At 37.5% G+C, this 72,089-nt stretch overlaps 1 protein-coding gene, 1 long non-coding RNA gene and 1 other non-coding gene across 3 annotated transcripts; all 3 read left to right on the plus strand.

The window, feature by feature from the left end:
• The first annotated feature begins 19,544 nt into the window (after window positions 1–19,544).
• LOC141629278 (uncharacterized) lies at window positions 19,545–19,955 on the plus strand. Its single transcript, XM_074442304.1, has one exon. It carries the CDS (start codon window positions 19,545–19,547, stop codon window positions 19,953–19,955), a length of 411 nt encoding a protein of 136 aa, XP_074298405.1.
• Window positions 19,956–25,839: 5,884 nt separating this feature from the next.
• On the plus strand, window positions 25,840–27,222 carry LOC141626823 (uncharacterized). Its single transcript, XR_012536412.1, has 2 exons — window positions 25,840–26,185; window positions 26,894–27,222. It is a non-coding gene; the product is annotated as an uncharacterized LOC141626823 (long non-coding RNA).
• An 8,841-nt stretch (window positions 27,223–36,063) lies between these two features.
• Window positions 36,064–36,167, plus strand: LOC141635151 (small nucleolar RNA R71). Its single transcript, XR_012539855.1, has one exon. It is a non-coding gene; the product is annotated as a small nucleolar RNA R71 (small nucleolar RNA).
• The last annotated feature ends 35,922 nt before the right edge of the window (window positions 36,168–72,089 follow it).

Raw genomic sequence — 72,089 nt, forward strand, 5'->3', positions numbered from 1 at the left:
GGTTCTGAGTGACTAGCGATGTTAGATTTTAGCAAACGAAGTTGTAAGAACAGCAGATATTTCAGTGCCCTCTTCTAGGACGGATCACCTGCAAAACAACTATAGCACTAGAGAAAAAAATATGAGAACTGTCTCAAGGAATAAATTTCTTGAGACTAGAGAAAAATTTAATATAAAGCAAACAAAATAACACCGTCTCCCCGGCAACGACGCCAAAATTTGACACGGCTGTCGCAGCCTATCAAAAAAAAAACCAACCGGTCTCTATAAAATGTAGTAGAGGCAGTCGGATATCGAAACCACAGGGAGATGGGAATATTGTATGCTAAACTAAGTCTGCCTAAGTAACCGTTTCTTTGAGGTTTGATTGTTGATTCTAAACTACGGAGATAAAGAGAAAAGGAACAATAAAGAAATAAGCAATAGTTCTAAGAAATTACCAGAAAGAGAGAAATAGCTAGGACAGTCGGTTCACCATGGTTTCCTAGGAATGCAATCTAGGGTCAAAGGTCGGCATAAACTCGGTCTACAGGGTATTAAAAAGGTCCTTTCGGTCCGCTATTCGCCCTAAAACATTACTAACCTAGCTTCCGCCCGAATTAGAATGTCCTAATGATCACTGCATGTCTTACCTTTTCCAATCTTCCGATCTAGGTCAAGGTGTAAGAAATCAACTAGCCAAATGCGTCGACTCATGCAGCTAATTACTATTAAAATGCATTGATTAACAACACAAACCTAATTCTAGCCAAACCTAATCACCTAATCTTAACCTCCCTAATTACCATGGCTCCCCTATGTCCTAGCATAAGGAGATTAGCTATGCATGATGAAAGTTGAGAAATTAATAATAACGAACGAAACAATTAACTTGAGCATGATAATAAAGCGATAAATTATGAATCCTAATGCTAGAGATTGATTACTAAAGAGAGCAAGAAATAAAGCAATAGAGAAAAGAGATGACAACAAAAACAATTGCAATATTTAATAATTGAAATTAATGATCGAAAGTACCCAATACAAAGGAATTCCAAGAACTAGGGTTTTAGGTCTAAGGAGTAAGGAGCCAAAGAGAAGGGGAAGAGCGATGCCTCGTTCTGCTGCCGTCCTCTTATTTATTCTAAGATAAAACTAAAATATCCGAAAGAAAAATCTTAAAGATTGCGTAGAAAATATTCTAACGGCAAAACCTCTCGTTCGAGTAAAAACAAACTACTCGATCGAGCAAATCAAAGGTTAAACATCTCGATCGAGCAAAGCAAGTACTCGATCGAGGAACTCAGCAAACACCCTTCTCGATCGAGCAAAGCTAGTACTTGATCGAGGGTTCTCAGCATCAAAGGGTGCTCGAGATACCAGTTTTAGCAGTCAACTTAGTCGATCGAGTTAGCTAGTACTAAATCAGCGTGGGTGAACTCAAAACACCTTCCGAAGCCACTTCACGCATCCTTAGGTGACAAATTCGGGCTCCGATTCTTCTATCTCCCAAAATACATGCAAACGAGACAAGTTCAGGCCTTATTTAGCTCTCCTTCGGTTCATACCTGCATATTATACAAGACAAACCAAAGTAGACTATTCGGGGGACATTTGTAGCTAGATGCTACATAAATAACATGGAAATGCGGGTAAATATAGCGTGAAAACCTTATATTAAATGCACGCATCATGTTTCATGCTTAAAAGCAAACTTCCTCAAATGACAGAATGGAAATAATATAGTTCAGGCTATATTTTCACTTTAGCTATACACTTTGACACCGCAACATCTTACACTAGTTTCGGGAACCCAGTGTCACGCAAAGGTGACCAACTCCAAGTCCACTCACTAGACAACAAGCTATAATAGGACACGTCTTACCACGCAGTGCGAACTCGTAGTCTAAGTATATGTACATGACTCTATGACAATCTGTACCGCCTGCAGTGTACCCAACCTTATAGTTGTATAAAATTATCTCAGAGGTTCGTACGTGAACTAAACTTTTTATTTCTCAAAACAAATTGTGACTTAGAGTTTATCAAGGTCACCATACTTATTATTAAGGCCTAACGAGGTCACCATACTTAGAAAAATATAAGGTCTCTTATTTTAACAAGGTCACCATACTTAGAAAAATTGTGACTTAGAGTTTATCAAAAATATATTATTAAGGCTTAACGAGACAAAGTTTATTATTTCATTGCGATAGCGAAATTAATTAAAATAACATTTTATAAAATACGTACGAAATACTTTATTAACCAAAATGACTTAAGTGAATTTTTGGTACGTACAAGCTGGCAAACGCAGGAGATTAGGGCGATTTGGGTGGAATAGCGTGGTTCGATTTACTTCCTCGTCAAACGATCAAAACTCGTAATGTTTATTAAATTTAATTAACTTGATAAAACGTAAAGTTTCAAGATTCCATTTTTAAAACATAGATTATAACAGTACCAGCTGCTGGCCATGGCCTTACTTGACGCCAAAGACAATTTTTGCAATTTTAAAATGTATCTACGATACAAGCGATTTAATAGCTTTACCATTTACATTAAATACCTAATAATAAATAAATAAACCTTATCAGAATGTAAACAATCTAGCAGCTGTCCAAAAATAGAAACGTGACTTAGATTTTTAGAATTTATTTCGCAACGAAAACACTTAAATTACCCATTTCGTCACAAACGTGATAAAACCAATTAGAAATAAAACAAGGACATATAAAATTTACGAAAATACCAAAACAGTCCAGAATGCCTTTTTACCTTAGATAAAATATTTTACAAAATAAAATTTCGCAGATTTACCATTTAAGTCAAAATAGCCATTTTTATCGCGTAAACCGCTTAACACGATTTTCATCACCAATCTCGGCCCAACTAAAATTTCTGGATTCTAAATATAAATTTGGAGGCTTAAAGACTTATAAGATAGCAATATTTTGAATTGCCCTTTTAATAAAGCTAAGGCTCTCGAAATTTCATTGTTTAGGACTGAAATTCCTATTTCGTTTTCGCAACTTATATATATTTACAAAACCAGATTTTAACCAAGAGTTTAGAATAAATATCACCATTAAAATAAAATGTTAAGACTTATAAACCTACTTAAATCACATGACCTCCATGTATAAAAAGACGGATTTTTATGCTTATATACGAATCGTATAAACATGCGAAGAAAGCGAAAATAAGAGTAATAGAAATCGAAAAACCAAATTGCTTGGTTAAGTCAGTGTCTCGGCGAATACTACATATTTCGACGTGGTGATAGAAAAAAAGCATATATGATTTTTTTTTTTAACATCAAGATGATTCATGAACATTTATTTCCAAGGACTCGCATAATCATACGATGAAAATTTAGCACAAAATAGCAAAACAGAAAATTGTATACTCATCATCAAAATAATTCTTAGTACACGCAACTACAACAAATACACCACGCAATATCGAGTAACGTCGAAGTTACCTTATTCGTCAAGTTTCGAGTCTACAATATATTCATCAGCATCGGGATCCTCTTGATAGCCTACAAAAATAAAAACACACATGGTATGAATATCCCATATATAACGAGATATAACGAAAAGAGGATGAGAAATGTGATGATCTATACCCTAGCGAAATAATAATAGAAGCGATACGAGCAAGACTAGTGAAGTAATGACGGAAAAAGGGAAAAAATTATGGTTCCGGTTGCACTGTGGTCACACGGCTTTGAGATAAAAAAATATGAGAGTTGTTCTTATTCATTTGTAAAACTAAAAAATGAAGTGGGTATGGAAAACGTAGAAGAGTTTGAGATATGTAGCAACAATCAAGTAAGTGAATAAAAAGTCATGATATACTCCTTCCTTTGCTCGGTCAAACGAGAAGAAATAGGATGTAGTTGCGACAAAAATTGACTAAGGATTAACATGAAGTAGGTAGGTGTGGATGTGTGATATATATAGGCTAGGATCAATTCAACCGAGGAGAAGGATCAGGTACACGGTTTGAGCATAAAATGGACAAAAGGTGATATTTTCATAAATGGTAAAATAAAAATGATATATCGGTCCATATAAAAGAATTACAACCATAAATTATCATCATCATTAAAATAACGATAGAAAAATAACTACTATTTAAATCGAAAATAATAATTTTCGTCGTATCGATTTTAAATAAATTACGTACTTTGAAATATGTCTCGGAAAGGATTAATATAATTATTCGACCAAATATATTAAAAATGCTCTTTCAACAAGAATAAATACTTTCAAAGTATATAAAAATGAGTCCTCTAGATAATTAAATATTTTCGAGATAATTAAATAAAACGTGTTTTCGAGCCAAAATTTCAATTAATAGGTTGATCGTATAAGATTGTAAAATAAAAGGTAAGTTCGCGCGAGATATTTAATTAATAATCACGCTAGAAAAATAATTATGCGACCCACGCAAAACCTTAGAAAATAATATAACATTTTTCATGAAGCTTAAAATAAATATTCGCGACGAATCACGAAGTTAGAAAATAAATATTTCGACTTCGAAAATAATTAAAGTGCCTCTCAAAGAAATAAATAGATAAGACTGGAACTCGAGAGTTAAATTAATGAACGTTTGTGCTAAAATAATATAAAACAACGAAACAATTTATGCTCGAAACAGAATTAGCATACGAGTCAGCTTGTAATAACACGAATGACGATTAAGAAATTTAGGGGTGTTACAACCTCTCCCACTAAAAAAAAGTTTCGTCCTCGAAACTTAAAAATAGAGAACAAAATTTAAAGAACAAAGACTCTTTAAAATTTTTCAGCTAACAAATTGATTCGAAATTTCATTGTTGAGGTCAAAACAATCCATAAACCAGTTTTCAAAATTAAACAATTAGAAATTACTTGTCTCTTCTCATGGAACGATAGAATACCCTTCGCGAACAAGAATTATGTCGTCCAAGATAAGGGCAAGTTAACATTTGAAAAAATCAAATCTTAAAACCAAATAACATTAGCAAGTACCGAACTAGTCATTAGACGTCTTTAATTACAAGTCCTAGCATCCAACCAATGTCGAAATCGAAAACAAGATGTGTAAATTTTACTTTAAAACCATAGGACAAATCCAATGTGTTAACAAACACCATATAACTTTTGAGAGTTTTTCGAAGCATCAAACAACATTATTTGAAACAATTCCGAAATCTTTTCAAACGAGTTTTAAAACATTTTGAAACAAAACCAAGTTTAGAGACTAATCCAGAGTAACACTAAATATGAAATTAATATTTTGAAATGATAACTCAATATTAAAATTTCTGAGAACCAAATTTTGTAATAGTCGAAACTCTTGTATAAAATGGAGATATTCGAGGAAAAAGGTTAATGACAAAACATAACCAAAAGTTTTCAAATTTAGGTAAAGTTTAAGGAAATCGATAACAACTGGAGCAATCAGAAGCTCGAGAAAACAAGAGGGCATAAAGCATACGAGAGTCATACAAAGCTCTCTCAAGGATTATAGAAGACGTTAATCATCTCGAGATTCTTGGTACAACTCCTTTATGAAACTCCAGCATTTCTATTTCCATCGAAACCAACACAAGGCAACTAAGTTTCCATGCTCAGAGTTGCCAAAATACTTAGTTATTTCCTCCAAGGTTATGAATTGGTACAACTTCCATTCGAAACCTTACATACTTGCTCAACCTCTCAGAATGGCATGGTAAGAATCCATCAAGTAGTTCAAAAACTAATCTTACTAACCAAAATTCCACAGGTTATGAAAACACAACTAATCCAATTAACTCATAAGGCTCTTAAAACTACTCAAAACACATCATGTTTGCACTCGAGAAAAAATTCTAAACCTCGAATGGTCAAAATAAGACATACCACACTCAAAGATTGTACTATTATGAGATCTCAAATAAAGCAACAAGGTTAATAAATCCATAAGACTCCTCAAGTTATAGAACATCAAACAAAAACTACTATCTAACAACACCATTCCATCAAAGTCTTTTAGAAGCCCTACCAAAAATCCAATTATAACATTGCAACACAAGGTGATTATCAACTCAACTAAGCCACAATCTCGATGGTCTAAGGTCCTCAAATAACTATTTTCTTTAAGGTAATCCGAACCAAAATATTCCTCGAAGTATTCCATATACTATGGTTAAGACATCAAAGTAAGAAAGGTACACAATCCTCATCTTCAAGATCTTACATTCCTCAAGTAAACACAATCAACCCACAATGCGATTGTAAAATAACATTCCTTATTCACAAGGTTACCACTAATCAACCCAAATAAAGTTAAGTGATAAAACTTAAAGTTCAAAGGTTACAAACTTACATCAGAACTCAGTGATCTAAATGCATAAGAATTGAAACTGAGATCAATCTTGGTCAACCAATAATTATACATGGTTACTATTAACGCCTTAATCATATATAGTCCAAAATATGCAAGATACCTATAATCCAAAGCCAACATTTAAGCCAAAACTCTAACTTCATAAATCATTAGTCACCATTCAAGTTAATCCATAAGTAAAAGCTCTTACAAGATTAGGCATTCAAGGTAAAACTCACTACCCTTAAACCAAAAGTAACAAAGCTCCACTAAACCTCAAACGCACTTGACTTCCATCACAGTTAACAAGGAAATGATTAGTCTAACCAATGAATCTCAAGAGAATAAATAACAAGAGTGGAAGAATCGCAAACAAGGATTCATTCCCCAGAATAGGTAATGAAGATTTGTAAGAGTGAAAAAAGTGGAACCTTGATCGCAAACTATCAAGATTTGAGAACAAAGAAGGAATCTTTAGGTTTCTAAAGTTCTGAAGGGGTTCACTGGGTTCCTCCATCTTCTTACTGAGAAACAAACACTTCAGCCTTGGGTCGCTCCATCTGACGGATGCACAGTGTAATCTTCTTTTAATCTACTGCACCACTGTGAAACTTGAGTCTACTCTTTGTTATCCGGCATGCAGCTCGAGCAAAACTGAATTTGCGCAGGAAATCAATGATGCATCTTCCTTGTAGCACCATGTACTTGTCCCTTCATCTTCTTTGTCGGGGGAAATAAGACATAAATTCAATGCTAGCCATTGAGTTACACAAACTCATAAGGTAGCAAACAAATCCTTATTTGTTTCTACCCATCTCTCTCTATCTCATTTTAACTCAATCAGTCATTTATTAGTCTACTTGCCTAAAGATCAAAGTGTGAGCGTCAGGAGAAGTGATGCTCTGATACCAACTGTAATCCCCTATAAATCTATCGCTGAACAATGGCGGAAACATTGCTGACTTGGGATTATTATACACAAAGATAAGAACTAAGTATTATTATAACGAGAATGTGAAAATCCTCAAGAATAAAAAAAATAAATGGTCAAGTCTAAACAATTGCCAGTTTGCCACTTTTATAAAAAGGGCGAAAATAAAATTCCTCAAAGTGTTCAAACTAAAAACCATAAAAGAAAGCAGATAAACAGAGTAGGATCTGCAAACTACTCGCTAGCTCACACAGAAATCCCCAGCATAGCTAACACCTGTCATGTTATAAACACAACAACCACAATCAGTGGGGAGTAACTCGACATCCTCCCAGCCATATCGCATGATATAAATGTTACACCAGCAATAATATATCAAAAATAGACTGAAATATCAAAACATATGTAACGAAAATAAATTACCAAACTCACGCGTAAGATAAACGTGTTGCATGCTTAAAAGCAAATTTCCTCAAATGACAGAATGGAAATAATATAGTTCAGGCTAGATTTTCACTTTAGCTATACTCTTTTACACCGCAGCATCTTACACTAGTTTTGGGAACTCAGTTTCACGCAAAGGTGACCAACTCCAAGTCCACTCACTAGACAACAAGCTATAATAGGACACGTCTTACCACGCTGTACGGAGTCCTAGTCTAAGTACATGTACATGACTCTACGACAATCTATACCGCCCGCAGGGTACCCAACCATATAGCTGTATAAGAACCCGTATGCCTTAGTTCATTATTCTAATGCCCAACACTTAATTATTCCAAACTTTAAAATCACAAAAATAGTATATTATTCAGATAATATTATCTCACAGGTTCGTAAGTGAACTAAACTTTTTATTTCTCAAAACGAATTTAGTAAAAATCCTTCCAAGTGTAAAAGGGTATAAAAGATATAAGGTCACTTAATTTAACAAGGTCACCATAATTAGAAAAATTGTGACTTAGAGTTTATCAAAAATATATTATTAAGGCCTAACGAGACAAAGTTTATTATTTCATTTCGATAGCGAAATTAATTAAAATAACGTTTTATAAAATACGTACGGAATACTTTATCAACCAAAATTACTCAAGTGAACTTTTGGTACGTACAAACTGGCTAACGCAGGAGATTATCGCGATTTGGGTGGAATAGAGTGGTTCGATTTACTTCCTCGTCAAACGATCAAAACTCATAATGTTTATTAAATTTAATTAACTTGATAAAACGTAAAGTTTCAAGATTCCATTTTTAAAACATAGATTATAACAGTACCAGCTGCTAGCCGTGGCCTTACTTGACGCCAAAGACAATTTTTACGAATTTAAAATGTATCTACGATACAAACGATTTAATAGCTTTACCATTTAAATTAAATACTTAAGAATAATTAAAAAAAACCTTAAAAATTAGAATGTAAACAATCTAGCAGCTGTCCAGAAATAGAAACGTGACTTAGATAGATTTTTAGAATTTATTTCGCAACAAAAACACTTACATTACCCGTTTCATCGCAAACAAGATAAAACCAATTAAAAATAAATCAAGGACATATAAAATATCCGAAAATACCAAAACAGTCCAGAATGCCTTTTTACCTTAGATAAAATATTTTACAAAATAAAATTTCGCAGATTTACTATTTAAGTCAAAATAGCCATTTTTATCGCGTAAACCGCTTAACACGATTTTCATCACCAATCTCGGCCCAACTAAAATTTCTGGATTCTAATTATAAATTTGGAGGCTTAAAGACTTATAAGATGGCAAAATTTCGAATTGCCCTTTTAATTAATAAAGCTAAGGCTCTCAAAATTTCTTTGTTTAAGACGGAAATTCCTATTTCGTTTTCGCAACTTATATATATTTGCAAAACCAGATTTTAACCAAGAGTTTAAAACAAATATCACCATTAAAACAGAAAATTAAGACTTATAAACCTACTTAAATCACACGACCTCCATGTATAAAAAGACGGATTTTTATTCTTATATACGAATCGTATAAACATGCGAAGAAAGCGAAAATAAGAGTACTAGAAATCGAAAAACCAAACTGCTTGCTTAAGTCAGTGTCCCGGCCAATACTACATATTTCGAAGTGGTGATAGAAAAAAAGCATACACGATTTTTTTAGCATCAAGATGATTCATGAACATTCATTTCCAAGGACTAGAATCATACGATGAAAATTTAGCACAAAATAGCAAAACAGAAAATTGTATACTCATCATCAAAAGAATTCTTAGTAAACGCAACTACAACAAATACACCACGCGATATCGAGTAACGTCAAAGTTGCCTTACTCGTCAAGTTTTGAGTCTACAATATATTCATCGGCGTCGGGATCCACTTGATAGCCTACAAAAATAAAAACACACATGGTATGAATATCCCATATGTAACGACATATAATGGAAAGAGGATGAGAAATGGGCTGATCTATACCCTAGCGAAATACTAGAAGCGATACGAGCAAAACTAGTGAAGTAATGACGGAAAAAGGGAACAAGTTATGGCTCCGGTTGCACTGTGGTCACACGGCTTTGAGAGGAAAAAAATATGAGAGTTGTTCTTATTCATTTGTAAATCTAAAAACTGATGTGGGTATGAAAAACGTAGAAGAGTTTGAGATATGAATCAACAATCAAGTAAGTGAATAAAAAGTCATGATATACTCCTTCCTTTGCTCAGTCAAACGAGAAGAAATAGGATTTAGTTGCAACAAAAATTGACTAAGGATTAACATGAAGTAGGTAGGTGTGAATGTGTGATATAGGCTAAGTTCAATTCAACCGAGTAGAAGGGCCAAGTACACGGTTTGAGCATAAAATGGAAAAAGGTGATATCTTCATAAATGGTAAAATAAAAATGATATATCGGTCCATATAAAAGAATTACAACCATAAATTATCATCATCGTTAAAATAACGATAGAAAAATAATTAGTATTTAAATCGGAAATACTAATTTTCGTCGTATCGATTTTAAATAAATTACGTACTTAGAAATATATCTCGGAAAGGATTAATACAATTCTTCGACCAAATATATTAAAAATATTCTTTCAACAAAAATAAATATTTTCAAAGTACATAAAAATGAGTCCTCGAGACAATTAAATATTTTCGAGATAATTATATCAAACGGGTTTTCGAGCCAAAATTTCAATAAATAGCTCGATCGTAAAAGATCGTAAAAAAAAAGGTAAGTTCGCCCGAGATATTTAAATAATAATCACGTTAGAAAAATAATTATGCGACCCACGCAAAACCTGAGAAAATAATATAACATTTTTCATGAAGCTTATTATAAATATTCGCGACGAATCACGAAGTTAGAAAATAAATATTTCGACTTCAAAAATAAGTAAAGTGCCTCTCGAAGAAATAAATAGATAAGACTGGAACTCTAGAGTTAAATTAATGAACGTTCATGCTAAAGTAATATAAAACAACGAAACAATTTATGCTCGAAACAGAATTAGCATACGAGTCAGCTCGTAATAACATGAATGACGATTTAGAAATTTAGAGGTGTTACAATTTTAACATTTTACGAGTGTAAATGTAATATTTTAAGATTGTAATTTTGATTTTTTTATGACGAAAATTTTGAATTTATATAACTTTAACATTTTACGAGTGTAGCTTTGATGTTTTACGAGTGTAAATGTAATATTTTATGAGTGTAATTTTGACTTTTTTATGACGGAAATTTTGAATTTATATAATTTTAACATTTTACGAGTATAACTTTGATGTTTTACGAGTGTAAATGTAATATTTTATGAGTGTAATTTTGATTTTTTTATGACAGAAATTTTGAATTTATATAATTTTAACATTTTACGAGTGTAACTTTGATGATTTACGAGTGTAAATTTAATATTTTAAGAGTGTAAATTTGATTTTTTTTAGGCAATTTTCTATATAAAAATTTGAATTTATATAGTTTAAAAATGTTACGAGTGTGAATTTGATGCTTTACAATTGTAAATGTAGTATTTTAAGTGTAAATTTGAAGGTCTACGAGTGTAAATTTGAAGGTTTACGAGTGTAAATTTAATGCATTACAAGTGTAACTTTGATCTTTTAAGTGTAACTTTGGTCCTTTAAGAGTATAACTTTGGTCCTTTATGAGTGTAACTGTAGTCCGACCACCGACAAACACCACCACCGTCCTCCACCACCAACCCACCCTTATAAAAAAGGTAGACCTATTAAAAAAAAACCTGAAAAATAAAGCAAGAAAACTAGATCTGAAACCAAAAAAATGAGTACAAGTGTAACTCTGAGAAAATACGAGTGTAACTCTGATGAAATATGAGTGTAACTCTGATGAAATACAAGTGTAAATCTTAAAAAATATATATAACAAGACGAATTTAAACAAGCCGAGATTAAAAAATATAAAACAAAAAGAGATTTGAAAAAATATAAAACTAGTGTAACTTTAAGGAAATACGAGTGTAAATTAGAGGAAATACAAGTGTAAATTTAAAGAAATACGAGTGTAAATTTAAAGAAATACGAGTGTAACTTTAAAGAAATACGAATGTAACTTTAAAACCAGATCTGAAAACACCACATTTACACTTCATAATACGAGTGTAACTTTAAAAACCAATTCTGAACACACCACATTTAAACTTCATAATACGAGTGTAACTTTGATGGAGTACAAGTGTAACTTTGATGGAGTACAAGTGTAACTTTAAAGAAAGATGAGTGTAAATTTAAAGAAATACGAGTGTAAATCTGGAAAAAAAAATCTTGAAAAAGAACTAAAAACCCAAAAAAAAAAATGAAAAACGAACCCAACAAAACCAGATCTGAAACATAAATCTAAAAAAAATACTCCCTCCTATTCTAAATAACTCTCCCTATTTCCTTTTTCGTCTATTCACAATACTCTCCCTATTTCCTTATTTGGCAAGTTTTTATACTTATTTTAATCACCCCACCCCACAACAATACCCCACAATACTCATACTTTATCTTATTTTAATCACCTTACCCCACAACAATACTTATTTTAATCACACAATACCTTCCTTCTCTCCAATCTCCTACCCCACTACAATACTTTACTATATAATACTTCCCTCCATTAATTCCCGTGCCCTCCATGAAAAGGGAGGGTTATTAAGAATATGAGGGAGTATATAACAAGATAATTTTTTATAAGACGAGATTTGAATAATTATAAAACAAGACGATATTTGAAAAAATGATGAGATTTGTGAAAATTTGAAAACAACAAACTCCAATCTGAAAAAAAAAAAAACTAAATATAAACAAAAAAAACAAAATCTGAAAATTGAATGAGAGATTCAAAAACTCTGCAAATTTACGAAAACTATAAAAAAAAAAATTGGAAAGAGAGAAGATGGAGGGTGAAAAGGCCGTGGCCACCAACCACCACCGCCCCCTTATCTTTTGTTGATATTCCGGGTTGTGTGAGTGAGGGAGGGTGTTGCCAACTTATTGTTGGTTGTCGGCGAGGTGGTGCTGCGGGGCTGGAGCGTGGTGTGTGGCGTTGTTGTTGTCGGGTTGCAGATCTGGGGTTGTTGTGTGTCGGGGGTGTCGGGGTTGTCTTTGTCGGTGTTTTTAATGGCGGTTAGAGATGTTGGTGGTGATGTTTTTGTCGAGGAGGAGATGCGGTTGTCGGGTTATGGTGGTGGTGGTTGGAGAACGAAACTAGGAGGATGTTGTGGTGTTGGTTGTCGTCGTTGTTGTTGTGGTGGCCGACGGAGGAGAGGGTGAGGGTGAGAGGGCTGAGATCTGGCGGTTCGGGTCAGAGAGGAAGGAGGGATGGTGCGTGCTGGGTCGTGTGTGGTGTTTTTGGGTGGTTTATGGTGGTGAGAAGGATAGTCAGGTGGTGAGGGTGGTGAGTGACAGGGCAGTCGTATACCTATCAAAAATAACCAACTGGCTCTAACTAATATAGCTAGGGAAGTTGGGTCGATCTCCACGGGGAGATGGGAAAATGTCAGCTTTGTCTAAGTTCGTCACGGTAACCAAATTGGGGGGTTTTAATTGTATTGTTCTAAACTAATGAGAGTAAGAAAGAGAATAAAGGCAGAGAAAAAGGATTAAGCAGATAAGGAAAGCAGCTAAGACAGACGGTTCACCATGATCATTCAGTCAAGTAATCTAGGTTTCAGGTTAGTGCAAGTATAGTCTAAGGAGCAGTGAATATCTACTTTCGGTCTCAATTCGCCCTAAAGCACAAATAGCTTAGCTTTCGCCCTCACTATAGTTCCCTATTGTTCGCTACGAGTCTCACCCTTTCCAACCTTTCGGTCCAGGTCAAGGTTTACTATGATTTAAATGCCTAATTGCGTCGACTCAATTAGACAGACTGATAAAATGCAAAACAATTAACAACAAAGACTACACCAGCATTAACCTAATATGGTAACTACTATCCCTTCATAATCATGGATCCCCTAGTCTTAGCAGGGGAAATTAGCTATGCATCACTATTGAATCAACAACAATAACATATAGATAATTGAAATTAAACATACTAACAAAGCTAATAGAGATTGAAAAGGGTAAAGATGATAGCAATAAAGGAAAGAAAGAAATAAAGCAACAATTAAGATTAAGGAATTAAGAAGGAATAATAATACCGATCATAAATCCGAATTCAAGTAGCAAAAGAGTAGAAAGAGAGCAAATCCAAGAAACAGTAGAAAATGATAAAGTAAAAGTGAGTGAGGAGAGTTACGCAGTCTACTGTCTTTAGTAGTATACGAAAATCCTCCTCAAAACCTAATCCATAATCTAAAAACAAAATCCCATACGAAAATAGGCGGAAAAACACTAATACAAGCAAAACCACTCGATCGAGTGGAAATAAACCACTCGATCGAGTAACTAAGCGTCAAACCCCTCGATCGAGTGGAAATAAACCACTCGATCGAGTAACTCCTTGTATTTAGGCTCGATTTAGCTCCTCTTTGGTTTATTCCTGCAGTTTACATAAAATGAACCAAAGTAGAATATTCGGGGGTATTTGTAGCCATATGCTACATAAATAATACATAAATGCGTGTAAAAATGAGGTAAAAACCTTATATAAAATACACGCATCAGTAAGGGTGGTGAGTGTGGTGACAGATCTGGCAGTTCGAGTTGGAGAGGAAGGAGGGATGGTGCGTGGTGGTGGTGTTAGGTCGTGTGTGGTATTCGGTGGTGTGTGGTGGTGGGTGATGCGTGGTGGTGGTGGCGGTAGGTGGGTGAGTGGTGGTAGTAGGTGGGTGAGTGAGGAAGATAGGAGTGAAATGTTTTTTTAGGTTTTTTGATTTTTTTGGTTTTTAGAGAGATGAGATAAATGATAATTATGTGAGATGAGAGAGAAGTGAGTGAAAAATAAATGATATATAGTAAAATTAGTGTTTGATTAGTGAGGGTAGAGAGAGAAAGTGTTTAATTAGCAATTATCCCCTCCTTTTAGCATTAATCCCCTTATTTTTTCTTTCAATATAAGCCTTCCATCTCCTTCATCCAAGGGTCCTAAAGAGGGCTTATGGACTCAATGATTTTGGGTGGACTCATTTGATCTCATATATATATGGATTTTCTTATGGATTTTTTTATGCATTTTTTTATTCATTTTTATGCATTTTTTTTTGAAAATTTTGAATTTTATAGGTTTTTTCGATTTTTTTTCAATATTTACAAGCATGTACAACTATATACAAATATTTAAAAAGTGGATATTTCCCTCCCCACACTTAAGATTCACATCATCCTCGATGGGACTAATATAGGGAGAAAATGGGAAAAATAAGAACATATTTTTATACTTTTCAATTTTTCAAAAATAAAGAGATGTTTTTGGATTTTTGATTTTCTTAAAATAAAGGCACATTTTTGTATTTTTGGCTTTTTGAAAATTAAATGCATGTTTTTGGTATTTTTAAATATGGACATTTCCTCCCCACACTTATTTATTTACATATGAGAGGGAATTGAAATAAAAGAACATGTTTTTGGTTGTTTTTAAATTTTTCAAATTTTTTTTGGTTTTTTTTTTGGTTTAAGAAATGCAATGCATGAGCAAAGCTAAATCCAATATGAAATACAATGCATGCTATCCTATATGAATGTATGAATGTATATAAATGACATGTGATAAGCTAGTGTGTGTGTGTGTGTGTGTGTGTGTGTGTGTGTGTGTGTGTGTCTATATATATATATATATATATATATATATATATATATATATATATATTTTAGGTCAGGATCCGGTGAGAACCACTAACATAATGAGAACCATGAGAACCCTTACTAAATCATCATCAAACATATTTTTAGTATAGTTAAACAAAATTTATTGATTTTATTAACAAAATATAAACTTAATGTACAAAAATACAATTAGGTATATTAAAATGACTATAGATGCATGAAAATGAATACTAGGTGTACAAAAATTGTTACATGCATGAAAATGATTACTAGGTGCATGAAAATATTAGGCTCTAGGTGCACGAAAACGAGTTCTAGGTGCATGAAAATTGTTAGATACGTAAAAATGAGTAGTAGTTGCATGAAAATTAATAAAATATTTCTCGTCTCGATCTACGTCAATAATTTATACTTTTCGGACCAAGAAATATGTTATTTAGCCATAAAATTCTATGCCGAATCCAAATATGTCATTATTTTAAGAAAAAATAATCCATAAACTGAAGTTTTCACGGTTCTCACTGTGTAGGTGGTTCTCACTGGATCCTAGATCTATATATATATATATATATATATATATATATATATATATATATATATATATAGTGAGAGAGAGAGAGAGAGAGAGAGAGAGATTTGGGATCCTATGAGAACCATCTTCCTATGAGAACCGTGATAACCTCAAGTTCAGAACCCTTATACCAAATGTTCAGAAGCTTTGTACTAGAGGTTCAAAAACTTTGTACCAAATGTTCATTACCAGCCGGTCACTAGATTCTTGATTACTATCTGACTTCACAATCATAATTCATCAATATTTCACCAATCATAAACAACCTACCAAAAAAACATAATAAAAATAAATCACAATTTGTTAGAAACTCACATACGTTTCTCCTAAAAACAAAAAAAATTATCAAGCACTCACCCCTATAATTTCCCTATTTTCTTCCTTTTTAGTCATAATAAAGTAGTCAACCGAAACCCAATTCTAGTATTAAATCAACAAATTCAATTCCTTGAATTTTTTTCCTTCCATTCATCAAAACAAATACAAAAAAAAACCCAAAACAATAGCTACTGTTAGTTTGTTATTGTAAAATTAGCAGCAGTAAAAATGGATCCCCAAATGATAGGTGATCAACAACAACAGCAACACCAAGCGCCGCAATAACAACTGCAACCGCCAGCGGAGCGGCTGAATCCGACAACGCAACAAGTGAATTTACAGTCGGTAAAACTTCGAGCAGAGATTTTTCGAAAGGTTATCACTCGTGTAATTGAAGATATTGAGTTTCTCTCTCGTTCTAATACTTTTCTGAAATCAGCAAAGTGTCTGTATATTTTTTTTTTCTTTTGAATCTATTGAGTTTGAATGCGAGTTGAGTTTGCTTGATTTTTTTGTATGAATTGGGAAGTTTAATAATGAATGATAGTCAGTTCGATTTGGTAAAAAATTGAAGACTTTAGGTTATTAAACCATAGTTTGATTATTTTAGGGGAGAAGAGATTTTTGTTTTTTGCTAATTTCATGATAGGTGAAATGTTGATCACTTACGATTGTTAATTTAGTCAGCCAGTTAAACTTTGTACCCCACTTAAACCCTGGAGCATTTAATACAAATATTTTGAACCTGGGGTATAATGTTCTGAACCTTTGGTACAGAGGTTCTGAACCCGAGGTTCTCACGGTTCTCACGCAAAAGGGGTTCTCATAGGTTCAACCCTATATATATATATATATATATATATATATATATATATATATATATATATATATATATATATATATATATATATATATATATATATATTAGGTAGTATCCTTGACTTCGCGCGACATGTTTATATATGTTGTAATTGATATATTACAATTAAGGTTTGCTAATAAATAAAATAGATTAACCTTTCTCAAATTTTCACTTTGTAGGTTTATCTTCAAAGTCTTTGCAAATAAAAAACATATTGTTTTAATTATAAATAATACTCCTCTTGTCTCAGTCATTTGTTATCATATTACTTTTTGGGGTGTTTCAGTCAATTGTTGTTCTTTCTATTTTAAGAATAAACTTTATAACCAATTTGATCATTTACACTCAATTTGGTCCACTTGTCATTTAGTAATTGGTCCTCTCCTCTTTCCTTGGTCTTTGTGCCAAAACGAAAGGACAACAATTGACCGGGACGGAGGACGGAGGGAATAGGTAATAGTTATGCATGATCAATATTTTATAAATGAGGTATACTCGTTATCGTTGTGTATATACATACTCGATATCGTTGTGTACATACATATTCACCATCATTGTGTACATACATTACTTGCTATTATTGTGTGTATACATACTCGGTATCACTGTGTACGTACATACTCGATATCGCTCTGCACATACATATTCACCATCATTATGTACATATATTACTTGCTATTATTGTGTGTACACATACTCGCTATCACTATATACATACATACTCTTTATGACACTATTTAAACCCTCTCAAGTTCTTATATGTTTTTAATTTGTAGTTTGTCCGTTCCCACATTGTATCAACTTATCTTTTAATAATTATCTTTAATATGTTATAATAAATACAATAACTCTTAAGAAATATATTTTTCTTGATGGATCTAATTTTATAACTTTGTAAAAATGTTTTATTATTTAAACGTAAAGCATTGGAACTTGCAAGACATTCACTTAAACCATCTTTATATTTAAAATTATATCCGTAAATATTTATTATATTCAAATTAAAACATTTTTATACTGAAATGTTTTGGTGTATTAAAAAATAACTCATTTGTTAGCAACATATGAATAATTTTTTCTATAAAAATGAATCATTTCAAGAAGAAACCGTCTAAACATATACATTGCCCCGGCTCAATATTAAAAGTTGCTTGATTTATTTCTTATATTCCCTCCAATTCACAATAAACCTCCCATTTCATTTTGGCACAAAAATTAAGGAAACACACTACCCCACCATATAATTAAATTTGGACCACACAAATACACTACCCACCATACAATTAAATTTGGACCACACAAACACTTACCAAAAAAGGTAAGAGCATCCACAATGGTAAGCTAGTTGCTACTAGCTTACCTGTGCCACATAAGATTTTCAAGCTAGAATATTTGTAAGCTACAAACTACTACAATGGTAAGCTACTAGCTTACTGTTGTGGCTTAAATGCACCATATGTCAACTACCTTCCATAACACTCTTTTAATTAATACATTTACTTATTTTACCTAGAAAATAAAAATTAAAAATATTTAGTGTTGTTTTAATTGGTAGATTTTTTCTTGTAGGCTCATTTGAGCTACTAGCTCCATGGAGCTACTAGCTCAATTTAAGCTAGTACATGTAAAGTGCTCCAATGGTTAAGCAAGTAGCTTGAAAACTTTTTTATTTGCAAGCAAGTCCTTTTACTTAACCATTGGAGATGCTCTAATAGGGAGGTTATTGTGAATAGCCGAAAAAGGAAATAGGGAGGTTTATTGTGAATTAGACGGAGTATTTTTTTTTATGTTTGTAATTGTACTTGAAATTGAAAAAGGCAATGAAATTTAGTTAGCTATAGGATAAATTACAAATAGACTGTTGGAGATTGATACTTTCAAACTCAAGTTAGTTACGAAGTTAGTTAGATTATTGAGAAGTTGGTTAGGTTTTCTGTTAAGTTTGTTACAACTGTCATACCTTGAGTTGGTTGACAAGCTCTATATAAAGCATTGTATTTCACACATTGTAACACACAATTTTATAATACAAAGTTCTGATTTCTCTCTTTTTTCTCTCTCAATATTAAGCTTACAATTCTGTTAATCGTCTTCTTCTTCCTTCACATTATATCATCATCACATTATCTAAATCACTCCATCAATCATGATCCATGTTGATTTTCAACATGGTATGAGAGCAGGTTCTGCAAATTGAACCTGTTCCTGTCATTACTTGCTTCCGCTGAGTTCTCTTTTTCGTTTAGTTTGTATTCTTTTTCTTCTTTTCTTCAGATTCATTCATCTTAAATCAAGAAAACACATAATCATCAAAATATGGGTGATCAAGAAGTTAGTTCCACAAACATTGGTAAAGACGATCCTTTGTACATTCATCACTCTAATATTCCAGGAGTTAAACTCGTGGGTAGTCTGTTTGAAGGTTCTGGATATGGAGGATGGAAAAGGGCTATGTTGATTGCTCTATCAGCAAAGAACAAGATTGGATTTATAGATGGCACCATTCCCAAGCTCGCTGAATCGCATCAACAAAGAAAGAATTGGCAGCGTTGTAATGACATTGTTTTCAGTTGGATTCTGAACTCAGTATCTCCTGATATTGCGAAGTCTATCTTGTACAGTGCTACTGTTGAGATTGCTTGGAAAGATTTGGAGGAAAGATTTGGCCAATCAAATGGTGCACAACTATATGGTGTTCACAAGAAACTTAATGATTTCAGTCAATGAAATGATAGCATTCCTGTGTATTTTACCAAAATGAAAGCAATATGGGATGATATTGATGGAATGAACATGAATCATATGTGTTCTTGCAGATGTTCCTGTGGTTCACGGGAAAAACAAGTCAAATTCCAAGAGGATCAAAGGATTGTGCAGTTCTTGATGGGATTAAATGATTCCTATGGTGTTGTTAGAGGCACTATTCTTATGCAAAATCCTTTGCCTAAGATTTCTTTCATTTACAACAATTTGTTACAAGAAGAAGGTCAAAGAGAGATCCATAACAATGGACAAATTCAGTTTGATTCTGCTGCATTATATGCCAAGAACAATGGTTACAAGAGCAACTATAGTGGGAATTTTCAGAAACCAAATAATTACAAGCCTAATGGTAATGCTGGAAACTTTCAGAATAACAGAAATCAAGGGAATGGTTATAGAAACTTTGGAAATCAAAATTCAGGAGGTTTCAATCAATCTGCTGTAAATGGGAATTATAAAGGCAAGGCTACTATGACTGAGGATTAATCAGTGCATTAGTGTGTACAGCAACCAGCTCAACAACATATTTAGTTCTTCAACTACTGCAAGAAGCCAGGCCATAAGATAGAGAACTGTAGTCATTTGATAAACAGAAATAGGAGATTTGCTGCAAATGCTTTTAATGATCAGGGGAATACTTCTGCTGATTTCTTTCAAGGAGCTGGCATGACTGATGGTACTGGTAATACAACTCAAGATTTTTCTAATGCTTCAGCAGCACAGTTTGGAGCTGCTTCATCTGCAAATTTTGCAGGTACAACATGTCTTTCTCTTTTTAATTCATGCTCTACTGTATGGATCCTGGATACAGGAGCAAGTGACCATATGAGCGCCCCAATAAAGATCTCTTTGCTGTGTTTAGAAAATTGCCTGTGTGTCACTCAGTTTCTTTGCCTAATGAAATATTGTGAAGATTGATGTTGTTGGTGATGTGCAAGTGACACCTGATATTTGCCTGAAAGATGTGCTTTATGTGCCATGTTTTCAATATAATCTTTTGTCCATAAGCAAACTAAGTAAGCACCTAGGATCCACAGTAACTTTTACTTCTACCATTTGTTATTTGCAGGATTCTTCCAAGAAGCCCTTGATCCTTGGTAGGAATTACCATGATCTTTATCTGCTAAATACTGCTATTGCTTCTAATAAAACACAAGTTGAGAGCAATGCTCATTTGAATAAAGGCTTACATTTGAATTCTGCTAGTTTTTCTTCAAATAGTAATACCAATTCTGTACATAGTAATGTTTCCTTTAAAGTTTGGCATAAAAGATTGGGTCATTTACCATTGTATAAAATGAAATAACTCCAGATTTGTAATGTCACTTCTAATAATGAAATTGAGTTGCTTTCTTATTCCACTTGTGCTAAAGTTAGACAACATAGATTATCATTTGTTTCTAGTTCTTCTTCTTCACAAAGTGCCTTTGAATTGTTTCACATTGATCTTTGGGGTCCTTATCATACTGCTACATACAATGGGTATAAATACTTTCTAACTGTTGTAGATGACTTCACAAGGTGTACTTGGACTCATTTGTTAAGTTGCAAGAGTAATGCTTTTGATTTCATTAAAACCTTCATTAAAATGGTTGACACAATTTGGTAAGAAAGTTAAAATTCTAAGGTCAGATAATGCATTTGAACTAGGCACCAGTCATTCTACTTCACAGTTTCTTACTGATAATGGTATAATCCATCAAAAATCATGCTTTCATACCCCCACAACAGAATGGTACTGTGGAGAGGAAGCACAAACATCTTTTGGAAACAGCAAGAGCCCTAAAATTTCAAGCAAACTTACCTGCTAAATATTGGGGAGATTGTGTCTTGACTGCCACTTAAATCATAAATAGATTACCTTCTAAAGTTTTACAAAATTTATCTCCTTATCAAATTATTTTTGGCAAACTACCTGATCTTTCTCATATCAGACCTTTTGGGTGTCTTGTTTATGCATCTACACCAAAGCCAGGAAGAGACAAATTCTCTCCTCGTGCCACTACTTGTGTCTTTCTAGGATATCCCTTTGAGAAGAAAGCTTATAAATTGCTAAGTCTTGACAATCATGCTATCATAGAATCTAGGGATGTCATATTCCATGAGACCATATTTCCTTATGTGCAAGGTACTGCTATATCTCATATTCCTGTATCTGTTAATGATAATGATACTACTGTGGTTTATGGGCAGCATACTGAACATAATGATACTAGAAATCATGCTAATCCAGGTAGTGAACCCACTCCTGTTGTTACTACTAGACCTAGAACCACTACTCATAATGTTTTCGAGCCAAGACAGTCTACTAGACAAAGCAGAACCCCTTCCTATCTAAATGACTATGTTCACAAAAGACATACCAGACCCTGCAATTTTGCACACAGTGATTATTGCTCAAACACCTTAACATCCTTATGTACCAACATTGATTGTATTGAGTCAGTATGTTTATCTGCAAATTATGTTGAAGATTCTGCTGCCATTGTCTTAATCCAAGAACCTAAATCTTATGAAGAAGCATCTGTTTATCCAGAGTGGCAGAATGCTATAGCAGCAGAATTTACTGCTCTAGAAGCAAATAAAACCTGGTCTCTTTTTGAATTGCCTAAAGGTAAGAAGTCTATATCATGTAAATGGGTCTTTAAAGTGAAACATAAGTCTGAAGGAAATATTGAAAGGTATAAAGCTCGCTTAGTTGTTAAAGGTTATACCCAGAAAGAAGGGATAGATTACACTGAGACCTTTTCACCTGTTGTTAAAATGACAACAATTAGAACCTTGTTAGCTGTTGCAGTAAAGAGAGGGTGGCACATGACACAACTGGCTGTCAATAACGCCTTCCTTCATGGAGACCTTGATGAGGAGGTCTACATGAAAGTTCCACCTGGTTTAAAAGTTTCTGGTACTAACATTGTTTGTAAGTTGCAGAAATCATTATATGGCCTTAAGCAAGCTTAAAGGCAATGGAATGCCAAGCTATGCCAGGCACGGAGATCCAAAGGTTACAAACAGTCATTGAATGACTACTCTTTATTTTCTAAGAAATCAGGTGGTAAGATTACTTTTATTGCTGTATATGTTGATGATATTCTCCTTATTGGAGATAATACTGAAGAAATGGCTAGTCTAAAACAATTTCTAGATCACACTTTCAAAATCAAAGACCTAGGCAACATCAATTACTTCCTTGGTATGGAGTTTATTCGTACAAAAGATGGACTAGCTATTACACAAAAGAAATATACACAAGAATTACTAAAAGAATTTCAAGTTGAAAATTGTAGAACTGTCAATTCTCCTCTTGATCCAAATATAAAACTCACTGCTGCAGTAGGAGAACTTTATCATGATCCTGCTCAATACAGGAAACTTATTGGGAAAATGAATTTTTTAACTAACACTAGACCAGATATAGCCTTTTCTATACAACTGTTAAGTCAGTTCATGTCATCTCCAAGGGAGCCACACTGGCAGGCAGGTTTACATGTCCTCAGATATATTGCAAGAGATGTTTCCCAAGGAGCCACACTGGCAGGCAGGCAGCTCAGACTTTTCACTACAAGGCTATTGCGATGCTGATTGGGCAGCCTGTATGCACACCAGACGATCTGTCAGTGGTTTCTTAGTATTCTTGGGTGGATCCCTCATTTCCTGGAAGTCAAAGAAGCAGCAAACAGTGTCTTTATCTTCTGCAGAAGCTGAGTATAGATCCCTCAGACGGTTGACCTCTGAACTTGCCTGGTTTAGCAGACTGCTTTTTGAGTTAGAGGTACCTAATATCTTGCCCATACCTGTGAAATGTGATAGCCAGGCAGCAATTCATATTGCTAGGAACCCAGTATTTCACGAGAGAATAAAACACATTGACTTGGATTGTCATTTTGTTCGTGAAAAGGTACAATAAGGGTTGATCAGTTTATCTTATATTCCAACCATTCATCAGCCTGCAGACGTATTCACCAAAGCTTTATCAGGTCCCCAACATCATTTGTTACAGTCCAAGTTAGGCTTGTTTCACACAACCTCCAACTTAAGGGGGAGTGTTGGAGATTGATACTTTCAATCTCAAGTTAGTTACGAAGTTAGTTAGATTATTGAGAAGTTGGTTAGGTTTTCTGTTAAGTTTGTTACAGCTGTCATACCTTGAGTTGGTTGACAAGCTCTATATAAAGCATTGTATTTCACACATTGTAACACACAATTTTATAATACAAAGTTCTGATTTCTCTCTCTTTTCTCTCTCAATCTTAAGTTTACAATTCTGTTAATCGTCTTCTTCTTCCTTCACATTATATCATCATCACACCATATAAATCACTCTATCAATCATGATCCATGTTGATTTTCAACATAGACGAATTGCGGTGGCAGATACTTGACATATATTAGTATAAACTGTTATGTGCTTTACTCTCGTGTCATGTGTCATGTGTATCACTGTACTAATTTTGTTGAGAAAACCCAAATTCTATCTACTTTAAATTACCAACTTATCTATCTATACTTCATCTATTTTAGCTAATCCTTATAAGCTTGTTTAAAACTATATTTTCTTCTAAATCAAAAAACATTGCTCCATTGCCCTATTCTATAATGATAATAGTTGTTATGATGAAATAGGCAAGGAAGTGGGTTTAATACTTTAATTTATACGAAGTATTTTAAAAGTTTATCTATCTGACACTGAAAATTTATTCATATACGAAGTTTATTCAAACCTGAATTCATATACGAAGTTTTGTTACAAAGCATTAATTGAATATGGAAAAAAAAAACTATGATGAGGCAGTACTAATTCAATTGTATGTGATTTTATGTGTACAAAATATTCATCTCTTTAGATAACGAATGTTGTTCACCACTTCACCACATTCATTTGCTGAAAATTGTGCTAAATGTATAAGTTGATCTCTATCATCGTTGGAACAATTATGAGGCTTGCGTTGAAAAAAGAGGTCAATTATTGGTTTTCACCGTATGTAGATTATATGCATCTCTTACTATATTTAACTAATTACGGAATGAATTTGTGTAAAAGTAGTAGTTTTGTAGAATAAAGCAAGTAAATAAAGATAGAATTGAGAAATGAACATCTCAACTCAATATGAACCTTCATCGAGATTGGCCAACTCCTGCTCCATATTTCATAATGAAGATGAATTACACTTTTGTTTTAAAAAAAAAAATACTGCAATAATAAGTGACCAATATCAAAATGTATACTAATATTGTAATTAAGGCTTTGAAGACGATTCACACCAATGTTCTGCTAACATTCTTTTTTGTAATAATCACTTGTTATACATTACATAATCTTGATATAGTTCTGCATCATGGATCTATTTCACTTGCAAATGGGTCATCTCCATTACTTTTGTATTTATTACCTCTCACATACATTATTATATTATGTATTTCTACCTCATTCATTTATCTTTTAATTCCGAAATAAATCGACAACCATTCGATCAGGTCTAGATTTAATATATAGATTTTTTGTTTGTTGCTAACAATGATACATAATGGACATATGAACAAATTTAATATAAATTTTTTTTTTAAAGTTCTATTTCATGACACGTGTCAGATCCACACTTTCCCAACCCATTATATATATATATATATATATATATATATATATATATATATATATATATATATATATATATATATATATATATATATATATATATATATATATATATATATATATATATATATATATATATATATATATATATGGTTTTTCTAACCTATGCCCACTAGGCATAGGATAAGAAAACAAAAATGGAAAGAATTAATTGATGTTTTTATGGAAAATTGAAATATCCTATTACTTTGGTGAGTTACCCCTCTAAATCTGAACCACTAATCTAATCTAAGATGGATGGCTGAGATTAAATCTTGCTTGACTTATAAATAATCACTTTTCTCTCCATATATCTCATTATTAGTAAAATCACACTCTCTCTCTCCTCTTTTTCCCCTAAAAAGCCAGAATAAAAAGAAGGAGAACGACGACATCGTTCAAATGTGTCAAATTCAATCTTCATCAAATTCTTTCAGATTGCAGGCTACAAACTCAATCTTCATCTTCAATCTTCATCATCCTCGTTCAAATTTGTCATCAATTAAGGACATTCGTTGTCGCTTTCGCTTCATCTTCGTATTTCTCTTCAATTTCACTATAGGTTAGTACTAATTTTGTTTTTCTACATCTGATTTGTGCGTTCTCATTATCGTTCTTATTTATTATCCTCTTCATTTTGGGTTAATTCGTTGTATTTCCGTTTGTTTTTATGTATGATATTTAGTCCGTCTCACTGTTTCAGAATTCAGAAAGTAAGAAACTCACTTTGTACAACAATCATGATGTCTCAAGCATCAAACTGTCGAATTTTGTCTGGTGTTAGTTATTGTATTGCTTTGACCGAGTTATTGTATTATTCAAACTTAGTTATTGTATTTTGTAGTTATTTCTTGTTTATTGTATTAATCTGTAAATAACAATTATTGTATTACTTTAACCGAGTTATTGTATTATTCTAATTAAGTTATTGTATTAATCTGTGAAAATGATGTGTTTTTTGTGTTTGTGGTATCTATGTTGCTAACAATGCTGCGTCTTAATTTAGTAGCGTTTTTTTTGGTACATTATTATTTCTCTGAAATAACCAGTTATTGTATTGTGTTGTTTCAGTTATTTCAATGAATTAGTTGGATTATTGTTTTTCATTTTGCTTAGTTTCTTCATTATGACAAAAAATGCTTTTATTTCTCTAAAGTATCCAATTATTTTATAGTGCTTTTATGATTATTTTAATACTTATAAGTGGTTATTGTACTGGCTTGCATAGTTATTTTCAACTTACGCCCTTTTTTGTTTTTATTTCTTTCAGGGAACTTTCACTTTTTGCTGGTTCAACCCTCATCAATAGGTTAGACATGGTTCTCATTGAGAAGAATAGTGAAAACACCAGCAAGACAAACTTCTTGTTAATGTTTAACCTCAAGGATAAAGTATTAGACAAAGTACACAATAGTTCAATCCTGGTTATTGTAAAGTTCAATCACGGTTATTGTAAAGTTCAATCACGATTATTATAATAATTATTATAGCTATACAATAATTCACTCATGTTTATTGTTCAATCACGATTATTGTAATAATTTAAGGCAATTATTATACGACTCTGATGTAATTACTCTATTTTTATGTTGGAAATAAGTGTTGCTTCATCAAATTGATTCAATTCATCTTGACCTCTTTTTTATCATCCCTCATCAATAGGCAACACATGGTTCTCGTCGGGAAGAAATACTAGTGGAAGAAACGCGAAAATAACGACAAGAGTTTCTACAATACAATAACGAGAAATATCAAAATTTTACATTACAATAACTGATTTTCTACATTGTAATAACTACAAATACCAGCGTTTCTACATTAAAATAACTGAGTTTTCTACATTACAACAACGGAGTTTCTACATTACAATAAATGAGTTATTCAATTAAACAAGATGAAAACTAACAACAAATGACCAAGTATATACATCAATTTTTCCATTAAACGTCAATTATCCGCGTCTATCGTGATTCAACCAGCAAATCACCAAAAACTAGAACATAACTTAATAGAACACCCAAGAAGTAAATGGATTGCAAAATAAATGGACTGTAAAATAACTAAACTGACATTAAACAACTAACAAGTGAATAACTGAATAACATATAGAATAACTGACTTTATTCATTACAATAACCGAATTTCTACATTACAATAATTACAATACCATAGTTTCTACATTACAATAACTAAGTTTATATATTACAATAATTGAGTTCATACATTACAATAACTGAGTTTCCAAATTACAATAACTTAGTTTCTGCATTTGAATAACTATTAAATAACTTAGTTTCTTCATTACAATAACTGAGTTTCTACAATACATCAACTACAAATACCAGAGTTTCTACATTACAATAACTGAGTTTCTACATTAAAATAACTATACATACCAGAGAACATTATTCTCAATAAACAAGTTATTTTATTATAGTAACGTAATTATTCTATCATACAAAATCAATTATTCTATTATACGACGTCAATTATTCCATAGAGCATCAAGTATCCCTATTCAATGTCGCCATTCAACCTGCAAATTACCAAAAATAATGAAACCTTAACAGAATTGGTTTTAATCAACAAATTTTCTGTTGAATTTGTTCCTTACTAATTTTATTATTCATGAAATCGCAAAAAGAAAGAAATCTGACGAGTGTTTGTTATTCTCATCTTGCTTTTACTGCAATTGACGGAAAATTAAACACAAAAATCGGATTTAATTTGATATATTAGGATTTTTCCGAAATTTCATCATTAATTGGAGGAAAAATTGATCGTATCAATTAAAATAATTAAATTTGTGAATGAATTTGGTGTAGACGATTGAAATTACAAAACAATTTGAAAAGAATTGATGAATTTGTTGATGAATCTGGAAGATTTTGATTGAATTTGTTGATGTGTTTTGTTTGTAAAGAGAGAGAAAGCAGAAAAAAGTAGATAAGAGGTGCGATGGATTGTTTTGTGTAAGCAGGTATATTTGTTACATAAATTGTTTATATATGCGGGAGTAACTCACGAAAAGTGACAAAATCACCGGATCCTGCCTATATATATATATATATATGTATATATATATATATGTATATATATATATATGTATATATATATATATATGTATATATATATATATGTATATATATATATATATGTATATATATATATATATACATATATATATATATATATATAAAGATCCTGAGTCCCACCTATTTTTGAGTCTCGTAAAATTAACTTATATATCACACACACTGTATACAAAATATCACGAATAATGAAAACTACTATTATAATGAAAACTACTATAATAGGTCTGCTATTTAATCGGAGTGATGCTCTATGTTACTATGTTACTTAAATAGGACAAGAGTAGCACATGAAGAAGACAAGCGAATAGATGTATAGCATTGGACGAATTCCGGCATTTTCAGTCGCAAACTAGATAAAGTGTGGACTTTTGTATTCAGTCGCAAACTAGATAAAGTGTGGATTTTTAGCGAATCGCCATTTTCAGTCGCAAACTGTGGACTTTTGTATTCTGTGTGCTGCCTGGTAGCAATTTCTTACGCAAGAAGCCTGGAATTCTGGAACACCTTGCCAATCAAACGAAAAAAAATGTACGGAAGTGCCTCTTTTTTAACCAAAAAAATACGGAGTACAAATTTAAAATTTGCACGTACACAACGAAAAAATACAGTGTACTCAATGAGATATAAAAATCTTCTAATTGTTTCTAGAAATTATTTCCCTAATATTTACGAGTGATATAAGTACAGTGCATAATCACAACAGCTGGCGAAGTGAATCTTGGTACCACATTGATAATACTGTCAGTTTTGGAAGTGCAAGGCACTGGCAGTAGGTTACTTCTCAAAATTAACCCAGCCATACCCCGGCGTGTGGAAAGTTAAATTACCAAATATGCTAGTATTTCTGCCTTTCTTTCATCATTTTAAACAAAAATATTATAATGCATAGCTAATTGCAATAATTAAGTAAACTAACCCACCTTTGATATCTAAAGTCATTTCTGATCTAAAAATCCATCATTATTATCCCTCTTTGAGCTCCAACGCTGTCAAGTATTTTCATGGCGGTCAACGAATTCCGGCAGCTAGATAAAGTGTCGCTGGGGGAATTCATAAACGCCACACCATGCCTGTCCTCCAAGTTAAGCAACAAAGTTGATGATATGCAGATTCAAGCCGTGGACGGAGGCTTAATGAATTTCGTCTACATTGTCAAGAGTTTCGGGGGATCTATTGTCATCAAACAGGTAAAATCTTGGTAATCCAAACTCAAACAGTTAAGACTACACGATTTCGGGTTCATTATTAGCTGAAGAGTTTTCAAGTCAAAGAAGTACCTTAAAAGATCAGGTAAAAGAGAAGATGGTGAAAGGCGGAGTGAAAGGCCGAGTTGTGTGATATTGTATAGTATAATCCGTGATATTGTTTAGTACAACCAGTGATATTGTTTATTGTAATGTGTGATATTGTTTTGTATAATTTGTGATACTCTTTTACTGGACCCACAAACTCAGATACAATATCACAGGTTATACTAAACAATATCACACCTTTTTTTTTTTTTTTTAAAAAAAATTATTAATTTTTTTTTTGGTAAAAAAAAAGTGATATTTTTGTGTGCTACGTGTGATACATAAGTGGACTCACGGGACTCAAAAAGATAGGGTGGACTCATGTGATCCTAATTCTATATATATATATATATAGAGGTGGGATCCGGTGCAAACGACCACTCGGTGCAAACGGTGAGAACGAACTAGCTGTACAAGAAAACACGCGCATATAAACAACTTTTAATTCATTTAATTAATTCCCACCCTTTCGTCATTTCCAAATACACTCAACCTCACTCACTTATTTAACCATCCCGTAACCCACACATTCCAACAAACTCTAATCTAAACCCATTTTTACACCTAACTCACTCGACGACTCTCTTACCACCGGCAAAGACGACCCCAACTCGTCGGCGTCGAGTTTTATGCCGGAGGCGATCATGTTCTCTTTCGTTCTCCAACCATTCTATGTCATATACGCCGGTAGCCTTACCGGTCTTCCCTCACGCCAGAGCTGCGACACAGAACACCATCGACGATTCATTTCTGGTCGCCGCTTAACAGCCAATACTACACTCCATCCTCTTTGACGCATCACAAAACCCCACTGTCCTGCCGACGGAGCTCCAGCAATATCCTCATCATAAACAGTAAGATTTCACTGGCACATCACCGTCGTCAACGGAGCTCCGAAAATATCCCCTTTGTTGGTTTCCCATTATTTCAATGTATCTAACCACTAATTTAATGTATCTTAATATAGATACACAAAATTATTCACTAGATGCATAAAAATTGGTTCCAGATACATAAATATATTAACCAGATACATCAATTTTGTGTTCTCCGAATCGGAGATTTTGGTGTGTAGGTAAGCGATGTTGATGGCAGAGGGAATATGGACGTTTTCAAGGGAGGGAATTTGGTGCTGTTGAATGAATCGAAGGGAGTTTCACCATTAATGATTGAATTTAGAGGTGTTCATTGATGTCAGCCATTGATGATGATTAGGTTATTTGTTGATTGATTTGGGGGATTTTCTGGGGAAATGTTTCGGGGAGCAGTGAAGAGAGTAAGGACAGTAGCTGACGTGGATGGGTTCTTTCCGACGACGACTATCGGCGGTGGCTGGTAGTGGTTGTGTCGTGCAGTGGTGGTGATGAATGTAATTAGCCGATTGGGAAATTAGGTGTGCAATAATCGCTGCAAAATTGGGAAATTAGGTGTTCAATAATCGGGAAATTAGGTGTTCAATAATCCCGATTTTGCTGCAAAATCAATTTGAGCAACACGAAACTAGTGTATCTGGTGTCAATATTGATGTATCTCAGACCAATTTTAATGTACCTATTAACTAATTTTGTGTATCTATGTTAGATACATTAAAACAGTGGCTAGGTACGTCAAATATTTGAGTAGATACATACATTGGAATTGAAGAATAACAACTCGACAATGATGTTATAGGAACATCCGGAGCGAGACATTGCAGAAGCAACAACCACCATCTTGCATCTCCAACTACTCAAATCCACGATAAGCACGCCCAAACCATTTTTTAATTACACATTCCAAATCTATCATACCTCAAAAATCAACTCATCCCCAATCTTCATCTGATTCTGCCGCCGGAAACTGAATTAAGACCGACGATTCTCTCGTTCTCAATCAGTTATTGCCGATGATTTGGGATGCATAATATGGGTGATGTGGGATGGGAATAAGGGTGGTGACGGTGGTCATTGTAATTTGTAAACGGCGCCGCAAATCTGGTCGCCGATCAGGGATTCGGAAATAGGTGGTTGATGTCGATCTGATTTGTGGTTTGTTGTCGACAACGACTCAGGGGTGGTGGCCTGGTAGTCGTCGTCTGAGTTGGTGATGTTGGTGGTTGTGCAGGTGCACGACTTACGTTATGTCGACGGTGCCATGGAGAACGTTAACGTGTAATAGGCTCGCTGGCGTATGTTGGTGGTGTTTGGATCGTCGGCGTTGTCTGTTGCTGGTGGTGCTTGATCATGGTGTCGATGTCTGTTGTTAATGGTGGTGGATGGGAATGGGTAGTACTTCGTATCAGATTTGGTTTTCCGTATGTTATTTGTAAATTTAGTTGGTTTGATTTAGTTAGGTGTGAGGTAATAAGGTCGTTCTCACTTTGTTCACTGAAGTGTTCGTTCTCACCGGATCCTAAATCTATATATATATATATATATATATATATATATATATATATATATATATATATATATATATATATATATATATATATATATATATATATATATATATATATATATATATATATATATATATATATATATATATAGACAAGATCTCAGTGAGTCCACCTATATATTTGAGTCCATGAGTCCATAAAACAATATCACGCATTATACAAAACAATATCACGAATTTTTTTTTCAATTTTTTTTTCGAAATTTTTTTTTTCAAAATTTTTTTTTCGATTTTTTTTTTTTCGAATTTTTTTTTGTTCAAATTTTTTTTTTCGAATTTTTTTTTTTTTTTTTGTAAGCTGTGATATTGTTTAGTATAACGTGTGATATTGTATTATAAAACAATATCACGATTTTTTTTTCGAATTATTTTTTTCGAAAATTTTTTTTTTTTTTTTTTTTTTTTTTTTTTTTTATGTAAGATGTGATATTGTTTAGTATAACGTGTGATATTGTATTACAAAACAATATCACGATTTTTTGTTTCAAATTTTTTTCTATGAAAAAGTTTTTTTTATTTTTTTTTTTTATTTTTTTAATATGTAAGCTGTGATATTGTTTAGTGTAACGTGTGATATTGTATTACAAAACAATATCACGACTTATTTTTCGAATTTTTTTTTTCAAAATTTTTTTTTCGAATTTTCTTTTTTTTTGAATATAAGCTGTGATATTGTTTAATATAAAGTGTGATATTGTATCATGGACTCACGGACTCAAAAAGATAGGGTGGACTCAGGTGATCCTAATTCTATATATATATATATATATATTACAAATGCAAGTTAACTAATGTAAAACTAATTATATGAATGCATATTTGAGAGAGCTAATTTAAATGAACTCCTATTTGGATCATGTCACTAAATGCAAATGCAACGAAAATGCAATTAAAGTAAGGGAAGAGTATATACAATGCGGTGGTTTTTTGGGAACTCCACCAAACCCCTTCATTAAGAGGGTTTCAATCAACCGGGATCCTCCTCTTGGAATCCCGCTATCCCTTTATCAACGAATTTCCAAGCTTAGACAACACTTCATGTACACCATTCGTTGCATGATGTACTTCCAACCATTTCCGGGTCACTTCTTCTTCAAGTTTCTTCTTGTCATGAACAAGAGCTTCTTCCTTTCAGGGTTAGGATCACATTCCCTTTTTCCCTTTGATTTCTTTCTCCATCTCTTTTGTTTCTTCTTCTCAATTCTCGGCTTTGTCTTTGGAGGGGTATTAGTGCTAAAATCAAATTTGGGAGGGAGGACATTGGGGTGATCCTCTCCACCCTCAAGCTTCAACTCCTCTTTATCTTTTTCATCTTCTACCATCAACACTTCACCTTCCCCTTTTTCATCAATCTTCTTTGGGGTCTCTTGGGCTAGGAGGTATTCAAGTATCTCAACATTGACCACGTCATCAACTATTGGCTTTCTCAATACACCCGAGAACTTTAATTCAACAAGCTCATCTCCAACATTGAAGGACAACCTTCCCTTCTGCACATTGATGATAGCTCCTCTCGTAGCTAAGAATGGTCTACCAAGTATTATGTGGGAGCTTTTTCCCATAGGGATGTCCATCACCACAAAGTTGGTGGGAAAAGATAGAGTTCCCACCTTAACCACCATGTCCCTAAGGACTCCAATTGGAGATTTAATTATCCCATCGACAAGCTTGATGGTTATAGAAGTGTGAGATAAGCTTTTGATTTAAAGTCTCTTTGCAATGGCAAGTGCTATAACGCTCACACTTGCCCCTAAATCATACAAGGCATTGTCAACCTTTTGATTTCCAACGGTGCAAAGGATTGAGAAGCTTCCGGGGTCGCCGAGCTTGATAGGCATTTTGCTTGACATGAACGAGCTACACTCTTCCGTTGAGACAACAAGCTCATGGTCATTGACACTCATTTGCTTCAAGATAACTTCCGCAAGGAAGTTGGTGTAGTGAGGCGTCTTTTCCGTAGATGGAACGGTGGGTTCCATCTTTTTCACCAAGTTCATGAATTTCTCGCATTGTGATCCTTCATTGGCCACCTTCTCCTTTTGAGGAAAAGGTAGAGGTGACACATATGGCGCCTTTGGTGTAATCAAGGGTTCCTCAAGAATTGACTCACTCACCAAGTTACAATCATTTTCTTCTAAGGAGCTCTCCTCCAACATAACCATTTCTTCTTTTTCCGGGTTGGTCTCAACTTCTACGCTCACATTTGGTGCTTCCATTATTTCTTCAAGCACAAATTCTTCATCAATTTCACACTTCCTTGGTTCACCAACTTCAGGAGTGGTAGGTATTGTCATTATCATCTCTCCTTTTTCTTGGTTGGCTTCAATTTCTAAATTTTCATCAAGAACCGTCATTATTTGCTCAAGCACAAAGTCATCTTCTATGCTCTTTCCTTTGGGTTCATTGTCAATGTTGAGAATTGACATCATTGAGCTAATATTCTCCGTAGCCAAAAATAGAAGTTGCATTTAATGACTTTTCTTGATTTGGTGATGCATAAGGTCCTTCTTTTTCCACTTCAAATCCCAACATAATTGCATTCACTTCCCTTGATTTTATTGGATCCCTTGAATTTTGCCCTTGTCCTAACAATCCACCTAGTGGCCTTATGGGGCTAGAAAGAGCTTGAGAAGCCACTTGGGCTTCAAGGTCTTTTTTGAGAGGCAGAGAGGTTCTTCATGCCTTATTGGGTTGAACTTGCCAAGTCTCCTATCATGTTAATCAAGTTGTCATATTTAGAATATTCCATGGAATTACTTGCTTGAGATGGATGCTCTTGATTGAAAGGTTGGTTGGCAAGTGGAAGAGAAAAGCCATACCCTTGATCTCCTAGAGTTGAAAGTTTGGTTGTTCCCTTGTTATTGATATCCTTGGTTGTTGTTCCATTGTTGGTTTCCTTTGTTGTTGCCCTTATACCCTTGGTTGTATCCTTGATTTTGCCCTAGGTACCTTTGATTATTGTTGTATCCTTAGCCTTGTCCTTAATTTTGGCTTTGATATCCTTGATTGTTCCCTTGGTTGTTGTTGTTATTCCATTTATTAAATCCTTGATTGTTGTTGTTAAAACCTTAATTTTGCCCTTGGTTATACCCTTGATTCCATTGGTCATTGTTGTTCCATTGATTGTTATTGAATGGAGGCGTTAGTGGGCGGTTTGAGAAGTTGTTAAATGCTTGGAAGGCATTTACACCTTGTACATTGTTACCCTCAAAGTTGTTATTGTAGAGCTTGTTGCCACATATATCATAAGTGTGTCCCGTCCCTCCACATGACTCACATATGGGTCTTTGCATCGATCCCTCTATGGGTGACCCATAATATGTGGTAGCTTTGTTCACTTGCCTCCTACTCAACTACTCAAGTTTCTTATTGAGCATATCAAGCTTGACATTAGTCTCCACATTCACTAAGATCTCGGATGGGTGCTTACTTCTTCTTAAGCTAGATATTCCCTCTTGTGCCATAGTTTTCTTCGGAGTCCACCATTTTATTGATCAAAGCGGTGCCATCGGCATCTCCAAGGTGGTCAAATCCATCTCCCACGGAAGCATTCACCATTTCTTTCGTTTTTGGCAATAGTGTTTGGAAGAATGTTTGAGTTATACAAAGCTGATATTCCATGATGAGGACAACGAGCAATCAAATTTTGGAATCTATCCCATGCTTCACCCAAAGACTCCCCATCTTGTTGGAAAATCGTGATTTCATTGTGAAGCATTGCGGTCTTTGAAGAGGGGTAGTACTTGGCAAGAAATGCCTTGGCTAGAGCATCCCATGTAGTAAAGGTGTCCGGTGAGTGGACATTTAACCACCTATTTGCCTTGTCCTTTAAGGTGAAGGGAAAAAGCATGAGTCTCAATGTGTTCTCCGACACCCCATTTCTCTTCATTAAGCTCACTTTGCTCTTGAATTTCCGGAGGTGAGCATAGGCATCCTCATAAATTGTTACCATGAAAGCTATCTCTTTCTACGACTCCCAATTGAGTCGGATGAATTTCAAAGTTGTTTGGGGCTAAGGCGCCAAAGTCGATCGGTGGAGAAGAATCGTCCAGATTTGGGACATTGTGGTCTCTTAAGGTTGTCATAATTCTTGGTGGTATGGGTGAATTTGGTGTTGTATCGGGTCTTGTTAACTCGTGAAATGGTTTATGAAAGAAGGATCTATGGTGTCGTTTTTTTGTTCTTGAGTTGTGGTTTCAAGGTGCGATTGGGTGGATGTGCTAGCTTGGTTTAAAGTTTCCAAGTTGGAATTTCTAACCCTTGCTAAAGTCCTTGTTCTCAAAGCTCTAAAGAGCCTCTCCGGGTTGGCATCACTACGCAACGAATTACCGATTCCTCTAGGCATAAACTTCAATAAACCGTTAGTCTCCTAGTCTTTTTAGGCACTAGAGGTAAGCAATAACACACTCACTTTACAAGACACAAGTAACTACTCAAACCAGCAAACAACTATGCTAAGACTAAGCCTAAGAATCTAACTAACTAAGTATAACCAAATGACATCACCGACAACGGTGCCATTTTGACATCGGGGTTTTGTCGTCACCCCCTTAGCAAAAACAATTTATAAAATAACCCAATTTAAGTAGTATAAATCGGGGTCGAACCACAAAGATGGCGGGGATCAATACTTAGCTCGTTCAAGTCTCAATTTAGTTTAACAAGTGAAAGAGGTTGATTGATTGTAAACTAAGATGCAAAGAAGATGTAAAATTAAACTAAATGAAGTTGTTTCAAATAAATGAAGGGAAAGTTAGGGTCTATGGGTTCACTAGGGTAAATAGAGGTAGAAACAAGATTTAACCAAGAGATGGGTGATGATAATGGTCAAAGATTTAAGCCTAATTTCTTAGTCACCTTAAGTTCATTAACAAGTGATCACTTATTTAAGACAAACTTATTACAAACATGGCATAAAGACCATCCAATAGCATAAGAACCAAGATAGGCCAAACATGTCAAAGAAAAGTTTAAACTTTCATTCAAACAATTCAACAAACACTTCATATGCATGAGAGTGAAGACCAATTAATCACCTAAATAAAAGTGTTAACAACCCAAATTAATCCCCTTTAATTACCCAAGATCCCCTAAGCCCTAGATAAGATTACTCACACATGTTTAGATTGGAGAAATCAACAATGAGAGGGAACAACATGTAAACAATGACAAACAACATGATAACTTTGAATAAAAAACAATTAAACAAGATAAAAGATGTAAACAAATGAAAGGAGATGTAAATAAGGAAGAAATTGTACCAACATTAATCAAAGGAACAAACTTGGATTTGAAATAAGGAAGATGAATATCTTCTTTTCTTAAAATTATAGCCAAATACTAAATGTAAACTATTGAAAATGGTAGATCTTAACTAAACTAGAGAGTAATTAAATTAATATTAAAGAAAGATTACAACTTTCTTTAAAGGAATATTAAGAGAAGAAAATAAAATAACTGTTTTAGCCAGAAATTGAAAAAACCTTATTAAATCGTTTATGGTGGGTCAAAGCAATCTACTCTATTAAGCCACAAAACGTAGGTTAATTTATATGTGATTTATGGTGAAATATGAATGAAAACTAAGCGAAAATAATGATGAAAATGAAGTAAAGGAATAATGACACAAGAGATTGGTGACGCGAAAAACCCAATGTGGGAACAACCGCGGGGGGGAGTCGGAATCCCACCAAGTATGCATTATGATTCTTTAAGGAATATTTTAGTGGAAGTACAAGATAAAGGCTAGGAAATAAAGATCTTTAGGAATGTTTTCTGCTGGATCCTCTGCCGGAGTTTATGCTGGAGCCTCTGCCGGAGTTTCTGCTAGAGCCTCTGGTGAAGCCTGGATGTATAGGCTGAATTTGATTGTTGTGTAAACCTTAGATGAGTGATATTGATGGTGGTTGTATAGTGTGAGATGATGATGGAATAATGTGGTGGTAAAATGATGATAAACAAGGTCATATGTGTTTTGTTGTATGTTGTGATAACCTCTTTCCCTTGTGGTTATTGCTCTTTTATAGTGTATAAACCCTAGACGCTCTCTAATCTTGAAGCCCATTATTGCTTTGTAACTGCCCCTTGTTTTACTCCAACATCCCTATTTTCATGCTAGCTGTTATTGAATAATTCCCCCACTTTCTCCTCCATTTATTGTTACTCTTTATTCCTCTAATATAGCTGCTTCCTACTTCCTAAGCTCCTCCAGAATCTGCTTCCTGACTTCTGGGTCCAGTCACCCAAAAATAGGAAGTAGTTGAGTTGACCCCTAACTTCTCTGACTATGTTTGTTTTAATATCCCATGTTTGCTTCTTTACTTGATCCAACGGTCCTTCTCTTGCCACGTCAATAATACCCTTTACTCCATCTCCTCCACTCGATGCTTGCCATGTGTCTTATAATAAAAAATGTTATTTTTGCCTCTAACAATTGCCCCCAATTTTCCTTCTCAGCCTCAAGATGAAGAGGGAAATTTTTCCTTCAGGTTCTTGACGCTGTTTTCATTCTGCTGGAACCAGTACATGTCTGCTGGACACATTGAACATAGTTATGAACTCCTACTCTGGACCCAAAATTTCTGCGTCTCCCTCCTCCTACTAATCTAGAAATAAGGTCCTGTAGGTATCGAGGCAGAGTCCTACTGGCACATGCTTATGAGCTGAGATTGACAAGTAGTTAAAGCTGCCTCTTCCAGGTTCCTCATTGCTCTCCACGGTTTTGCTGGTGTAGAAGTAGTGCAGGTAGATACTCTGCACATATCGACCTAAAGATTCCAGCCCGTGGATGATGATGGACGCTGGGTCCAGCTCGTAAAAGCTGATGGATGTTGGGTCCAACTAGTAGATGCTGGAGGATGCTGATGGATGCTGATGGATGTTGGGTCCTGATGGATATTGCTAGGTCCAGCTGATAGAACTGGTGGATGCAGGGTCCAGCTGGGACTAGCCTCCTTCTAAAATTACCGTTCTGCCTCTGAATACCAAGGGTGATTCTGGTGGTGAGAACCTCGAGCAGAAATCGCTCATGTAGTCAGTATGCAGCTGGTACCTGAAAAATGTTAGTGATGCAATCTAGGTGTATGCGATGACCTTCTAATGCAGGATCTAGTCTATATGGTGGTTAGGCATGTTGTGATCTTTATATGTTGTGAATGCAATGTCTATTAATGTGTCATGAGAATGATCACGTTTGAGCGTGCGTTTAACATGTGTTGCGAGCATCGCAAGTGTTCTATCGTTTTTTTTGTTTTGTGTTCTGCCATTTCTGGCGTACTTTTGTTTCATTGTGCATGCACTTTTTACGCTGTTTGTTGGCCGGCTTTCGTTGATTGGAGGATCTGGGATTTAATTGTCCACTCTGTTCAGAGGATCCCCGCTTGCATGGGTGCTAAGTACTGCACGAGGCTTATTCGTCCAGTTTGTAAGTACTTAGCCACAAACACACACTCTCTGTTTGAAAATACAAGCTCCACCAGATGAGTTTTTGCAAGTTTCCTTTTCAAAACATATGAGTTCAAAGGTTTAAACCAAAATTAAAAATGGAATATATTATTGAAAACATTAGAGATTCAAAATTCACAATGTTTAAAAAACGTGAAATACTTAAAGCTGCTCACTGTTTAGAGGTCAAAGTAGGTATGCTAATGAAAGTTAAGATAAAAGGTTATGAACAAGAACCTGACAAAATGTTTTTAAGGCTAACCAGAAATCATGGCTTTTAAAAATAAAGAATACTTTGAGCAAAACCTAGGACCTGGCAGGGTTGCCTGCATCTGGCAGACTATGTACCAAAATATGTCGTTTGTAGGTCATGTGCGACCTTATGAAATATATTTCAAGTATCGTAAGTGTAACACCCCCGCACACCAGGACGCCTTACCAAGGACCATCCTAGTGTATGACGGTGTCACCATATCGGTTTCCCGAGGAAGTAGATCAAATTAGACAATAAAAGAACAATTTATAAAATATTAATATATCTCATACAATACGACTCAATACAAACTCTTTACACCAAAGATACAACTACAACACTCATGACACCGCATCTCTAGACTGGTAGCATGATGACTCGATCCCTCCAATCCTAGCAGCCACAATAGACAGTACCTGCTAAGCCAACTGCTCACCATCCCCGAATGGATCACCGCAGGTTTTAAAAACACAACACGGGGTCAGTATTACTCAATTAAAATAAGGCAAGCAATAAGGTAACTAGCTGATCATCCACACTCCCCAGTCTCCCGATCTCACATAGTAACCGACTACACACCGAGGTGTGTAGCCCTGCCAGATTACCCATCGCAACAGGTAATCCACGCCGCCAGTGGGTGACCGCAGCCGATCCCACCAAGTCCAGCTCATCAACGAGCGACTAAAACACATCCCTGTCCCTTAATGTGCACATCCCCTCCCGTGGAGGGTTCCACAGAGGGCGAACTAGGGTGTGAAGCCACTTCCGCATGCGACTCCACCACAATCACAACACACAGCATCACATCTGTCACAACCTCTCTACACCAACACTGTCACCACAACGCCCATGCTCCGATGATCAGTAGTTAACAATAACCACGAAACAATCATGCCATAACAATTAACAATAAAACTGAGTAGGAAACCCTACCTCGTCGCAAAGCATGTAAGACAACCATACCCAGCCACGCACGACTCCAATAAGCATCCTAACAAAGATAACCACCTCCTATTACATAACTATACTAAAAGAATCACTCAAAAGAACACAAGGCAGAGACTTACCTAACAATACGCATCGGCGGTGACATAGACGTCCACCACACACGTCATCCTTCGCTAGCGAATCCCGTCCTTCCCATGGTGGGGGTTTAGGCTATATACATTAGAGTGTGAAGAGATGGGGTGATAGGAGAGGGAGATAGGCTAGGGTTAGAGAAAGAGAAACTGTCGAGGAAATGGGAAATGGAATGAATCTCGCGAACTTGCATTTTATATTAACGTGTCGACAGCAGCCATACTCGGTCGAGTACGGGAGTACTCAGCCGAGTAGGCTCTACTCGGTCGAGTATAGGTGATACTCGGCCGAGTAGCCTCAGCTAGGTCGTGTAAACAATCCTATAATGCTCATGTTAAAAGCCTGATCCCTCACCCATTCATCCCTAATGTCTGTTTGGTCAACAAGGTCGGTCAACAACGTCCTTAAATATCCTGGGTATTACAGTATTCCCCCCTTAAAAAGAACTTCGTCCCCGAAGTTCAGCCCACACTCCGCTCACCTCAGGGTCACGCACTGTGACACCACATTTCTCATGCAACAATTATCTACCACAGCTATTCCTCCAAGCAATACCGATCACTAACTCCAAGCAATACCGATCACTAACTATTACACATATCTTTCGGAAATTAATGAATTCATCCGCACTCTCTTGTTAAAAGCAATACAACAATTAGCAACCATACACAACTACAAAACAGTACCCAACCACAACATTCCATATATAACATTCCATATACCCATACAAAGTATAACATTCATATCACTTGAGTACACTATGGATACAACTTCAAGGAAACATAAATGCAATTCCGAATACTAACATACATAATATACACGTGATTCCAAATATTACAGACATAATAAAACATTTATTTCCGTGACATTACTCTTCCCCTCTTAAAGGAACTTCGTCCTCGAAGTTCACCGCGAATCACTTCCCACACCCATAATTAACACATACATCCCAATCACGACATTACTCACGAACTGCAAGACTTGATTCATGCTATAACACTTAACCTACGACATTACTCATTCGTGACCCATAACAACAAAATAATATGGCAATTAAGTATTCTACATCAAAAGATGATGTTATCGAATATTAGCAGCTTTATCCTTTAATTTGTCATTTTAGTTATATACCAACCGCCTGTTTCACTCATCTAGTTGGATATGCTATACTTGCGTCGCGACGACAAACAACCAAACATATACAAGTGTAAGGCTCGTGACAACTGCAATATCGTCTGGCATTGTGTCACCTTTCCATATTATTTAAAGACTCATATATACCCTGATATTAACCGCTGCCAAACAACTAAACATTCACCATTAGTATATGATAAAAGCAATTGCATACCTGTGACGTGATCATAGACCATCTTTTGGACATTTGATTACACAAACGACAATATAAGGTACCTGCAGACTCTTACATACAAGTATTCACATAACTCTTGTGATTCATAACCATCACATGTCATGATCTCTGAATCAGCAATAATCGGTCGAGTATAAACAGGTACTCGATTGAGTAAGCGGTACTCAGTCGAGTATATTTGTATACTCGGCCGAGTAAGCTCTACTCGGTCGAGTAGTAGTTATACTCGGTCGAATTATGACAGGAAGAGGGCTTTTAACGCCATCACATAGAGCATTCACAAATTACCTGCAACCTAACTCTCCACAACAATACCATACATAACTGGTTCCTATCATCACGAAATTGAACACGTCTCCACACGATAAGTTAAGTAAATAGCGGCCTTATGGCCGAGTACAGTCATCCAACAGTAAATAATTGTAGATACCCGTATCCGTCGATATGGGAATTTATAGAGAACCTGACAAACACCCGATGATGATAGGACACATGTATTCTTTAGTTGTCATTGTCATTATTTGGAGCTCGTTTTACGAGGTAGAATGGGCGTCGTCGATGAAGTATTTTATTAATTTAAATGATATTTAAATTAATGTTTTTTTTTAAGTGAATTCATTTTATTAATTTAAATGATATTTAAATTAATGTTTTTTAGGGAGTTCGTTTTTTTAATTTAAATGATATTTAAATTATTGGTTTTTTAGGTAAATTTAATTTATTTTAAATTTATTTTCCCAAAGTTTATTTTATTGAAAATAAAATAAGTATTTGATTTGAAAAATCATTTTTATGAGAATATTTGATTTGAAAAGTCATTTATTTTAAATTGTTATTTGATTTGAAAAATCGTTTTAAAAGCGAAGAATTCGTTTTGGACACTCGTTTTTGAGCTCGTTTTTAGCTCGGTTTTTAAGCCCGTTTCCTTTGCGAATTGGCACGAATCTCGAGTACACTAACCCACCTAAGCCTCTACCCATCAACCCATGTTCGAACCCCCTCACAAGCAACCCAAAATCTCGTTCAAAACCAACCCCAAGCAGCCCGCATAAAACCGAATCCCTCCCCTGTTTTGCAGCTCAATTCGCGAGCCCAAAACCCACTTCAAACACCACCAAGACCCGTACCCATTAACCCTAACCCATACCCTAGTATCCTACCCATATTATCCTAGCTTAATCACCAAGAAAAACCCCTAAACGAACCCTAGAAACCCCCCCAAAAGCTGCTGGACAGCAGCTATGTTCAGCTAGCCCGTTTTGCCCTCCCTCTCTTTTAACCTATTTTAACTCCCTATAAATACCACCCCTCCACCATACAATCATTCCTCTAAGTCCTCCATACATCCAACCATCACCCACAAGCTTTAAACCTCAGAAACAAACCCTAAACATCCTCCAAAAACCCTACACAAAACCGACACACAAACAGAAACTGTTTGTGTGCCTCCTTCGAAAATCATCTCGTTCCTCCATCAAATCACCATAAAAATTCGAGTTTCTTGTTCCTAATTAACCATACAACATCCATACACACATTAGATAAAGAATCACGAGCCAAATTTCCCTTGAGAGTACACGAAATCCCTCGAAAAACAGAGTGAAATAACACTCTGTTTTCGCGGTTTACTCTTGTCTGTCCAGTTCTGTTTGTGCTCGTTTTTCGTGCCCAATAACCCAAATCGAGCAGGGGTTGCTTTAAGATCCTTGTTCTCCTCTCTTTCTAGTTTTCAAAACATCTTTCGGATCGAATTTTCGTCGTGAAACGAGGGAGATATCACTGTTTTAAAACTGCTGTCCAGAAACTTTCCAAAACGCGCGTGTGCTTTGTTCTTCGTCGACGACGGCCTCTCGAGATAAAACCTACCTTCGATTACGACCCAAGACGGTGTCAACGATACATGTAGGTTGAGGGTGCATCAAATCCCCTTCTCTTCCTTTTTTTATTTCGTTTCTTATGCCTTTTTTATAGCTTGTTTTTGTTTGTTTTTTGTTTGTTTATCGTTCGTTCTAAATTAACTATGAAACTAGTTAGTCCGAGTATGAGTTAAAGTACCACCATGAACACCCGCGTTGACTTGAGATGGGAAAAGAAACCGAACTTTCATCGCTTTCGACCCCTTTATTGTTTCGGCCAAATCGATGGACCCTAGGACCCGTTGCATGTTAGTTTAATCTCTGGTTGTTAACCTATGACATATTTAGATAACATTAATTTAATTTAATAACCTAATTAGACATAATAGGTGGCTTTGACGTAGCTTTATAAATCAACTAACGATTCTGTAAATAATTGAATGCATCTTTCTTATCACTTGATTTCTCGCTAGCATAGGAGTGCGTGATTAGCACCTTCCTATTAACACTCGACGAGTAAGCGTTAATCTTATGATATTTGACCTAATTAGACCCTTTAGGCCGTGTAGAATGCACCATAACGCGACAATCAATCAACATCGTTTTTAACTCGTTTTCTGACCTTGTTTTCGATTCCTTTTCGCAATCATTCGATCTAACTAATGAACCTAACTTAGGAACTAGGTTGACTCTGGTTGGGCCGTGGTTGGCCGTGTGTTTGGCCGTGTATTTGGCCTCCCCTATTTCGTTTGTTTTTGCATCGTTCGTTCTTTATTCGTTTTATCGCTTGTATTTAATTTATGTTTCTTTGAGTCACGTTTTGTAATCTATTTGTAATTTGTTCTCCTTTTTGAGTCAAAACCTTTTTTGAAAACCTTGGTTTTATTTGGTTAGACGGTTGTTCCCAATGCTTGTAAGAGCGTAGTAAACCGCATGTTGTTTAAAACAACATGGCCCGGTTTATGCTAATGCATGCTTTGGTGCGTAGCCCAATGTCTAATTCGATGGGATTAAGTGAGGGCACGCAATACGAGGAGGGACCCACGGCCGTGTGTCATGTAGGCCGTGAGTCACTTCCCCCATGTGCACGGTTTTCAAGGCCGTCTGGCCGTGTGTTTTGTGTCGCGTTTTGAGTCGTTTGTAGCAATTGTATTTAGATCGAGTTGTAATTTATTTATTGTTGTGTCGGCATGAAATGCCTGGTTTGTAATAGGTAGATCCCAATGGCTCCCCCATTCCCCTTTAAGCCTTGTTTGCTTTCATTTATATGTTGCTTAGATCAATCAACTCACATGCTAAAACAACTTTGACAAAGTTAGTATTCATGCATCTAAAACGACATAGAAAATCTTTTGTCACATGATAGGGTTAAAACAACGTTTGCATTTCATACATCGTAGTAGCTATGACCTTGTTTGAAATCCGACACTTGACTTAGTAGAGGCCGTTATTGACGGGCGGGGTTGGGTGTCCTTATGGGCTTCCCAACACGTACCCTCACCCCTTACTCAAGATCTATGGTTTGTGGATCCGTCTAAATACCATTGGATTACGAGAGTCATTCAATTCGAGTGATATAGGGTACAAGTCTTTATCTTTAATCACTCGTAGTCGATTGGCTTTATGCTTTTCGATGAAAGGTGTAAAGTTGACTTGAACGGTTCCAAGTTCCCAAAAACTTGGTGGCGACTCTAATTGGTCTTAATTCGATTCGAAAGAACCTCGAGTCGATTATGTCAGTGTGGATCCCTCGGACGCAGCCTCCCGAGGGCCTTGTCCACCCACTGATTTGGCGACTCACTGGGAAAAGAGGACTAGTTACACCGTGTTTCTAGGGTCTTTTCCTCCGAGGTGAAACTTGAAAAGAAAGTGTTGGAAAGTAAAACATTACTCATAGTGCTACGATTCATGCATAAACCCTTAAGGACTTGCCCGGCCGTCCCGGCGTTTCTTCGTGATGCGTGGGGGCGACGTCCCCACTATGCCGGGAAGCTGCACATTGCTCGCTTCCACTTCGCCTCGCGTGGTTCTTGGGAATGGGGACGATCTTCTAGGTACTTTACCTTAAGACACCTCGCTTTATAAGACCGCAAAGGATGGAGGGCATAGACCTTCTTGTAGAAGACTTGCCGAGACTTAGAGATGTCTAGGAGCATACATCCTTATAACATGAGAATGACAATGTGCAATATGTTTTCCCGAGTCCTTTTTTTCGAAAATTCCAAGTCCTTTCCAAAACCGAACTTTTGAACAACTTACTTTCAAACCTAGCATGATTTTCAAAACGCGGAATGCTGCCCAAATAGGACTAGAATTTCGGCCCAAATAGCCGCATCTTGCCCATTTCAAATCTCGTTTTCAAATCAATCCTTCGTTTTTCAAAATCAATCCAAAATGTTTCTCGAACCTCAACCAAGCATGAAATGCGTCAAGTCGTGTCCGGGTCATGGCCATGTTAGGCCGGGTATGTTTTATTTTAAGGGTCTAGAACACGACCTTGTTGGGTCACCCAAACTCACCTCTTGGGCTTTGAGTCATGATGGTCGACCTTTTGGTCTAGAATAGTCCACAAAAAACGTCCGGGCTAGGCCCTTATGGACGTTTCACGCGAACCCCCAGGGCTATGTTAGCCCAATCACGGGTTTGGTCACACCAAGTCCGGTTTAGAATCGAGTTATGACAGTTTGAGTCATGCCGTTTTGTCGAGTCTAAAATAAACTGACGTCTAAATCAAACCATGAGTCGAACCTTGGGTTAGTCTTTTTTTAAGTCGAGTCTTTGTCGAGTCAAGTTGGAGTCGTGTCCTTAAGTGTGCGGGGGGCTCTTACTTTAAATATTGACTCAGTACGGGGTTTTCTTGTAGAAAGGCCGCCCAAAACCCGACGTCAAGCAATGGAAGATGCTATCAACAAGCTCACGGAGGCCGTGAACCTCATGATGACCCGAATGGATGTGATCGAGTCTAAGTTGGTTGAAGATTCCTCTTCATCTACTCCACCTCTGACTGATTTGGAGAAACGGTTCAAGTTCATCGAGGACCGTTTGAAGCTCTCCCAAGGGAAGAATATCCACTATGAGAATGCTAGGGCCTATGCCCCGATTCGACAAGTTGCCCACGAACATGGTACTCACCGACATCCCAAAGTTCAAGGGCATCAAGATCCAGTCCACCATGTTAAGGCCTATAAAGGGTACTTAGCACTGAAGGGAGTACCTGCTGATATGCTCTCTGAAATTTTCGCCCAATCTCTGGGAGAACACCCAAAGGCTTGGTTCTACAATCTTGACCTTAAGAACTTCCCCACTTTCGAAGATATTACGGTGGAGTTACGCAAGCACTATCTTGACAATGTTGAGATTCAAACCAACATAAGAACCTTGGAGGTTATGACACAAAAGGAGAAAGAGGGCTTTACTGAATTCCTCGCAAGATGGCGCGCTGAAAGCGTGAAGTTAGCTAAGAAGCCCGACGAAGTTGAAATGGTGGATAAGTTCGTAAAGAATCTACGACACATTTTACCGTAATGCTCGAAATACCGAGAATTTCGGTTCTTTCAAAGAATTGATAAGGATCGGGATAAAGATAGAGGACGATGTCCGAATTGCCGAAGTCGAGAAGCCAAAGGGATACCAAGGGGCTTCATCATCAAAAGCAAAAAGCGCCCGCAAGCCCACTTTGTTGAAACCGTCAATCTCCTAGATGGACGGTCAAAAAGGCCTCCGCGCCGGGCTCGAGGGTATTCACGATATCGGGTGCACTTACGCCTATGCTCTCCAAAGGCTCATGGCCCAAGGAAAGTTGAAGCCCATTGGTCCAACTCCGGACCCTCCTGGTGATCAACAAGGCAAATGGTACAAACCGAATGCCTACTGTGCCTTTCATCAAGGGAAGGGACACGATACTGAAAGGTGCTTTAGACTAAAGCACGAAATTCAAGATATGATTGAGAACGGAACGCTCCCAATCCCGGCCATAAAGCCCAACAACGTCACCAATCCGTTTGGCGACCACACTAACTTTGTCTCTACCGAAGATAGTGTCGATTACTCTCACTTGATCCGCCCATGTCGTCTAAAAGGGGTGTTCGTCGGAAGAATATTCGTGGATTGCTCCAAATTCCTACCAAGCTCGAGAAACGAGATTACATTCAGGGATTTTGTTGTCGATTGTACTCCTTACATACTCCGAAGCGGCAATGAAATCAATGGCGTTTGGGCCGATGACGAGGATGATGTTTACCTCGTCAAAGGTGCAACAATTCCTCACACCCAAGAAGAAATCTTAAAGGTGAGGCAAGATGCCCTAGAGTCAAACCATTTGACTAGATCCAGGCGCCCATATCGTGTGGAGAAAGCTAAAGATATCCCGAGTAAGGCACCTCAAAAGGAGCCGGCAGTGGTCGAAGTTCTTGGTGAAGGGTCGACCTCCGAGGCTTCCCTCATCAAGCAACTCCAAAAGACTAAGGCCGACGTATCTATATGGCAACTTATCTTGAGCTCTTTCGAGCATCGTCAAGCTTTGTTGCAAGCTTTGATGAACATGACCGTGTCGTCAAATACTACTCCTGCGGACATGGTCACTCACATCGCCCGAATCGGCCTCGATTACCAACGGTGTGACATTTTCCGACGAAGATCTGCCGCCGTTCGGGCCTCGACATAACCTGGCCCTCTATATTGCTACCGTGTGTCTCAACAAGCATATCCCTATGACCTTAGTTGACGACGGATCGGCTGTCAACGTACTCCCTCTGAAAACGGCGCATATTCTGGGCTTGGAGAAGAATGACTTCATCCCTACCACGCAGACATGATTCGGGCATTCGACGGCCTTTGTGCGTCGAGTGAGTGGACTTGTCGACCTGGTAGTACAGACCGGGGCAAGTGGAAAAGAAAATAAGCTGCCAAGTGATTGACATATGCTCATCCTTCAACTTATTGTTGGGAAGGCCCGGATCCATGCCGCGAAGGCCGTAACATCAACGCCGCATCGAAAAATCAAGGTCCCACTCAATGGCAAAACCGTCACCATTGACGCCACGCCAATTCATCGTGGCGGGAGGAGACATTACTTCCGAAGTAAGGGTCGAAGCTACCAATGACGCATGCGGTTTCGAGATTGTCAATATGATCGAGCTGAACTCCGAAAATATGGAACTATATACGGAAGTCATGTTTGTGAAGTGATCCTCAAAATCGGAAGTACTTCGGTTTCTCTTTGTATCCTAGAAAGGAGGAGGTTTTTAAGTTGAAACCACCCGTGGCCAAAGGAGTAACTTTCGGGCTTGGATATGAGCCCACTGAGAAAGATCTACGAGAAAAGAGGGGAAGAACGATCGAAGATCGAGATATTAAAATGGGACCGTATCACCTAACTCTAAACGGCCACTTCGTGAGAGTCAAAGAACTCCCTTGCATGGACTTTCCCGAACCCATCTTTGACCCAAAGAAGAACCTTATGGTCCCAGGAATCGAAGTATTCCAAGATTGCTACTACATCCCCGAAGACATTCTGACCGTGATGCCAATAGAAGCCAAGTCGGACCCAATAAATGACAAGAAAGCCATGGGTCTCCTTTTCGGTGAAGAGAAGAAATCCCCAATACCAAACGAAGATTTGGTAAGCATGATCCTGAGAAGCGAGCGGTTCGACCCATCTACCCTCATCACCGATGTGGATCCTCTTAGGACCAACACGGGATGGCGGAAAACAATCAAGTGGACTGACAACAAAGGACTTCTTTTCAAGTTGACAACGGGAGAAGGAGAGATGTTCAAGCCAAGTGATATTACCGATTCTGAGTCTGAGTCTGAGTCGGAGTCTGAGTCTGAGATAGGTCCTAAGATTGAGTCTAAGGAGTCAGGTGTTGAAAATACCCCTCCCCTAGCTTTCCCTTCCTATGCACCTTTTCCTAATGGTGGTATTCCGGGGCCTGTCCCGAATACCCCTATCTCGCCGCCGAGTTCGATCGGTTGGCTCAAATGTTAGCGCATTTCGCGAAATTTCAAATCAATAATAATATGAACCAGTTTGCTTACGACTTGTCTTACTTACATTGCAATTCAATTTGTGAAAATGATTGTTTTAATAATGACATTGAGACTGAGGTCGAGGATGAACAGTTGGTCGAAGAAGAAGAAGAAGAAGTGGAACCACCTCTACAGTTGATAAAAGGGTTGGAAGAGTACGAACAGAAAACTTCGATCATCGAAGATACCGAAACTATCAATGTAGGTACAACCTTAGAACCACAGGAGCTTAAAATAGGAACTACTTTAAGTCCCACCGAAAGACAGGGGTTCATTGATTTGTTGCATGAGTTCAAAGATGTTTTCGCATGGTCCTACAAAGACATGCCAGGCATTGATAGGGAAATTGCGAGCACACAGATCCCAATCAAGCCGGGATATAAGCCGGTCAAGCGAAAGCTACGCAAAATGCATACAGATTGGTCTCTGAAGGTCAAAGAAGAAATCGACAAGCAACTCAAAGCTGGTTTTATCAAGGTGTCGAAATACTCGGATTTGGGTGGCTAACGTCGTTCCAGCCCAAGAAAGATGGTAAAGTTCGGTCTGTGTTGACTTAGGGATTTGAACAAGGCAAGTCCGAAGGACGATTTCCCATTACCCCACATCGACATCCTGGTTGACAACACGGCAAAACACGCATTACTATCCTTTATGGATGGATACGCCGGTTATAATCGGATCAAGATGGCGAAAGAAGATATGCATAAGATCTGCGTTGAACGCAATGGGGAACCTATTGCTACACAAATGCCTTTTGGGTTGATAAACGCAGGGCTACATACCGGAGGACCGCGACGACATTGTTACATGATTTGATGCACAAGGAGGTCGAGGTTTATGTCGACGACATGATTGTCAAGTCAAAAGAGCGTGATGGCCACCTTGGTACACTACGCAAATTCTTGACGATTGCGCAAGTATAACATGAGGTTGAATCCCCAAAAATGCGCATTCGGAGTCACATCCGGCAAAATCTAACTTTGGGCCACATCGTTAGCCACCGTGGCATCGAGGTGGACCCATCGAAAATAAAGGCCATAATGGAAATGCCTCACCCGAAAACCGAGAAGGAAATTCGAGGTTTCCTTGGAAGAATCCAATATATAAGTCGGTTCGTGGCAAGGCTAACTATGATATGCGAGCCAATTTTCAAGAAATTGAAGGTCGGGAACACGTCGTATGGGATGATCACCGCTGTCAAGCTGCGTTCGATAAGATCAAAGAAATATCTTCTTCCCTCCCGTGCTTAGCCCACCAACGGCAAGGGTTACCACTTTTGTTGTATCTTACAAATCACGGATCTTTGCAATAGGGGCAATCTTTGGCGCAAACAGTCGATAAAGAGGAAAGAGCGATTTACTACATTAGTAAAAAGTTCTTGGAGTATGAAATCAAGTATACTCAACTCGAGAAGACATGTTTGGCTTTAGTATGGGCGACAAAGAAGTTACGGCACTACATGCTCAGTCATAGTGTCTGCATCCACTCGAAGATGGACCCAATCAAATACTTGTTTGAAAAACCAGTTCTGAACGGCAGGGGTGTCAAGATGGACTCTAATGCTTTCCGAGTTCGACTGAAATATGTACCGTGAAAGTGATAAAAGGAAGAGCGGTTGCGAGACTTCCCGCGTATAATCCGATAGAAGAAACTGAGGTTGTGGATACATGGTCGTTTCCCGACGAAGATATCGTCCACATAGACAATGATACATGGGACCTCTATTTCGATGGAGCATCGAACTATAGGGGATATGGGATAGGAGTTCTACTCATTTCACCGGAAGGTGAACATGTTCCTATTTCGATCAAGTTGGACTTTAACGTCACTAATAACGCGGCTGAATATGAAGCATGCCTACTCGGTTTGCACAGTGCTCTCGAGTTAGGCATCAAAAAGCTTGTAGTACATGGGGACTCGTCATTAGTGATCAATCAAGTGGCCGGGACGTGGAAAACCCCAAGTGATAGCTTGGCTCCATACCAAGCGAAAATCGAAGAACTAGAAAAGTTGTTCACCGAGGTCAAGTACGTGCACCTCCCCGAGACGAAAACCAGTTTCTTTGATGCACTATCAAAATTAGTGCTCTAATCAACATACCGATCATATGGATACTATGCCGATATGTGTCGAACGAAGATCATCACCGCTTATGTTAATGTAATCGGCGACACGAGAGGAAACCGAGGCCAACCTTGGTATCATGCTATTCTGAAATTTAAAGAATCAGGAGAGTATCCACCCGACATGGATAACCGCGGAAAGCGCTATTCGAATGCTAGCCGCTCAATTCGTTAGAACCAATGACGGACAATTGTACAAGAAGACCGCGCAAAATGTCCTTCGCGATGCATAGACTCACCAATCTGAAAAAAGTCATGGAAGAAGTCCATGACGGAGAGTGTGGCCCACACATGAATGCCCATATCTTTGGTTCGTAAGATCATGAGATTAGGGTATTCTTTGGACAACGATGGAGACAGATTGTCGCCAATATGTCAAACATTGCCACAATTGCCAAATCTTCGCAAACATACATGTGCCGCCATCAACGTTATACACTTTGACATCACCATGGCCTTTCTCAACATGGGGAATCGACATTATCGGAAAGGTCAACCCATCCGGAACAATTGGGCATTGCTTCATGTTAGTAGCCATCGACTACTTCACGAAGTGGGTAGAAGTGAAATCATACAAAGTTCTACAAGCAAAGCATGTAGCAAAGTTCATTCAGAATGAAATCATTTGCAGATATGGGGTGCCGCACGAGCTCATTAGCGATCACGGCACTCACTTCCCAGGCTGAAACGCCATAATACTTGAAAAGTATAAAATCAAACACCACAAGTCATCACCGTATCGACCTCAAACAAATGGTGCGAGTAGAAGCCGCCAACAAGACAATCACCGTGATTCTCGGAAAAATGATCGACAATTACCGCGAGTGGCCGGAAAAGATACCATTCGCACTATGGGGATACGAACGTCTATTCGCACAAACACCGGAGCAACTCCGTTCTATTTAACATATGGGATGGAAGCGGTTCAGCCTATCGAATTAGAGGTACCTTCTTTGAGGATCCTGCTAGAAAGTCGGGTCCCTGGTTGACCGTCAAAGCCGATATGATTCTTTGGTCATGCTCGACGAGCGACGGTTAAATGAATTACACCATGTTCAACTTTATCGAAAAAGGATACAAAGGGCATTTAACAAAAAGGTGAAACCTCGAGGAATAAAAGATGGGGATTTAGTTCTAAAGTCCGTTCGCGCTTTACTACCAATTGACCCGAGGGGAAAATTCAAGCCGAATCGGGCGGTCCTTACCAGTAAAGAAGATATTATCGGGAGGGGCGATTAGACTCGACGGATCTAGATGGAAATGATTTTGCGAATCCGACGAACTTGGATCAATCAAGAAATACTATCCGTAGAACTCACTCTCAATGTCATAAAATAAAATTTTGAATTGCGGTGCTCGTGAGCGAGTCTAGGCAGCGGCACTTTTGCTTCATTTGCTTTTTGTGCGTTATAAATCGATGATTGTAGCGCATTTGTTTTGTGGAACTACGAGCTCGGTTTGATTCTGTTGATAACGATACGTAGGCGACTCTTTAAAAGAGTACAACCGACCTTTCTTTTAATAAAATGAAAATTCATGCGAAACGGGAATTTTAATAGATAGTAAGTCTTATTAAAGATCGGGCGATGCCCATTACATCCTTCAAAAAAAAAAAAAAAAGCTAGCGACGAATAATAATAAGTAGTAGTATCAAATAATAAATTGGGGTCGAAGGCTCCTACATCTTCTTTTTCCCCTTCCCTTTTGGGTCACGTGACCGAGGCTCCTGTGGGGGAGGGGTAGTTGTGTTCTGTCTAGCACGCTTCTTGGGAGGAATCGTCATTTCTTCCCGAGGGCCCACCTATCTTTTACACTCAAGCGAGGACCAAGTCTTCCTTCCAAAGCCGAGCCCGGTGTGCCTTTGAACCCAACCGCTCCCACACACACACGCTTTGTGAGTCGGTCTTAGAAGTCTTCTCGGTCCTAGCTTCGGTCCGGATGTAGACGAAAGGTCGTTAACAAAGAAGTCCCGATTTTTACGCTTTTGTCATAATATTTGATGTCGACGAGCTCATCTTTCCTACACAAATCCTTACCTGAGTCGGTCTTCTCTTTAAGCCATTTAGTATAAGACGGGGATACCCAGATGGTCTGAGGGCGCGCAGATACGTACCAAAGACGCCTTTGGTGCCACCTCTTGAGCCAATCGTCACATATAGAGGAATTCACTCTCTTGCTCGTCCCGAAACGACCTCACACTTGGGAATCATTTGTCTGCGGCCCATCCGACGCAGACGCGGTCGGGGTAAATGTGGATAGACCTCTCTAAACCCGATGTAGCTGCAAACGTCTGGTTTTGTCATCTTCCTAAGGGTAGTAAAGGATTTGAGGCGAAGCCAAGGCATGACCAAAGACACGAGGGCGACCTTCCCCTTCGTCGGTTTGTTTCGCCAATAGGCAAGATCATTTTGATGCCCGTCTTCATACCGTTTGGCACGCATAGTGAGCATACGAGCGAGATACGAGTTGGGCTCCCGCGGCGGGGCGAAAAGCCAAAATCTCTCGCAAAGCCACACCTGAAAAAGAAAAAAAAAAAAACATGAAAGAGACGAAAAAAAAAAAGACGAAAAAAGATAAGAAAAAAAGGAATAAGAGAAAAAAAAAAAGAAAAAAAAAAGAAAAAAAAAGAGAAAGAAAAAAAAAAAAAAAAAAAAAAAAAAAAAAAAAAAAAAAAAAAACGGATTTGTGACAGGAATCGTGGCAAAATACAGCAAAATCGTGGCAGAATGCAGCAAAATCGTGACAAAATCGTGGCAGAATGCAACGAAAGCGTGGCAATAACACAAGAATTGTGGTAAAAGGAAAATTAATCAAGAGAGTAGATTGTGTTACCTGCAAAAGACGGGAGCATCCCGACCAATCAGCAGCAGGGTTCATCTTCTTAGCATCTAAACCTCGAAGGGTTTCAGCGAGAATAATCCAGGAAGGGTTATGTCCCGTCTCCATCTGGGACACAATGGACAAGAGCTTCGCTTGCCCTACGCAAGTTGTCTTGTTCATTCTACCTTCGAAGACATAAAGGTGTAACATGATCAATCCAAAGGCCCGGCGACAGTATGCTGGCAGCGAAGTACTGCTCCGCAAGATACAAAACCTCCTATGAATAGCAAGAAGGTTGACTTCGTCACCGATCACTATTCCCTCGGACTCCGTCCCGGAAAGGCCAAGGCGGTCTAGATAGGTTCCACGCCACCCGAATGAAATTTAGGTATAGCCGGTATGGCCTCGGATCCCATCCTCCAAGGGCGGAAAACTCTTCGGGAAGAGGCGATCTCACCCTCGGGAAAAGCAAAGACATGGTTCAAAGGATCCCGGTAGCTAAGGCGGTGCTCCAACAAATACGAGGTTGAAGGGGGATCTGGCGTAAGGGAAGTAATTGCGCCAAGTGAACGGTCTTTAATTCTTGCCTCTCTGCGCTAGTAAAGTCGGTCTCCCATGCTCGCATCGCACTAACTAGATTATTCATAATGATTTATGTTATTTGCACCGGTTGGGGAAAAGGCGAGAATAAATTTGGCGTCAACGCCTCCTTATATATAGAAAGTATAAGGGAAGGAAACACCTAGGAGGACACTCCTAGGGTGCCGTTTTTTGAAGCCGTGAGGGCCTTGGGTCGCGCGCCTCTTAGGCCCGCCCCACTCACACCGATCTTTGGCATGATACATCGGATTTTAGCACATCTATCGCGTTTCGGGGAGCGCCGGAACGGCTAATTTACATTTTTACCCCCAACCAGTCAATATTTGAATTAAAGCCCGTGCACACTTACGGTTTTATTTTCTTTTTTGTTTTGCGGTAGCGGGCTACGCCCACGTTCACGAATCATATAGTATGTCTGAGTCGCATCTCATGCTCACCCATCAATCAAAAGCTTCAACATTCAAAATTTCAAAATTTCAAAATTTCAAAATTTCAAAATTTCAAAATTTCAAAATTTCAAAATTTCAAAAACTTTTTGGGTCGACGACCCAACATCCAAGTGTTTCATTTCAAATTCAAAATCGTCAACACGTTCAAATTTGGTCGATGACCCGATCTTTCAAATTCAAAATTCGGGTCGATGACCCAATCATTCAAAATTTTCAAATTCAATTTTTGGGTCGATGACCCAATCATTCAAAATTTTCAAATACAATTTTCGGGTCGATGACCCAGTACTTCAAAACGATCCAATTCCAAGATCGATGATCCCAATGTGCTTATGTGGTGATTATTGCTAGTACATTTTCTATGTTTCAAATGTAGCAGGATATGCTTCAACTGGGGGCTCTAAAGTCTTCGACTTTAGAGCCGTTAGAATCGGGGCTCTGAAGCCGTTGGCTTCGAGACCATTATCAAGATGAAATGGATGACATCCACTCAGAATTCAATTCAATTACAAGAGTATGAAATGGAAGAATTCCTTAGGCGAAAGCAAATGATGAAAGCGACGACAACCTCCTCGGAAAGTCCCGTCCCATTTAGACAAGTGCCAGCAGATGATAAATTTTGGGCCAATGTCAATAGATGATGAATTTTGGACATACGCCAAAGATGATAAACTTTGGGCATGTGTCGGCGATTCTTAGAACTACGACGCGGTTTGATTCCGTCAAAAACGGATACGTAGGCGCCTAAGGATAAGGCTCAACCCACCATTTATGCAATTCATGGGTCGATGACCAACAATGATAATTCGACGCAATGACGAAAGCAAGAGTTAATCCCCAACGAAGTTTCAGTATGATCTCTTCTTATGGTCAAGTAGCTTATATACGCAAGTCTAATGGACTATAAACGACCAAAGAATCCTCGGTCGAAAGGGACCTGGGGTATACTTTGACTTTCGCCTTGTCCAAGCCTCAGTCAAAGTGGGGGCTCTGTAGATACCCGTATCCGTCGATATGGGAATTTATAGAGAACCTGACAAACACCCGATGATGATAGGACACATGTATTCTTTAGTTGTCATTGTCATTATTTGGAGCTCGTTTTACGAGGTAGAATGGGCGTCGTCGATGAAGTATTTTATTAATTTAAATGATATTTAAATTAATGTTTTTTTTAAGTGAATTCATTTTATTAATTTAAATGATATTTAAATTAATGTTTTTTAGGGAGTTCGTTTTTTTAATTTAAATGATATTTAAATTATTGGTTTTTTAGGTAAATTTAATTTATTTTAAATTTATTTTCCCAAAGTTTATTTTATTGAAAATAAAATAAGTATTTGATTTGAAAAATCATTTTTATGAGAATATTTGATTTGAAAAGTCATTTATTTTAAATTGTTATTTGATTTGAAAAATCGTTTTAAAAGCGAAGAATTCGTTTTGGACACTCGTTTTTGAGCTCGTTTTTAGCTCGGTTTTTAAGCCCGTTTCCTTTGCGAATTGGCACGAATCTCGAGTACACTAACCCACCTAAGCCTCTACCCATCAACCCATGTTCGAACCCCCTCACAAGCAACCCAAAATCTCGTTCAAAACCAACCCCAAGCAGCCCGCATAAAACCGAATCCCTCCCCTGTTTTGCAGCTCAATTCGCGAGCCCAAAACCCACTTCAAACACCACCAAGACCCGTACCCATTAACCCTAACCCATACCCTAGTATCCTACCCATATTATCCTAGCTTAATCACCAAGAAAAACCCCTAAACGAACCCTAGAAACCCCCCCAAAAGCTGCTGGACAGCAGCTATGTTCAGCTAGCCCGTTTTGCCCTCCCTCTCTTTTAACCTATTTTAACTCCCTATAAATACCACCCCTCCACCATACAATCATTCCTCTAAGTCCTCCATACATCCAACCATCACCCACAAGCTTTAAACCTCAGAAACAAACCCTAAACATCCTCCAAAAGCCCTACACAAAACCGACACACAAACAGAAACTGTTTGTGTGCCTCCTTCGAAAATCATCTCGTTCCTCCATCAAATCACCATAAAAATTCGAGTTTCTTGTTCCTAATTAACCATACAACATCCATACACACATTAGATAAAGAATCACGAGCCAAATTGCCCTTGAGAGTACACGAAATCCCTCGAAAAACAGAGTGAAATAACACTCTGTTTTCGCGGTTTACTCTTGTCTGTCCAGTTCTGTTTGTGCTCGTTTTTCGTGCCCAATAACCCAAATCGAGCAGGGGTTGCTTTAAGATCCTTGTTCTCCTCTCTTTCTAGTTTTCAAAACATCTTTCGGATCGAATTTTCGTCGTGAAACGAGGGAGATATCACTGTTTTAAAACTGCTGTCCAGAAACTTTCCAAAACGCGCGTGTGCTTTGTTCTTCGTCGACGACGGCCTCTCGAGATAAAACCTACCTTCGATTACGACCCAAGACGGTGTCAACGATACATGTAGGTTGAGGGTGCATCAAATCCCCTTCTCTTCCTTTTTTTATTTCGTTTCTTATGCCTTTTTTATAGCTTGTTTTTGTTTGTTTTTTGTTTGTTTATCGTTCGTTCTAAATTAACTATGAAACTAGTTAGTCCGAGTATGAGTTAAAGTACCACCATGAACACCGCGTTGACTTGAGATGGGAAAAGAAATCAACTTTCATCGCTTTCGACCCCTTTATTGTTTCGGCCAAATCGATGGACCCTAGGACCCGTTGCATGTTAGTTTAATCTCTGGTTGTTAACCTATGACATATTTAGATAACATTAATTTAATTTAATAACCTAATTAGACATAATAGGTGGCTTTGACGTAGCTTTATAAATCAACTAACGATTACGTAAATAATTGAATGCATCTTTCTTATCACTTGATTTCTCGCTAGCATAGGAGTGCGTGATTAGCACCTTCCTATTAACACTCGACGAGTAAGCGTTAATCTTATGATATTTGACCTAATTAGACCCTTTAGGCCGTGTAGAATGCACCATAACGCGACAATCAATCAACATCGTTTTTAACTCGTTTTCTGACCTTGTTTTCGATTCCTTTTCGCAATCATTCGATCTAACTAATGAACCTAACTTAGGAACTAGGTTGACTCTGGTTGGGCCGTGGTTGGCCGTGTGTTTGGCCGTGTATTTGGCCTCCCCTATTTCGTTTGTTTTTGCATCGTTCGTTCTTTATTCGTTTTATCGCTTGTATTTAATTTATGTTTCTTTGAGTCACGTTTTGTAATCTATTTGTAATTTGTTCTCCTTTTTGAGTCAAAACCTTTTTTGAAAACCTTGGTTTTATTTGGTTAGACGGTTGTTCCCAATGCTTGTAAGAGCGTAGTAAACCGCATGTTGTTTAAAACAACATGGCCCGGTTTATGCTAATGCATGCTTTGGTGCGTAGCCCAATGTCTAATTCGATGGGATTAAGTGAGGGCACGCAATACGAGGAGGGACCCACGGCCGTGTGTCATGTAGGCCGTGAGTCACTTCCCCCATGTGCACGGTTTTCAAGGCCGTCTGGCCGTGTGTTTTGTGTCGCGTTTTGAGTCGTTTGTAGCAATTGTATTTAGATCGAGTTGTAATTTATTTATTGTTGTGTCGGCATGAAATGCCTGGTTTGTAATAGGTAGATCCCAATGGCTCCCCCATTCCCCTTTAAGCCTTGTTTGCTTTCATTTATATGTTGCTTAGATCAATCAACTCACATGCTAAAACAACTTTGACAAAGTTAGTATTCATGCATCTAAAACGACATAGAAACTGTTGTCACATGATAGGGTTAAAACAACGTTTGCATTTCATACATCGTAGTAGCTATGACCTTGTTTGAAATCCGACACTTGACTTAGTAGAGGCCGTTATTGACGGGCGGGGTTGGGTGTCCTTATGGGCTTCCCAACACGTACCCTCACCCCTTACTCAAGATCTATGGTTTGTGGATCCGTCTAAATACCATTGGATTACGAGAGTCATTCAATTCGAGTGATATAGGGTACAAGTCTTTATCTTTAATCACTCGTAGTCGATTGGCTTTATGCTTTTCGATGAAAGGTGTAAAGTTGACTTGAACGGTTCCAAGTTCCCAAAAAACTTGGTGGCGACTCTAATTGGTCTTAATTCGATTCGAAAGAACCTCGAGTCGATTATGTCAGGTGTGGATCCCTCGGACGCAGTTCCCGAGGGCCTTGTCCACAATAATAAATCCCGAAAGTAAACATCCAACATAAAAGTAATAAGTCCAACACAAAAGAAATAAATCCAACACCAAAGAAGCCACTCCAAGCAACCAAACAACACAAGGTCAATAATGAGGACCCTACATGAGAATTAAACGTGTACCATTAAGAGTAACAACGAATCTAGACTGAGATTTCTAATCATCTCGATCCGTTTGGAAGCTAGCATCTGCATAACCAATTGCGCATAGCTTAGTATCTCCTCCATAAGTCAATACCCTATCCTTAGTCCTCCGTAGGTACTTGAGGATATTTTTAACAACTATCCAATGTGTTTCACCTGGATTATTTTGGTACCGACTCGTCATACTCAATGCATATGCCACGTCTGGACGTGTTCATATCATGGCATACATGATTGATCCTATTACAGATGCATAAGGAACACGACTCATGCGCTCAATCCCTTCAGGCGTCGTGGGTGACTGAGACTTGCTCAACTGCATCCCAGACGTCATTGAAAGGTTCCCCTTCTTGGAGTTGGTCATGCTGAACCTCTCAAGAATCTTATCCAAATAAGACTCCTGACTGAGTGATAACGTCCGTCGTGATCTATCTCGGTAGATACGGATTCCCAAAATGCGTTGTGCCTCACCCAGATCTTTCATCTGGAAATGGTTCTTCAACCATCCTTTAACTGAAGATAGGAGAGGAATGTCATTCCCAATCAAGAGTATGTCATCGACATACAATATAAAGAATACAATCTTACTCCCACTCGACTTGGTATATAAGCATGGTTCCTCGACCGATCGAGTAAAATCATACTCTTTTATCACCTGGTCGAAACGATGATTCCAACTCCGAGAAGCTTGCTTAAGTCCATAAATGGAATGCTTAAGCTTGCATACTTTCTTAGGATGTTCAGGATCTATGAAACCTTCGGGTTGCACCATGTACAACTCTTCCTCCAAATAACCGTTTAAGAAGGCGGTTTTCACATCCATTTGCCAAATTTCATAGTCATGAAATGCAGCAATCGCTAAGATTATCCGAATGGAACGTAGCATGACTACAGGTGCAAAAATCTCATCATAATGCAATCCTTGCACTTGAGTGAAACCTTTTGCCACAAGTCGTGCCTTATAGGTATCTGGTTACGCGTCTACAGAATGCTTTATTTTGTAAAGCCATTTGCACTGTAGAGGTTTTACCTTATTAGGTAAATCAACTAGATCCCATACGTTATTCTCGTACATGGAGTCCATCTCGGATTGCATGGCTTCGAGCCACAGCTTTGAGTCGGAACAGGCCATAGCACCTTTATAGGTAGCGGGTTCATTACTCTCTAGGAGTAAAACGTCATTCTCCTCGACCCTACCAATGTATCTGTCCGGAGGATGAGAGACTCTACCCGACCTCCTAGGTTCCTCAGGAATATCAACCGTATCATCAGTTGGAGGAACCACTTCCTTCATCCGTTCCCCGGTCGTTGGTTCTGGAATCTCCGACAGCTCGAAGGTTCTATTACTCGACTTGTTCTCGAGAAATTCTTTCTCTAAGAACGTCGCACTAGCCGCAACAAAAAACTCGATGTTCGGTAGGCGAATAGAAGTAATGACCAAATGTTCCTTTTGGATAACCTATAAAGTATGTCTTGACCGATCGCGGGCCGAGCTTATCCTCGTGTCTCCACTTGACATAAGCCTCGCAGCCCCAAACCCGAATAAAGGACAAGTTCGGGACCGTTCCCTTCCACATTTTATATGGAGTCTTGTCGACTGCTTTAGACGGACTTCGATTAAGTATAAGAGCAGCTGACAAAAGAGCATAACCCCATAATGAATCAGGCACTACCGTGTGACTCATCATGGATCGAACCATATCAAGTAAGGTTCGATTTCTCCGTTCCGACACACCATTTAATTGAGGTGTTTCAGGTGGAGTTAACTGTAGAGCGATTCCACAGTCTTTAAGGTGTTGATTAAACTCATTTGAAAGATATTCGCCACCCCGATCTGAACGGAGTGCTTTAACCTTTCTACCCAATTGGTTCTGTACCCTGTTCTGGTATTCCTTGAATTTCTCAAAGGATTCACTTTTATGCTTCATTAAGTAGACATATCCGTATCTACTCAAATCGTCCGTGAAAGTGATAAAATATCTATAGCCATCTCTAGCGGTAATTGACATAGGTCCACATACGTCCGTATGTATGAGTCCTAATAGGTCACTAGCGCGCATTCCAACACCTTTGAAGGAAATTCGAGTCATCTTGCCAATGAGACATGATTCACACGTGCCATATGTAGAAAAATCGAATGCGGGAATAGTCCCATTATAGACGAGTTTCTTCACGCGTTTCTCATTTATGTGTCCCATTCGACAATGTCATAGTTAGGTTTGATCTTTGTTACCAACCTTTAATTTCTTATTATTCATGTGTAATTCTTCCATGGTTTGATCTAAGATGTAAATTCCATTCATGGAAACTGCTTTGCCATAAATCATTTCATAATAAGAAAAAACAGCTATTATCCTTTATTGAAAATGCAAAACCGCCTTTAGCAAGTACGGAAACTGAAATAATGTTCTTAGATAAACTGGGTACATAGTAATGTGATTATAAAAATAACTCAAAACCACTAGGGAGTTGGATTACGTATGTTCCCTTCGAGACTGCAGCAACTCGTGCTCCATTCCCGACTCGCAGGTCCACATCACCCTTTTCGAGAGGCATGATGTTCTTTAGGTCCTGCAAATAATTACACAGATGAGAACCACAACCAGTATCAAGTACCCAAGTTCCGAAACTTGCATGGTTTATCTCAATCATATGAATATAAGATAACATACCAACAGGAACGACGCGGCCTGCTTTATGTCCTCATGGTACACGGGACAGTTCCTCCTCCAATGTCCAGTCTTGTGATAATGGTGGCACTCAATGTCACCGCCCTTGCTCTTTGTCTTGCCCTGTGAGCCACTAGTCTCACCAGGCCCACTCTTACCGTTTCCTGGCTTCTTGAACTTTGGCTTACCTACAGCTAGGTCGCCATGAGCCTTGCTCTTACCCTTACCTTTGTTGTAAATCGTGAGAACATCCTGCTTCACACTCCCACTCAATTTCATATCCTTTTCGGTCTGTACGAGAAGGGAGTGTAGCTCATGAGGACTCTTTTTCAAGTCGTTCATATAGTAGTTCACCCTGAAAAGGGCAAAACCATCGTGAAGAGAATGAAGCATTCGGTCAATGACAATGCTCTCACTGATTTTACAATTTAGTGCCTCCAGCTTCTCGACATTCTCAATCATGTGAAGAATGTGTGGGCTAACCGGTTGGCCCTTCTGGAGTTTCGCATCAAAGAAGCGACAGGTATGCTCATATGTAACGATTCTTGGTGCCTTCGAGAACTCGTTAGTGAGCGTGGTGAAAATCTTGTTTGCACCTTGGGCAATGAAGCGTCTCTGCAAATTGGTTTCCATTGCAAAGATGAGTACGTTCTTTATTGCACCCGCTTCCATAACGAAATCACGATAAGCGAGTGACTCGTTGGCTCCTACATTTGGGCCGGGGTTGACCGGTATTGGCTCAATTAAATACCTGAGCTTACCGTCAGCAATGGCAGCATTCCGTAGTGCCGCCTCCCAGTCCGCAAAGTTGGACCCGTCATTTTTCAGACGTGTGAACTGATTCATGTTGTCCATAAAAACTTTTAGCCAGGACGCGCGATCAAGTGTGGCACTTGGCATTGGGATTTCGTTATTTCCAGCCATTTGTTGTAATAGTAAAATTAACGTGTTCTACACTGCGAAAAGAAAATTGAATAATAAGCCTATGAATCGATTTGATTTTTAAGTCTAATGCAATACTGTTATAACGCGAAAACTCATGCATTTATACAATTGACCTCCCTCAAGAATTATATAAATGATCCCAAGACTCAATTCTCTGTAAATTGATAAGCTAACCTTTTAGCTAATTCTACCGTTAGAATTCTTGGTCGATAAATTTCTGTAAATTCTATCTTTAGTCCATCATAATCACGAGAAACTCTCCGGACTATGATGTTGAGGTAAACTAAGTCAATACAACTACTTACCCAACGTAGAAGGGGTCATATTAGGCCTACCGACGAAGAAGGGATTCATAGATGTTTGCCCTTATAAAGAGTAATCTCAATTTTCGTTTTAGAGGAAGATCCTATCAACTTTATTTTAATTCATTTTAAGTGAACTAATATCTAGCATGCGAGAATGAATAAACTAAGGTAATGGCTTAATAAGACTGTGACATCTGTATGTCCATGAAAACTAACATACAACCTATATGAGTCAATTTTCATGTATTTTAGTAGTAGGTGGTTTGGATTTAGGCGGAATATGATGCATAAACTAACATGTGAATGAAAAGCAATAGAATGAAAAACGTAAAAACAATAAAAGTCCTAGTGTGGCCTATCCTATCAAAATGATCAATAAATACAAGTTTGGAATCCATCCTTGGACCCGAGAAGCTTGTCTTGATGTTCCATCTTGATCCATGTAGCGGGAGTGACCTCCAATCTCCATCTTTAGCCTTCTTTGAAATTACAATAAATAAAATTACATAATAAACCTATTTATTACAATCTAATTTCAAAACCCAAAACTAAAAATAAAGGAGATTCGAGATCTCATAATTACATAAAAATCATGTTTCCTTTATTACAAAAACATAATTTGACTAAGGCCACACTAAGTATTACAATTTACAACCGATTGCAAAATAAAATACGTAAATAAAATTCATTCATTCAACAAAATTAAAAAGCATCAACAAAAAAATAATTAAACATACATGACACAATTCCTTAATTATGTTGATTAATTTATCCAAACCACCTATTTAAAACAAATTAAGTGACAATTCCTCAATTAATCGCATTAATTTCATTCTTAATCCATATTAAACTTGTAATATGAATTCTATCCGTCAAAATTTTAAACTGCTTTAAAATAATTCGGTATCTTTAAATTGTGAACTGTTTCACAATAACTAATTGGCCAAAATCAAAGTTCAAAACCTATTTTTCTTCCTTTTGGGTCTCGGCAAAAGAAAGAAAAAACAAAAAACAAAAAAACCATCCTTTTTTTTTCTTTTCGGCAAAACAACAAAACAAAACAAGCCTGTTTCTAATTTTATACACGGTTTTATCTGTAAAAACCGCAACAAATTTTTTTTTAAAATTCTGTCCCCTGTGAACAGTAACAAAAAAAATTTCGGATGCTTTTCAAATCGGCATAAACAAACCGCAAAAAAAACTTTAATCGGTTTTTCTTAGGAAAAACCGAGAGGAAAAAAAACAGCAATTTTTTTTTAAACACTGTTCATCCGTGAACAGTACAGAAACATCAAAAAAAAATTCATGGTTGCCTTTTTAATTTTAACTTAATCTGCATTAAATCAAACATGACGATTCGATTTTTGTTTTAACTTAATCTGCATCAAATCAAACATCTACCAATTCTTCATAAGATAATTTTAACTGATTAAAACAACCTTATGAAAAATAAAAAAAACAAATCTCGCATCAAAAAGAACAAACACCGGCTGCAAACAATTTTTTTTTTATCGGCATTAACAAAAAAAATAGCCGTGCCCTAATTTTTTCGAAACCCTAAAAGTTTACATACAATTTTACGAAAATCATCAAAATTAAAATCCGTGGCCTATGCTCTAATACCACTTGTGGGAAATAATCTGTATACTACCCTTAAAAATGAAGGATTATAACGAATTTAATTAAGACGATCACTAGTCATAAAATAAATACATAAACAAAGTAAAAGATTCAGAAATAACCTTCGGTCCTAGCAAAAACGGCCTAAGAACAATATCAAAATTGATATTCGCCTATCAGTTGCACCCAAGACGATATGAGATATGCCCTATTGATTGTGCTAGAATCAATCTAAAATTTTCTGTAAAATTTAGTTGTTTTGTGTTTTTCTGATGAGAGAGGAGGTTGGGTCAAGAAAAAGAATTAGGGTAGAATAATTCTCTCCCTTTCTTTCTTATACTGACCGAAAATTAGGAAGAATAAATCTTTCCTAATTTCGGCCCATCTGACCGAAATAAGGAGTATAATCTCCTTATTTTTGGTCTTTCCAAAAATGTATAAAATGTGTTAAATTGTCATCTAGTGAGGATCGAACCCCTGACCTCTTGGTTTGTGTACCCTCACTATTACCACTATGACACATTCATCTTGTTGATATTAAATATAACTGATTACATTTAATTACGAATTAATAGATTAATTCGTCCAAGCTAACATTACATACATTTAATTAAATATAACTTATTATATTTAATTTACGAATTGAATGATTAATTAAATCTCAACTAATATTATTTAATTTTCATTAAATAATTATCTCATCAACACATTGACTAACTTTTTAGTCATATTGGGCATCAATGTGATTATATTTCTATAACCACATTTCTCAAGCACATCCTATAGGTGTGACCTTTAGGGACCAGTTGATCACCGCCATCTGTATGATAATAACGTCACACTTTCTAGCAAGCCAACCGTTATTAGGTAAATGTTAATCAACTGATTAAATATACGAAGTATACCCTTGTGAACCTGTAAGAGATTTAAAAATGTTATCACACTAATTTGTGGAGGACACAAACTCCAACACTACCACATTACTCATTCGTGACCCATAACAACAGAATAATATGGCAATTAAGTAGTCTATATCAAAAGATGATGTTAACGAATATTAGCAGCTTTATCCTTTAATTTGTCATTTTAGTTATATACCAACCGCCTGTTTCACTCATCCAGTTGGATATGCTATACTTGTGACGCGACGACAAACAACCAAACATATACACGTGTAAGGCTCGTGACAACTGCAATATCGTCTGGCATTGTGTCACCTTTCCATATTATTTAAAGACTCATATATACCCTGATATTAACCGCTGCCAAACAACTAAACATTCACCATTAGTATATGATAAAAGCAATAGCATACCTGTGACGTGATCATAGTCCATCTTTTGGACATTTGATTACACAAACGACAATATAAGGTACCTGCAGACTCTTACATACAAGTATTCAAATAACTCTTGTGATTCATAGCTATCACATGTCATGATCTCTGAATCAGCAATAATCGGCCGAGTATAAACAGGTACTCGATCGAGTAAGCGGTACTCAGTCGAGTATATTTGTATAGTCGGCCGAGTAAGCTCTACTCGGTCGAGTAGTAGTTATACTAGGTCGAATTATGACAGGCAGAGGGCTTTTAACGCCATCACATAGAGCATTCACAAATTACCTACAACCTAACTCTCCACAACAATACCATACATAACTGGTTCCTATCATCACGAAATTCAACACGTCTCCACACGATAAGTTAAGTAAATAGCGGCCTTATGGCCGAGTACAGTCATCCAACAGTAAATAATAAATCCCGAAAGTAAACATCCAACATAAAAGTAATAAGTACAACACAAAAGAAATAAATCCAACACCAAAGAAGCCACTCCAAGCAACCAAACAACACAAGGTCAATAATGAGGACCCTCCTCCATGTCATCATCACCACCTGCGCCTGAACTGCCCACACCTGGAAAACCTGCTGCTGCTGCTGATGAATCTCCTCCTAGCTGACTGCCATGGTTGGCTCCCCACGGTCCCGCATGGCAGCCAAACCCAGTCTCTTCCGGAGGTCTCCAGTAACTCAGGTCCATCCCATAGCTGTGGAATACTCCAGTGTCAACTCCCGGTCCCCTCCACCAGACAGGCTGTGCTAGCTGTGTCCCCATGCCCTGGTTAAGGGTCATCTCATGCATGTTGCGGAGCACCAAAGTAGTGGAGATCCGCTCAGCCAGGTCACTCGGCTGCATCCTGGGGTCATGCAATGTGGGGTAGGGCGAGTACTTGTAAGGGTAGAAGTCCGGGGCGGAGTAAGAGGGCTCAAGTATAACCGGGTCTACCCTAGACTACCTCACCCTACGACACTCTCGAGGTGGGAGAGGTGCCTGCTGCTGCCCCTCAGGCACGGTGACAGGCTCAGGTAGGTCCAAGAGGATCCTAGGGTCAATCAGTTAGGTTTGGGGCAGAGGCCTAGGAATAGCACAAGGCTCCCACTCAGCCAAATGGTCAACAACAGGGAGGCGAGCTGGGTCTGGAAGCACCATCCACATAGATCCCCTCACCCTCCAGGCATAAGACCCGTCATCCATCCTCATCAACCATTTGTTCTAACACAAGTACTGAGCGTCAATGGTAGGAACAGTCTCTACATACTCATCCCTCTCCGGAGGTGGGGCCTCAAAATCTGTCAGGCGCTGAGCTAGGCCGGTCACTATGGCCCCGAAAGCAATATGTCGGGTATCGGACTGTGCCATGCGCTCAAGACTAGAGCACACTACCCCTGGAGCACTGTAGAAGAACGGCTTTTGACGGTGTAGGTTAAGATAAGACATAAGCAACATGACCTCGTGAGAATTAAGCTTGCTCACGTCGTCTCTCGAGTATAGCAAATAGGTCAACATCCTTAGAAACATACGAAGGGAAACGTGCTGCATGTCATTGATCAGCATGGCACTGGCACTAGGGGCAGGTCTGCCAGTCAAATATGGAAGGTAAAGAGGTGCACCACTGTTCTTTGCCACATCACTAAGGTACCCTTCCCCCTCGGCCTCTAGACCCAAATGGATAGCAAACTCGTCTAGGGTAAGATCATGATCCTCATTCATGAGACGAAAAGAGACAGTCTTTCCCTTCTTGTCATAAACATAGGAGCTCAAAAACTCCAAGGTCAAGTGGGGGTAGGATTTCTTCCTCAGGTGATATAACCCCTCCATACCCAGAATCCGAAAGATGTGAAATATGTCCTCTTTAATCCCTAAAGTCTCAAGAATTCCAGGATTAATACAGCGGGTGGGACAAAACGGACGACGCATAAGGGCCACAAAAGCCTTACGGTGATTGAAGTAAGAGAATATTACCGATGGATGTGCTTTCACTGATGGAACTACGGGTTCACGGCTTAACTGACCCTTATCAAGTTGAAGATTACCACGAGTTCTTTTGTTGGGTAAGCCTCTGGTATTCACCATACTGCAAAATAACAAGTTTTTAACAGGGGATTGACACAACAACTCTTATAGCAAAAGACGGTCTGTTTTCAATTGTATACAGATTTTGAAACGATCATTTAAGACAAATTTTATCAGAAAATCACCAAATACCTTAAAAATTATATGATTAGAAGCTTTGAGTTGCCTCAAACCAAAGGATAAACATCAATCAAAGAGGGTTTCATTTTTAGCAACCCTAGGATATAGAAATCAAATTTTAAACCATGAAATTGCTTAAACAAGGGCATACACGAGGTTTATATACGACTAAACCAAAGAATTAGTGAGATGAATACCCGATTTCGGATGTTCACAAAGAGAATTCGAAATATAGCTGAAATTATACCATAACTTTGAAAATAAAGAGAGAAATCGACTTAAAACCTTACCTTAGAATGGTTTATAGCAAGGGAGAATGAATTAATCACAAAGGATTGACCCCAAAAGCTTGAGAAAGGAAGGATATGGAGTTGTCGAGAGAAGGAGATGTGAAGATGGGAGGCGGAAATAAGAAATAATGGGACGAAAAAAGGGTTTTTGTATAACCCGAGTAAGTCCCGCTACAGCAATACTCGGTCGAGTGTTGGGCATGCTCGGCCGAGTGTCGACTACTCGGTCGAGTATCCTCCTTGCTCGGTCGAGTTTTCAAGGACAGTAGCGATTATAATTTTCACCAAACGGACACTCGGTTGAGTAGCTTTATAATCGGCCGAGTATGGTCTACTCGGTCGAGTATAATACCCTACTCGGTCGAGTTTCCAAAAGTGAAGAGGAGATCATAAATTTTCATTGTTCCTGCAAAATAAATAACATCGTTCGGAGTTCCGTGCAACCGGCTCGTCACTATTAGAGCTTAGTTTTACCACACAAATACATATCAACACGTATTTTGTACATCCACTACCAATTCGATCATCATTTCTACCTTCATTACTCACTTTGCTATGAAACGACTACTCCCTACCTTTTAGCATACTTAGCAATTAATTACTGTACCTGCATGGTTTAGCTCCTATTACACATCATCAAAAATTCCGCTACTCACAAATTATACACTTAACCACATTTACCAGGCAACAATCACTACACAACGCAATCACCGTTTAACAATTGATTAACTTACCTCTGGTCGCACATCACAACCATTCCATCACCCACTCTAAACTTTGACACATATTAACATAGATGCACACAACAATCATCATCAAGTAATCAAAGACTCTCACTAGCTACCCTTTTTCCCGTGTCTGGCTTAAGTTCGATGGGGCCATGATTTTTAAATGAGGGCGCCTTCTCACCCAAAATCTAGCATCGGATGGGGCTCCCAACGCACATACACCAGGTTCATTTTAGTTGACACCCTACATTCATTAGGTTCATTGGTTCAGGTTCCAAAATCGTCGGCTCTGATACCACTTTGTAATACCCCCGCACACCAGGACGCCTTACCAAGGACCATCCCAGTGTATGACGGTGTCACCATCTCTGTTTCCCGAGGAAGTAGATCAAATTAGACAATAAAAGAACAATTTATAAAATATTAATATATCTCATACAATACGACTCAATACAAACTCTTTACACCAAAGATACAACTACAACACTCATGACACCGCATCTCTAGACTGGTAGCGTGATGACTCGATCCCTCCAATCCTAGCAGCCACAATCAACAGTACCTGCTAAGCCAACTGCTCACCATCCTCGAATGGATCACCGCAGGTTTTACAAACACAACACGGGGTCAGTATTACTCAATTAAAATAAGGCAAGCAATAAGGTAACTAGCTGATCATCCACACTCTCCAGTCTCCCGATCACACATAGTAACCGGCTACACACCGAGGTATGTAGCCCTGCCAGATTACCCATCGCAACAGGTAAACCACGCCGCCAGTGGGTGACCGCAGCCGATCCCACCAAGTCCAGCTTATCAACGAGTGACTAAAACACATCCCTGTCCCTTAATGTGCACATCCCCTCCCGTGGCGGGTTCCACGGAGGACGAACTAGGGTGTGAACCCACTCCCGCAAGTGACTCCACTACAATCAGAACACACAGCATCACAGCTGTCACAACCTCTCTACACCAACACTGTCACCACAACGCCCATGCTCCGATGATCAGCAGTTAACAATAACCACGAAACAATCATGCCATAACAATTAACAGTAAAACTGAGTAGGAAATCCTACCTCGTCGTAAAGCATGTAAGACAACCATACCCAGCCAAGCACGACTCCAATAAGCATCCTAACAAAGATAACCAC

The sequence above is a fragment of the Silene latifolia genome, chromosome Y, assembly GCF_048544455.1.
Source record: "Silene latifolia isolate original U9 population chromosome Y, ASM4854445v1, whole genome shotgun sequence".
In the NCBI taxonomy this organism is placed as follows: domain Eukaryota; kingdom Viridiplantae; phylum Streptophyta; class Magnoliopsida; order Caryophyllales; family Caryophyllaceae; genus Silene; species Silene latifolia.

Bases quoted from the DNA above. Each gene is read 5' to 3' on its own strand.
- LOC141629278 (XM_074442304.1), top strand. From the start codon at position 19,545: ATGGGTGATCAAGAAGTTAGTTCCACAAACATTGGTAAAGACGATCCT.